Source organism: Macadamia integrifolia, chromosome 2, assembly GCF_013358625.1.
Source record: "Macadamia integrifolia cultivar HAES 741 chromosome 2, SCU_Mint_v3, whole genome shotgun sequence".
In the NCBI taxonomy this organism is placed as follows: domain Eukaryota; kingdom Viridiplantae; phylum Streptophyta; class Magnoliopsida; order Proteales; family Proteaceae; genus Macadamia; species Macadamia integrifolia.
This window is the reverse complement of record NC_056558.1, coordinates 20,663,171-20,723,821: the sequence shown is the minus strand read 5'-3', so window position 1 is coordinate 20,723,821 and position 60,651 is coordinate 20,663,171. Positions and strand designations below refer to the sequence as shown.

Below are 60,651 nucleotides of genomic sequence, written 5' to 3'. Positions count from 1 at the left end.
GGGGAAATGATGGAAGGGGAAAGATCCCAAGAGACAACAATGAACTTGTTCCTCGGGGTCTTTCTGACAAGGTTGTACTTGATAGTGTCTGTACGTATCATGGACCTTCGCCGTGATCGCAATATGGCGTGTAGCACGTGTACACACGCTAGGGGTCGACCCTAATGAGATGATATAGTATCCCCTGGTCATCAAATGCCAAGGAGGGGATACACGTTATGGGTAAAAGGGAGTCGCCACTTAGAAAGGGTCTAGGACCCATAAATGTCTCCCCCAATCAAGGGAGAGAGACTAATGACTCTGATGGATAAGGCTGGTTTGCACCAAGATTCTGGACAAGTGTCAAGTGACAGACTGAGAAGGTGTTAAACACCTAGTCTGCCCGGCCCTAAGGCCTGTCTTTTTTTGTTTGACCAAAGTTTATTTGTACCCTACTAACTAGTCCTAAATCTAGGTCACTGAAAACCCTAAACTAGGTATCTAAGCATAGCATGTGAAAACCCTAGCCTAAGTGTCTAAATTATGCTAGCTAGGTTATGATACAAATAATGAAATGATTACGTTAATTAAAAATTAAAAACCCTAAATGATTTAATCAATGAATTATGAATCTTAGATTAAGCTAATTAAATAAGCCTAAACCTAGGATTAGTTTAGCAACTTATGAAACCCTAAATTGAACTAATTCGATTAATTGAGCCTGACCTAGATGGATGATCAATGAATTTGTGAGATCTTAAATTGAATGAATTAAAATGGTTAATCTCAATCCCTAGTAATTTGTGAAATAAATCATTGCAATCCTACTTAATCTAATTGGTAAAAAGATTTATAAATTAAATGAGATTTAATTGATTTATAAAAGTGAAATGGATTAATTACATTAAATGAATGTATTTTTACAAATCTACCTAATCTAGTATAGGAGGATTAAACTAAACCTAAGATTTAATTAAACTAATTATGAAACCTAATTGGACTAATTATGTTTACCTTGAGCTAATCCTAAGATGAGTTAAACATTTATCAAAACCCTAGTCAGAAGCTAATCTATTAATTAAACTAATTCTAAATCGCTATTGGGAGAAAAAAAAATACCTTAAACCCGGCTTTAATCAAGAAACAAGGGGAGATAACCCTTGTGTTTCAAGCCCCAAATCGAACCGAACCGGAATAGATCTTCCGGTTCAAGGAAGGATTAATGTATAAAACTTTTAGACTTGGAGAATATTTGATTTTAGAGGGAAGAAGTTAGCCAAAATCTTAATGGGACCATCCTCTCTCCCAAATTCTCAATTTTTTTCTCCCCCCTTTTTTGGAAGAGAGGAAGGGCTATACTTATAGCCTTGGGACTTGAGACAATTCTCTCTTATTTTCGACGTGGGACTAAAAAACTAGAGAGAATTGTCCAAAAATGTTTGCTTTTGGACAAAGGGGTTTGGGCGCCATGTGGCACTCCTTGGTTGTTCGGAATGGAATCTGATACCGAACTTTGGAGTCAACTTTTGAGGGTCATATCTTTCAAATCGTTAGTCAGAATTCGACGTGTAATATGTCGTTAGGAAGCTCAGTCCGAGCACTATCCAATGATGTGAGACACGATTGTGGTCTCGATCAGAAACCTTTAAGAAAATATGCATAAAGTAGGGACTTGGATCAGATAATGAAAGAGAGAATCGGACGTCGATTCGCATAGTTCTCACATCAAAGTGTAATGTCCGACTTGAGGGGATAAACAACAATAATCCACAACATCAAATTCTAATTTTTGAAAACATTTTCTCTTGAAAGTTTATAGGGGAAAAATTGTCATTTTCTACTTTAAGTTTGAAAACTCTCAAAATCTAAAATGTCTAACATATAATTCTTCATATTGTCATCATTGCCGGGGGTGAAAAAATTCGGTGGCTACAGTGTCAATTTTGGAATTGATCTCGAAGTAGATGTCATTCCAAATCTTTTCAAGAGAACGGGAGTTAGAAGTCCATTTCTGAAGGTTTGGAAGTTCATTTTCAAAGATTTTGCTCCATCCAAATGTGGTTGGTAGCTACTGCAAAAGTGAGTTTCGCTATAGTATCACAATATATTGAGTACCTTATCAATGAATCGTGCCCCAGTTAGCTTAAAAAAAAAAAAAAAAAGGTGACCCAATGTATATTGATACAGCTATATGTATCTAAGCATATATTGTCATTGACCTGCGAACTAATACACGTACCACACAACCAGGAAGTGATACCTCTCTCTAAGTTTCAACAATATAAAAAATAAAAAAACGTAAATCTAGAGAACAGGCTTGGCGCGACCGAACTAACTGAAAGGAGAAGTGATTTTTTTAACAAACTTCTTGCGGAAGGACTACCACTGTAGAGGAAAGAATCGGGTCTTATGATGTCACGCGCCTATTGCTCACTCCTTCGCTCCTCCCTCACGCGCTCGAACCTAACATTCCAAGTTTCCAACCCAAAGTTCCAAGTTCCAAGTTCCTTTTCTCTTCTTCACCTCTTCCTTCGTGTTCTAACTTATAAACCCTCAATGGGCGGAGCTTCGTTCCAACTATTTGATTGGATATTCAGCTTCTGTTGTTGTTTTCCTGATCTGGGACAGAGAGAGAAACAGATATGGTGGTTGTGGCTCTGGTTCTGGTCTTGGTTTAATTCTAGGGTTATACTAAATGGATTCTTCTTCTCGTTCGCTCACGTTCTATGATTTCCTCGATCGAATGCGTCATCCTACTTCTCTTGATCTCGTTCGCTCCATCAAAAGGTACTCCAATTCTTTCTTTTTGGTGATTTCTCTTTGGAAATTCAATTGTGCTTTGAAGCTTGATTATTTCTCTCCTTGCGAAGTTGATATGTTCCGACTTGTTTATCTGTTCTTGGCTTTTGTATCTTTGTAGTTAGTGTTTTGTTTCAAATGTTTCAAAAAGTTTGGTACTGATCAAATTCAGTTACGTTAACGAACTTGTAGGTATATTGATTAGGAGTTTATTTTTTCTTTGGTGGAGTTTACATGATTTTAAAATTTGGAAGGCATTGATTATGAGGAACTGAAGGTATGGCAACATGAGCGTAAATTGTGCACAAAGTGTCAGGTTCTTGGATCGGGGATATGGTACATCCTGTAGGATTTGATTGAATGCGTTTTAGGGTTTAACAGCGTCGCAGTGTCAGTATTACAGAATGGGAAGGTAGAGTTTATTTATCTCGTTTCTATGTCAATCTGTGTAGCAGAAGTTTTGCTTAAAAGTCTTATATACTAACCTAGGTACTTGCAATGGCTTCTCTGATTGCGTCAAGACCAAGCAAGCAGTAATATATTGGTCGGGTGGAACGTTGACTTAAATGTTGTTGAAAAGCGATGAGTAGGATTAAAGATCACGGTTTAGGCTTCCTTGGTAGAATCTTTCACTTTGCTGAATTTGGAGGATTAATTATTTTATTTTTATGTTTTCTGATGCTAATGGAATTAATGCGCTTAAGGTTCAGTACATTACTCCAGAACATATCATAAATGCTTTTACCTTGGACATGTATTTGTCTCAGTCCTCACCAGATTTTCTGGCGTAGCTTTTTTCTGCATCCTAGTGTTATTAGAAAGATGACTCTGAAACCATCAATTACCTGCCCTACGACTTCTTGTACTTTGCATGTTCAACGGCTTTATTTCTGGCTGTAGTAACGATTTGCATCATGGACATGCTCTCTCCTACGGGGACTTCACTTTCGAAGGTTTTTTAGCATTTAAAATGTATCCATCATGGAATTTTATGTGAGCTGCATTAACATAAGCTTAGGATTTTATTGTGGGCGTAGGCAAATAATTGAAGATAGACTGACTGTAAATTTTAAATAAATGAACTCATTCCCTCTTTCTATTACCATTCCTGAGATATCTCCTATTTAAATTTAACTTTTGATTTTACATGCTATGTGAACAAAATGAAAAGATTTCGGTTTAGGTTTTTTTGACAATTTAATGCTGATTTGGAGAATTCAGCATGTAAAATGTTCCATGTTCTGATTCTTCTACACAAGCAGCTGTCAGGAAGCACTGTAGATGGATCCTTTCATCAATACAGATGAGGCATTTGATTAGGCTGGTTAGATCTCTATTCCAAGATTGGGATGTTCCATTCTGGTGATGGAACCGGTCTAGGAATTCCACAATGCTGAGCCGGCGAGGGAGGGATCAAGGATCTTTTAGTGGTAACTACATATGGGGCCTTATCCAATTATGTTGTCATCCCTACGTGTGAGGGACCTGTCTTAATAATACAATTATCCTGCAAGTAGTGGGCTCACAAACTTCTAAGAAAAGTTACTTAATTAACAAAAAATGCCACTGACGGACAATAACCCGGATAGACCAAAATTCAATAAAAAATTACTGAACATGCCTACGTAAAACAAGATGAAACTTTAGTTTTATTCTTATACCTAGGCTCTTTTTAAAATTTATAATTTCAACCCCAAAAGTTCCATAGAAAATATTTAGAAATTCGTCCATAGTTGCTATTGCCTCATGTTAAGATGACCATAGTTAGTTTATGTTTACCTTGGTTATTTACTATTTACTGTAATAACTCTTGTTGATACAGACACTTAGTCAGCGACACCCTATTTTCTTTATTTTTTATGGCTGTAACCTCTTATAAATAAATGTGACCTATGTCATTATTGACAAGTCGAATCATTCCCTAAAAAACTCTGATTCCCAACTTTTCTTGTAGTACTGCAGGGTCAGAAGTTGATTTTGATCTTGAAACTCAATTGATCTTTCAAATCCAAAACACCGCTACCAAATTCATTTTTGGGTAAAGGTATTCACCACTAAACTTAGGTCAAAATTTCTAGTTTCGATTGGTTTGAAACCTTGCCTTTGGAAGCTCAAATATGGAAGAGAAGGGGTGGGGGTAAGCAAGAGTAATTCAACAAAGACAAGGAACTAAATAGTTGCCTGCAACCTAGGTGTCAAGTATTGGTATCGGGCAGTGTATCGGAAAGCTAGTTTTAAGAGATGTCTCGGAGATGTAACAGAGAGATGATAAATATGCTTGATACATATGGGTCTCTTATGATGCATACAAAACTAGAGTTTTTAAGCATTGTACACCATAAATAAGCAATAAATAATATATCCAACCAATGTCAGGTTATCTGTCTTCATAGAATCTTTGTCATTCAAATCTTCTTGTGAAAGTGCAATATCAAAAGTACTAATAAGTAAGAAGAAGCAATTAAGGCTAGAAGATTTGAAAAGGAATAATCTATATGACTCGCATCTTCATTAGCAAGTTTTCTTGTTTAATCACTTATTCCAGGTCATTTTTCTAGATTTGATTCACTTAGGTTTTGGCAAAAAAACAATCAGAATAGGATTTTTTTTTTTTTCCTTCAAAAATTGAGATTTTTGGGTTTTAGCAGCTTGTGTATCGAGTGCTAGTTGGTATCAGTACCATATCGGTTTGATATTGCATTATATATAATTACTTTTGTGTATCGACATGACCAATCTCGATAGTTTTGGACCGTATTGGTCGTATTGTATCGAGACTTGACACCATACCTGCAACTAACCTTCTACTTCAGTGAAATGGGGGGCCTCCGCAGCAACAACTGCAAGAGCAAGAGTGAGCAACGGTCCTTTTCGAAAGAAAAATCATTTCTATGCTAAAGGTGTGTCAAAACGTAGGCTAAGGGTTGTGTATGTAAGGATCTACTTTCTGATTCCAAAATTAGGGGAAATCTATTTTATTAACCTATTAAACTAACCTACTCTAAATAACAGATTCCCTCCACAATCCCCCTTGAAAAAGGCTACTCTGTACTTTTTGATGTTTCAAAAATCCCGACTTTAAGAAATTCCTAAATGGAAATAGAAAAGAATAAAAGACGTAAAATAAAATTCCCACATAAATTGGCTGATCCCCTGATTGAGAGAATTTCAAGAGTATCTTGCAAGCTTTGCAGAAATTATGGATTTTCCATTCACTGCTTAGCTCTACTGAAGTGAAGAAATGTTTCTCTTTATGACTGATATGATCGCGACTGGTAATAGCTAGACATTTTCATTCTCTTGAAAGGATGTATTTAATCAGAGTCCATATCAGAAGAAATTGTGGGACTAGGGGATCTATACAGCCTTGCATCACTTACTGTGGTTACATAGATCTCTTTGTAGTTGTGTTGTTGTACTACTATATTCAAGTACTGATTGTAATACAGTTGTCCTGTTCTATTAATAGTAAACTCTGTTGGTGAAAAGAAATTGTGATTTATCAGGAAAAAAAACTGTGATTAAAAAAAAAATGCAGTCATGAACCTCCTAAACTGGTTGAGAATTTTCATTCATCATCATTTCTTAAGCAGAAACAATCATTTGCAGTCAGTACCTACTCATTGATATGATTTTGTCACTTTGTCATCTCAAAGGAAGCTGCATTAATGGACTCTTAGTTACCTGATAGTTTACACATGAAAGTGTTTGTTTGCCTTCTGTTAGTGCTCATGAAATCAAACAAATTACAGTCTATGCAAAAGATGAAATTGCATAGTGATTGAAATCTGGTCTAGCTTTACTCTTTCAGACAAACCACAATACATAAAAATGATGACAAATATGGCTGGACATAAGCAATAGTTTTAGGTGGTGTATCAATTTCTTGGGGTAATATGTGAGGGTTCAACAAGTTGTGGTGGATCTTTGCCTCATTTAGATGTTTCTATTTGTTCAAGAGACCAGCCTTGGTTTTTGTAGAGCCGCTACCTTGAACTCGAATAGCATTGTAGTAAATGGTAAAGCTTTTCTCCCCATTGGATTACTCCAACATAGACAAACGAAAGCAGAAATTGGTAAAAACCATTTATTTTTCTTTTTTGTTGGGGGTGGGGGGGTGTTGAGAGGAGGGGGAGGAAGGAGATCCCTTAGCAGCCCCAGATGTGGTGGGTATTGGTTGTGCATTAGGAAATTGGGCTGGAATTCTCTAGGTTTTGGTTCTGTTGGCTTTTAATCCACAACGCAGGCTTCTTGCTTCTGTGTTTGCAGAATTGTTCCCCTTTGTAAATTATGTTCACGTTGTAAAAGAAATAACCAATGAACTTGCTTTCTGATTGATTTCTGCTTCCTTTCAGAAATTTGCAGTGTATTTAGGATAGCAAAGCGTAAAGTCGTCTTGTGTTTAGTTCTTACCTTGTTTGTATGTTGTTCTTCCAAGTGTGTTGTTCATGGTTTCTGTACTATATTCTGAGGTTGATATTCAAATTATCAAAAAATTGAAATTTGCTTTTATTAAGAGGCTTTGTCTATTTGTAACCACCAAGAAGGTTACAAACAGAAGTTGTGACCATACATTTTTTTTACCCCTAAATGATGACATGTCAGTTATTTTGAGGGCCTAAAGATGTAAATTTGCAATGGTCCTCATGGTTTAGCTGCCAACGCCTGTGAGGTAGTGGTTGACTCCTCTGTTGGCATTACTAACGGCAATCTTTTACCCTAAAATCTCCTCCTCTATTGTCCCCACTCTACCCCTATTTTCCGCTGACACACCAACCGATAAGATTGGGTGAGCCCACCATGCAAGATCCTGCCCCCCCTTCCCTTTGCAAAGGAGATAACCTGCGAGTTTTCTCAAACTCTTCCACAGTAAGCAGACAATTTGAACCGACTTGGCGAAATTGTCTGAGCATCCCATCCTGTCCTAATTCATCCACGACAACAGTGTTCCATCTTCTAAGTTCTTTATTCTGCAACAAAATTCTCAGTGGAGTCCCCATCTCTAAAAAATCCGAAGCATCATAGGACCAGCAAGACATGGGAGACATGGCTGACATGCAATGAAAACCCATCCTCAAAATCAGAACTTCGAGCACAGCTCCACTATTCTCTGTGATTCTCTTTATTTACACTTCAAGGTCAAGGAAAACTCTTTGGGAATTATCCATTGTGGTGCCATCTAAATTTGAACCCTTTGTTGTCAAGGTAGATATGCCACGGCAAAGTATGGGGGACTTTATGTGGAACACCAAGGGATTAAGAGTTTGAACAGGAAAATAATGTCATGAAGATATGTTCCTTTTTCCTTTTTACTCTATAAACCACAGTCACACAGCAGAGTCAGTGTTCAAGCAGAACATCATTGTAGATTAGTGGGTGACCTGCGAAGAGAGATGCGGTGGGCAGGGCAGAGCAGGGGCAAGGTCGGGGTAGGTGCAGGGATGCAGGCAGGGAGTTACATGGGGAGGTCAACGTCAAGAGGGTGGGGCCGTGGGGGGCAGAGAGTTCTAGGGGGAGCGAGATGTGGTGGGCTGGGTGGGGGGTGGCCGGACAGGGAGAGGGAGGGAGGGGGATCCGGAGTGGGAGAGGAGAAAGGGAGAGCCGGAGGGGAGGGGGAGCCAGAGCCGGAGAGGGAGAGGGGAAAATTACCACAAGAAAAAAAAAACCACCAAAAAAGAGAATAAGAAATATGATTAAGGGTAAAAATGGAAAAATGGTTCCAACAATCAAATGTAACCACCTCAGTTACAAACAGATTTTCCCCTTTTTAAAATATTTTGAAACCTTTAATATATTGCTTTAGGTAGATATCCATCTGACTCATCTCAATTGGCATTTCAGTTTCTTGGTACTGGTTCTTGTGATGTTTCAGCAGTTCCTTTTGATTTTTTAATTTTAATTTTCCTGGAGCTGTTTTTTCATTGTGGATTGGATTTTTAATATTTCAGTGGTATTATGTTGCAGCTTCATTGTATCCTTTTCTTTTAATGCTGTCAACTCTGAAAACGACAGCAAAAGGTTTCAAGACTTCCTTTCAACAATGGAGACTTCTATTAGGGATCATCCATTATGGTCTGGTGCCTCTGAGGAAGAAATTGACTGTGCCGTCGAGGTAAATAATCTATATTGTTACATAGAAGGCTACTCATCTTACATACTTTGCATTTTCGCTTCTTTCCGATTGGAGGGCAAGGATCCATGTAGCTGACTCCATTTTGGTAGGATTTTACTGAATTGTTGTAGTTGTGTTCCTTTCATTTTACTATTACTATTACTATTCTTATTTTGTCTTTGCACAAATCCATGTAGCCGATCCATTTAGTTGGGATAAGGCTGAGTTGTTGTTGTTGTTGTTGTTGTTGCCGATTGAGTCTTTGATTACTACTTTGGTGAATTTTGTAACTTTTTTGAGCTTAGTTTTGTTTGATCAGTTGTTTTAATTTTGCTGCCATCTGTAGCTGAGTAATATGTAGGGAAATTTAATAGTGAGAGTGGTGTAGGATTTTATTCAACATGCTACTTGTCCATCAAGTTCCACCAGAGATCTTATATTGTGATAATTGTACCCATCATTTAACTGAAAGCACCTGCATTGAACAGGAGAGACATGGTACATGTATGCGAAATATGTTATTGACTTTTTTGGATGGATTTGTACATGTTATTTGCTAATGCGCTAGAACATAAATTGTTGACTGAATGTTCTTCCTTAAAAAAAATTGCTCTTTGCAGTTTCAATACATATAATTATGTAGTTTCTCAAAGGAATTTATATCCATTTTTCATTTGAACTTTTGTAAAATTCCTTTTCCCCACTCTCATCCTGGTAATTTAGAAATGCAAAGCTTTTGTTAATAGTGCACTAGACTCAATGTTTTACTCAAGCCATGTTGAAGTTATGGATGCCCCAAATATTGATATGGTATAAACTCTTCTCCTCCCTCTCCCCCGGTCTTCTTCCCCTCTCTTTTCCACTTCTGGTAAAATTTTACTCCTAATCTTTTCTATGTATACTTTTTTTGGGAGTAAAGTTTTCTGTGTATTTTAGGGCTTGGAGAAGTATGTCATGACAAAATTGTATGCCCGTACATTTGCTTCCTCTCAAGAGGATACTAAAGTTGATCAAGAGATCTTGGAGAAAATACATTTGTTGCAAAAGTTTGTTAGACCTGAACATTTGGATATACCTGAAGCCCTTCATAATGAAGCTTCATGGCTGGTATGCATTATCTCTTTGATTCTTTGATTGTTAATTGTTATATAAGTTTTGAAACTGAACTTGGCCTGTATTTTATTTCATGTGCTATTGTAGTTGAACTATTTCGCAAAAGTCCTGTCTTGATTCCTTCACTTGTGCACATAGTAAGAATATTTGTGTCACCAGAAGATCAGTAATCAGCTTCAAGAATTCATATTCCTTCACTTGTGCACATAGTATGAAGATTTGTGTCACCAGAAGATCAGTTATCAGCTTGTAAGAATTCATTTTAAAGTTAGGGAAATTAGCACTATATTAGAAATAGAATTAGGAAAATATTCCCTGGAACATCTGAATTAGTATCACTCGAATCAGGTGGAAAGCTTTAGATGATATCCCTCGTCTGGTACTGTAACATTGGGGAAATTGCAGCTTCTAGCTACTGCAAACTGTTTGATTATTCCAGAATCTGTTTCTCAAGTGCTTGGTGAACCCCACCCCCCACCAAGGTGGGAAAGGGACGACACCTAAAGTATCCATAGCTAACATATCTGTTCCACCTTAACTGGTTATGGACCTTAAATCAGATCCTTCTTCAAATTTATGTCGGATCTTGGTTTGATGAGTGCGTCTTTGAATTCAATTCTGTATGAATTAGGAACGAACGAGCAGGATCTTGCTGGGACATTATGCAAAGATAATTGGCAGTTTGTTTTAAAAAAGAAAAATGTCGGACAATAAAGGAATGAAATGGTGATAAGAAAAGGTTCAGCTGAATTTAAGGTGTAGAATAGTAGGACGTGGAATGTGCCTATCTATGGGGAAGGTGTTGATATAATTTGAAGGCAAAGGGTTCGGGTTTGAGTGCACTTTGAAATGACGTTATATTCCTATCCAGTGAAAATTGGAAGGTGATTAGGTTTTGGAGTTGAATGCTTGGATTGAAGATAAGGAAAATCATCAGTCAGGATAGAGTTTGAAGTATGGCTGATGGAACAAATCATAGGGATGAATGTGGCTAAATCATTGGTTCCCTTAAATAATACTGTGATTAATTTGTTAGGGGTTGAAGCGCAAGAAGAGGATCTAAAACTCAAATACCCAAAATAATCATAGATCTACATAGTATTGTGTTGCACCTTTATTTATGATATCTAGCTGACTTGATTAATTATAAACATGACTCAAACAGGAATACAGAAGAACCAACCTGAACCAAACAAGACCGAAGACTGGAAAAATCAAAATTAGAAAAATTCTGTTGTAGTTGTGGCAGTTCTCTAACTGCCTGGCTAGCTGACATGCTCTTAGCTGCCTTGCACAACTCAGTTGATAGATGGGCTGTTATTGGGTTCGGCCTGGTCACCCCATTGTTAAATGGGCGGTACTTGGGCATGGGCCTTGGACCTTACATGCTAGTATACCATAAGACTGTTCAGATTGCCAACTGCTGAGCCTGAATGATCCGAGGCCCAACACTTTTTAATACATTTTCAACAATTAAAGCACAATTCATTTATCCCCAAGAAAATAAAAAATAAAACACCTTCTTGCAAGTTGAGTTTAGTTGGTTGGACCACCGCTGGCCCTATAAGGGAGGGGAAGGCCTTACCAATTACATAGATTGGACCGTTTGAGGTCCTATGTTTGTCTGGTCTGGAGATATGTGTGATTTGCTGTATGATAAGGCTCAAAATGAAGCATGAGTGCATGAGTATCCATTTCAAACCCATAATTCTGTTGGTCATGGACCCCGGATTGGTTGCAGTTCCATAAGTATGGGTTTGGCTCAGATTCTCTAAAATCAACTCGGGGTTGGATGTATGATTTGTAGGATTTCACTCTCCTTTCTCTGAAAGCGCTTTCTTTCCTTCTCACAGCTTGCAGAGAAAGAGCTGCAGAAAATGAACGCCTTCAAATCTCCTCGTGAAAAGCTTCTCTGTATTTTGAATTGCTGCAAGGTCATCAACAATTTGCTTCTCAATGTCTCAATGTCAGCTCATCGTGTTCTAGCTGGGGCTGATGACTTCCTTCCAGTTCTTATTTATGTTACCATCAAGGCAAGGTCTCCTTGGTAATAAATGATTCTGCCTGTTGTCGATAATTCAAAACTTTAGTATCTTTATTGTTTTCTTGTGTGATAAGGCTTAGTAAAGTCACGGTTATTTTTTGAATATGATTTGATCCTGAAAGACTTGACAGTGTGACTTTTATGGACCAGAGGTGGTTTGAAGTTATAAGGACTTTCCATCTGATGTGATGTTCATGAATCTTTGTCCATAAGATTCATTTCATTTGTAGTCCTTCATGGGGCTGCCATATAATTCATTACATGACCCTTGATGTAGGCTCTCTATTAGACTTTATCAAAACTGACTGTCTTTTTTCAAACGAAAAAAGAAACTGATTATGTACTAGACATGTTATGCTTTTATTTTTATTTTTTTATTTGTTATTGTTATTGTTATTGTTATGCTTTTTATTTTAATTTTATTTTTTTATAGATGTAATTTCTAGACTGCTAGTGTTCTGCCAGTTGAATACGTTTATTTAAAGTCACCTGTGACCTTGATAAGCTGTTACTGATTGATCATGTGGCATATTTGGGTTACAATTTTTGCTTTCAGGTATGAAGTTTCTACGGAAAATTATCTTGTCTCATAGGTTACCTTTGGTTCGTATGTACTGATTTCCAAAATATATCTGCCCATACCCTATACTGTGGTACTGGCAGTAGTTTAAGTTCCAAATTTTATTGATAGAATTGGGAAGTGAAGAAGGCTGGGAAAATGGTAGGCTGGTAGCACAATGGCTGTGCATGCCTAGTGCAGCTGGCGGTTTATTGCCTTTCGGAATTTGAGGCATTTAAGGATTTAAGGTTTTTGCCATATGGCATACAAAGCTTAAGAAAATGGTGAAAGGCCAATTGGCAGAATAACAGTTGAAAGCTGGAATACAAGGGGCTAAAGTCCAATCATTTACAACCAACCCCACCACCCCCCCCAAAAAAAATAAAAAAATAAAAAAGCCAACCAAATTTGATATTTGCTCAAATCAGGCACAAGGGTTCATTGATTACCATTGTCCAAACAGGTGTGTCCTTTTTGATTTGGGAGCAACTATGACTGCAAAACAGTGATAATTCTGAATTGAAAAGGTCAAATACAACTCAGTGGTATTTCGTGTGTATGTAATAGCAAAATTTCCTTTTAAGAAAAGGTTGAGTTTGTCCACCAAATTTGACATTACAAGGTTCATTGGCTACCTTTGTCCAGACAGGATGCATTCTTTTTTATATGGTAGTCTTGTCTATGAGAAAACAAGATTTCCTTTTGAACTCCTATTCATTACATATTATATTTCTCTCACATTTTCTGGTGGCTCTTTTTGGAAGGTCAATACTTTGTTTTTTATGGTTGTGGTACTCTGGGTTCATTTAGTAACACCTTCGAATGAGATTGGGAGCTTCTGATCCTGTGATTTATTCATTATGGTCAATTTCTCAAATGATTCGGTGTCAGGATTTCCACTCAAAAGAATTTTATTTCATTATAATTTGACTGGGTTTTCCTCAAGCTTGAGATTTCATTGCTACTGTATTTTCAGGATTAGAGCCCATTATTTATTATCTATTTATATGCAATCTGAATCATCATCACCAATTGAAATGCATCATTGACAGGCCAACCCCCCTCAGCTGCATTCCAACCTCAAATTCATCCAACTGTTCCGGCAGCAGTCAAAACTCGTCTCAGAAGTTGCTTATTACTTTACAAATCTTATGTCGGCCAAATTGTTTATTGTTGACTTGGATTGCAAGTCTCTCACCATGGATGAAGCAGAGTTTCAAGAGAATATGCTTGCAGCAAGGTTGGAACTCCAAATGAACATGCTTCCTGCAAGGTTGACTAAAGGTGAGACACGAATAGACCCGTTCTCCTCACTGCAGTCGGCTAGGCCCACATATCAAGGTCATTTCTCGAGAAAGTTTAATGAGGAGATCAATGCTCTTGGTGAGTAGTAAACTTCAACATACGCACTGTTTCATCTTTGTAGAGCAGGGGATTGTGCTTGGCCCATATAATCGTTTCTATTTTTCTTGCCACTTTGTGCCTTCTGCCTATTTGGGATGGTTATTGCTTATGGTCAACCATTGTGTTTTCACATAGTATCTCCAAGACATCATCATTAGGTCCAATAGAAAACTGTTGTGAGCTTTGTGGATAGGAGATTTGACTGTCTGTCAGTCATGGAAAGAATATTTTTAGTATTGTTAAAATTTGGATTCGAATACGCTTAGCGACTGTCACCGGCTTTGATAGCAGAGTTTCCCCATGTGCCTTATGACCCCTATTGAGAATGCACTTGAAAGTGTGTTGTCATAACTAATGTTGAATTGCTTTTCTTTGTCAGATGGAGGAGATTATCCTTTCATGGAAGCTAAGCCTGGAGATCTAACTGTCACCGACGTTGAGACATTGCTGAATGTGTACAAGGATGTTGTCAAAAAATATTCGAGGCTCTGTAGGTCAATGAGAAGCCTCTCCCCATTCAAAGAACCATCTGTAATGCCTCCTTCAGAAGTAGCCAAGATTGATCCACCTAGCCAACCTGAGCAACAGAATCAACAGGTACCAGACATGATAGATCCTGGTCCCAAATGAGTAGTTTGTGAGTTTTCTTTGTCATTTATCATTGTTATGATGTCATTTTTTCCCCTTTATATTGGAAGTTCAGGTGGTCTTTTGTAATTAGGGAAAGTATGGTTCGGTTAATGCTCATTGTCAATTGCAAAACATAGAGAGTAGCATAAAAAAACGGACCAACTTATAAGATACGATTTTCTGTTCCTGGAACTGACAGAAACAGCCAGAAAACAAGAAAAATAAAAACCTAATAAAGGGTATATAAAGCATACACCCTCAAAAAAGGACAGAGAGAAAAGAAACCTAATAAAAGGTCTAGCAAACACCCTCAAAAAGTAGAGCATTAAAAAAAAAAACCTCTAAACCGAACCCAGTTGGCCACTAAGCCGCTATACATTCTTTAGGCTAAAAACCCCACCTAAAATGGGAAACTGTACATCTACAACCATAAGATACATTTTCATCATCGTACACTGAAAGGCATTGTGAGGTTATTCTCAAATCCAACGTTTAAAACTGAGACCGATTCATCTTTGCATTGTCTTCCACCTTTAGAGGTTGGTGACGCTGGGTAATGGTTTACTTCACATCCTTCACAAACAAACTTTGATGGTACCGCAGCAAAGTCATCAATGCCTGCACATCTAGTGTGCTGCCATACACCACATGTATCACAAGCCAACATCCGTTCACCATCATCATCTTTAGCACCACAAGTGCAATCAACCGTCCAGTTCTCAATTCCCCTCTCCATCCGGAACCGCCGCAGCCCATGTTTACCAAGGCATCTCCCTCTTACCCGAACAGATCCGCTCAACCCAACAAGGAACTTCACTCGAGTCGAGTCATCAACACAACCATAGTCGAGCAACTCCTCTGCTTGGAATCTCCGAAATAACACATATACTTCTTGAAATGCTTTTGTCGCTTCAACCTTCAGGTCAGCAACAGTAGCATTAAGCGGTAATACAATGAATTCAGGTGGTGGTTGAGTGTAATCTTTAGGGTGATCCAATAGCTCCACTAAGCATGACAGGCGAATTGCAAAAGGATTTACAGTGGCCCTCTCATCACACTTGGAATAGTCCTTGACAAACTGCTTGCAGTCAAATAGCTTTGCTGCTGAACTGAGTGCAAGCTTTCGTGCCAACTGAGGTCTATAGCTTACCATGGTTTTAGGGTGGAGAAGAGATTCAAATATGAATTTCAGGTCACGCAGAAGATGCTCTTCCGATAAGCAATTTGGGCTCACGTCCAATGGATCCCCAAGAATATTCTCTACAACAGCTGCGGGTTCAAGTCTGCACAATGGAAATTACGAATGCACAAATCAGAACCTAAAAGCTCAGTGAAGCAAGACAATCCTAGACTAAGAAAACAGTGTACTTGAGAAATGCAAAACAAGCAAGCAGTAGCTCAAGACATTTACCCATATTCAATAGCATCTGTATCAGGGTTGCACCTGGAACAGACGACCACGCCCGATGTCAATTTTCCTCTCAGGTCCTTCAGGCAGTAATCAAGGAGCTCAGGAGAACCCAACTTAGTAACAGCACCCCTGAGAGCACGCCAAGACACCCAGTGAGAATCACTACCAGCTGCAACTGCTCGTAGCACCTTAATCATGGCTTGTTCAACACGGTCAATATCAGCAACCGTCCATGCACATAGCACTGTTGAACTAGAGGATCCATTCTTGATGCAGGTTCTGCCAAGGTCACTCTTCTTGTGTGAATCATGAATTAGCTTCAACAAAAAGCGGAATAGATCTCTCGTCGTTTCAAGCTCACATTCTGACATGACTTGGTAGAATGAAATTACATCCTGAAGACGCATGCGAGGTTTCCGTGATTGGGAGAGAAAGAGGCTTAGGGGCATATTAGATAGTGTGTCAACTGCTTTCTGGTAGGCATCCACAGTTAGAGCAAAGCTACCAGCTCCAAATTCAAAACCCCAATCACCATACCATGGGAGGCCATTTGTTATCGCATGAAGAATGCGGTACTCTAGCCCATATTTCTTTGATACATCCATCACACTCATCTTCCTAATTAAGGGGGAAGCATCAATAAAGAAGAAAAAAAATGCAATTAGAACATGTTAGGAATCTCATAAGGACTAGCAAGAATAATAACTTATGATTTAGACAATGCAGAAAATACTGCACTGGTGAACAAGGAGAAGATTCTTAGACTCAGCAGGCAGAAATGAAGGCCAATAAAGTATTAATTTCTTTTTCACTTCCAAACAGGCAAACCAACAATAAATACATTGTTTGGAAGTAGGATAGGCCCAAACCACTAATGCTGATATCTTCCATTAGCATCAGCCAGCAGGCAGCAGTCCAAGAATTTTTACTGAAATTATCCCACCCACCCAAAGTTTCAACGTTCAAACTCGAACATTAATAACACTGAAGAAGATATGATAGTTCTATCAGTTTTTCCTACCTAATCTCCAACATTTGCAGCAATGAAACCCAGGGGGCAGAAATATAAAATTGTTCTTACAACATAACTAAGAGGAAACAAGAGTCCTCACCTGACTCTAAGTGTCCCACACAGCCGATCCCAAAAGTCCATAATGTCACATCCTGAGAGAAATTTGGAGCCGCCTTCCCTGCCATTTATTCTGAGAAGGTGGCCATAGCCATTTGAATGAACAACACCATGCAATAGGTGATTAGTGTCCTCCAACTGAAGATAGACCCAGTCTTCCAGATCTTCTGCAGTCATTACATAGTTGCATGACTTGCACCTGAAAAACATTGCATCGAATAATGAAAAATATAATAGAGGATCATGGAGGTGAAATAAGACAACAATCACAACACTGTTCCATCAATATTTGATGAAATCTAACAGTAGCAGCCCAAAATCAGTGTATTCAACGAAATCTTCTGCCCATAGTTCTCAAGATTGAATGCATAAAAGACCATTGCCACCTTCAATAAATAGCATAGAAGGCATGGAGCTACCAATTTGCCATCACTTTCAGCCATTAACAACAAAATATAAAAACAAAACCAACCGTTACTAAACATCAATCCGACCATAAAAGCAATGTGAAATCAATTGGAAAACATATTATACATACATGGCCAACACGGGAAGCAACCAATTTGCCATCAATTTCGGCCATCAACAACAAAATATAAAAACAAAACTAACTGTTACTCAACATCAAGGCTGAGCATAAGAGCAATGTACAATCAATTGAAAAACATAACCATACATATATGGCTAACATGCCTAGCCAATAACAGTGAGATAACTTCTAAAAAGTATTTCCATTTTATGGTAATATGATGTTTTTTTGTGATTCTCTCAGGCTTATCATTGATAACACCCTTAACAACTCTGCGAGTATTCGCAACAAGCAACATGATTGGTTCAAGAAGCTCCACTTCAGAAGTAATAAGCTGAGAGGCCACTCTACTTCTAAGCACAACCATATACACCTCGACCTTGCACTTGCAGACACAACAATTCAATTTAAGCTGCAATTCCGACAATATAACAACAAAATCAAGGCAGGTGTTAATTTAACTATCCAATAAATTAATGTTGAAAACTAGGATACCAAGTGAAAAACACACCTGAAAAATCAGTCATTGCGTACTCTCTAGGGAACACCTTGAAATCTTTAGAATCAAGAGATTTACAAAGCCCCATGTAGAAACTATCAGGTTCTGAGTGCACTAAATTGATTCACACAATGTTGTCCCATGAAACATAAGCCTGCCATAAAAAACCCTTTCGACTGAAGAAAAACAAAAGAATGCTGGGAGGTTAGACATGGGCAGCCTAGGATTGTTTTCTTAACATTTGAGGTAGGATACTTTTTGATTTGGCTCCAAAAGTCCTCAAAGTCGGGAATTGAAACATGTGATTGACTCATTGACATAAAGAAATGTAAAGAACTAGGCTGCAAAAAATAAGCATTCATTCAGCCATGCCACATTTGATAGAAAAATGTACCACTGCCTTGATATGGTTGAAACAGCCACTAACCATAAATTCCCTTCCATTGCCTTGTTGCAAGGCAAGAACATCTAAGGCAGCTATTCTAAGTTGTTTAAGTAATTAATCTAGTTTATAACCTCTCACCTACCCCCTTCCTCCCCTCCCCCCACCCCCCAGGTGAAAAGAAAAGGGATAAAAGCAAACAATGATCGTTACATTATATTTATGAAACAAGGCATTTTCATTAGCCAGCCAAAACCAATGAGTGTTGCACAAGCACACAGGTAACATCTGAAAGAGATGTTTGAAAGTCATGACCACACAAGACCTATGCATAATTGACAAAGGAGAAGAATTCCAACTTCAGGGACTCGAATATACTTCATGGACTGAAAGAAACAATCTGCTTCAACAAACAATAGCTCTGTACAGGCTGAAGGGATTAAAACCAATACAGAAATATACAATGTAGAACTCTTTCAAATTTCTAATAGACGTTCAAGTCCAAATGGCAAATAGGAATCCAACAATGTGGACAGAAAGTTCACCTTGGGTCTGACAAATGAACCAAGTCCCCACAACTTGTACAGGGCTTGTGATATCCGTCGATGGAATTAGTGTCGGCTCGAATTATGAAGTGGTAACGCTTCCCACATACAGGATGGCCACTCCATCCTGATTAGCAGACCAAAAATACACAAAAAAGAGAAAAGTTAGAACCAAAAAACCAAAAGATACAACCAGATGATCATTCCATGTTAAAATACGCAAACAAATTGTACAAACCCAGTTCAGTAAATGCAAACAAAATGCTCATCCAAAAGAAAAATGTAACCCAATCATCAAACCCAGTTGAAAACTGTAGCCTAAGCACTCCCCAATACCCCCCAAGTAAGGCCACTTCAATATAAAGGCTATAGATTGTATTCATGATTCAGTTTTTTAATAATTTCAAAAAAGTGCCAGTTTTTGTAGACAATAGGCTATGAAATAGTCAGAGTCAACGCCCGACACATAAGCTAGGGGTATGAAAATCTTGCATTCCTATATTAACCATTTTCATTTCACATACAAAGCATGAAACCTTTCAACCGAACCATTAATACAAAAAAGGGGAAAGTTAAGGGCACAGTGGAGGGAGAATCTCTTCATTCACCACTTTTGGTGGCTGGATGAGATTCTTGGGGAATGGGGATAATTGTAGGACTGAGTTTTCTATCACCCACAATCAAAAGAGAATCTCTTCACTCATGGGTTCTGGCACTTGGATGGGACTCCTGGAACAGTGGGGAGGATAGTTCGGACATTCGTATAAGTATACAAAAGGAATAACCATAATACTCATTAGGTGAAGAGATTCTTGTTCACATAGGTACGTAAAACTTTTTCCCAGACAAAATTTTTGCTTTAATTTTTGTAAAATGTTTCTCTCCACCACTGGGGTGAAAAGAATCCCACATTGGGATGTCGAGAGATTCTTGTTTCACATAGGTGAAGTGAAACTTTTTTTGCTAAACAAAATTTTTGTTTTAATTTTGGAAGAAGTTTCTCTTTACCAAGGTGAACGAGATTCCCACATTGAAATGTCATAATTGACTTGCCTCCTTTATATACGAATGTCCGGAATGTCCGAAATGCCCTTCCCACTGTCCAAGAGTCTCATCCAACTGCCAAAAGACATTTGGTAAAGAGATCTTTGGTTTATCAAAATGCCCTTCCCACTGTCCAAGAGTCCCTTCCGACTGTCAAAAGACATTTGGTAAATAGATCTTTGGTTTACCGTGGGTTAAAGAATATTCGGCCCATTAAACACATTAACAATGAGTCCATGTTAGGCCTGCATCAAGTCCACACTAGAGCATGGTTTAAGTATAGGTAACGTACCAACAACCAATATGGACCGGTATCAATATTGGTACATTTTTGCCTCAAATAAAAGGCTACCATACACTTTTATGCATTTTTACCGTTTGTCCGTACCATGTCAGTGATCCTTATCGGATCAAGTGATCAATCGTATACTGAACATAAAACCCGACGGAGTTGGGACTAAAAATCCATCGTCATCAGATTTTACGTCTGCACATGCATAATATATAACTACCCTTTCAGGACTCCCAACCGTACACGTCCCACCAAACAACAGAAAAATATACCTATACCGCATGGCTAGGCTACAGGATGGAGGCCTGCCCTCTTTTAGTTAAAACGGGAACGGCAAAAAAACATTATTCGGTACGGGCATGTTTTAAACGGATCAAAACGTGAACGGGACGGTCAAAAATACGATCAAATACGGTAAAAACGGGAAAAAATAAAAAACGGACGATACGTGTTTTAAACGTTTATATTTAAATAATACGGTTCAAAAAAAGGGCAATATATAGACATAAATTGGCATAATAATTCTCTAAATACCTAGATAACAATAAAAAAAAATAGCCCCGTTTTAAACGTTTCTATTTTTCAAAATCCGTTTTTTTACTGTTAAAAAAACGGGACGGCGTTTAAAAGGGCAAAAAAACTTTCAATAGCCCCGTTCCCGTTTTTTACCGAATTTCTGTGAAAAATTCGGCAAACGGCGTTTAAAACGGCAAAAAAAGGGGACGCCGTTTTAAACGCGTTTTAAACGCGAATTAACTAACTAGGCCTGCCCAGGTTTGGGCGAAGTCCAGGTCGCGTGTGTATGGCACCACCTCCTTCCCCACCCCCTTTTCAACAAATCAAACCCCAACCCCATCCCATTCTAAGTATGAGGTGGAAGGGTGAGATTGGTTGGAAATGGGTTGTGGTGGACTGGTGAAGCGGAAAGGAAGGCAAAGGATGTATGAGAGATGGCCTTGCCGCATGCAGATGCCTGGCTGGGTCTCCAACGGCCCACCAGTTCGACACACAATAGTCCTGGAAACGACTACCCAGCGAAGAGAGAGAAAGTCATGGTGGGATTGCAACCAAAAATAAAAAATTCATAGTGGAGGCCGTGGTGGTGACACGTGACAACGCTTAAACCACAAATTCGCAGTGTCGAGCCAACCATGAACCAACCGCAGAACCGGTCGGACCCAGCGACCCAGGAGAAGAAAGTAATCTTGTCGCCCTAAAATATCACGAGAAACTCATAAACATCGCAGCTACTATAATAAAATGACAGCTGTCATTGCTAATCAAGACCAACGATTTACTAATTAATAATTAATGCAATTTAATGGACTAAACGAAATAAAAAATAAAAAAAAGGTTCACGAGAGTTCTTTATCGCGAGAAAAGCATGCAAATTATCGCCACGTCATCAAAGAATGGAAAACGCAATTCAGAAACCGGCACCGGAAACCGGCAAAAAGTCTAGAAACCGACAAAGCAAAAACCAGAGAGTGTGAACAAGAAAACGAAACAATGATTTAATGGTTAATAGTTCGGATTTACTGAAAAATACTCACCAACAACACGGCACTGATCGCAGTAGACAGACCTGGACCTGGTCACATCTTCTTCGACGACGTCGAGAGCGACGACGGCAGGAGACGAGTCAGGTCCCTCTACCAAGTCGCCGATCCGGAATACGATCTGCCAAGTGAGGAGGTGCGGGAACAGAGACGAAGGTGGAGGTAGCTGTGCATGCTTCGAGAGGAACGATCTTACGTTTAGCCTGAAAGGTCCGTCCGGGTGGTTACCACCACTGGTATTTTCAGGAAAGTTCAGGAAGTCATAGAGATCTGCGGTGACTCTTCTCTTCATCCTCTTCAGGGGCCTGCCGTTCATAACCATGACGATGATGATCGTAACGACAACGAAGAATCTGAGTTGTTTTAGTGTCAGATCTGAGATCTGGTTCTTTGGCCGCCGATCTTGGCTGGATCTGAGACGGTAAGGGTTTGTTCAATTTTTGTTTTCGATATTTAATAAAAGTTTGATCTTTTGATGTTCACGAGTCTCGATTCTTTGATGAGGGGAAAAAAACACCAAGAAGCTCAGAAGAGGACGGAAGAAGAAAAATAATGGCCGCGAATGTTAGGGTTTAGGGTTCCAAAAAGGAATAGAGAGTGAGAAAGAGGGACCAGGCGGCGTTGGCCTAGTTAGGGTTTCTTTCTCTTTCTTTTGATCTTTTCCCACCTTTTCTCGTATTTTCTCGGTTTTTTGGGGTTTCTCTCTTTTATTTATATCCTTTTATGTCTTCGCCTTTCGAAAAAGCAGAGTCGGTTTCTCTCTCATCGTTTATTTCTTTTTTTTCTTTCTTTTTTTTCCAATCTCCGCTTCCGTTTCCGTTTCCGTTTCCGTTTCCGTTTCCGTTTCCGTTTCCTTTCCTATTTATATATTTTCTCTCTCGCGCCTTTCAACGATATCTAAAAAGTAAAAGGGGAATACTGGAATTTACTAAAGTAGCCTCAGTCTTTGTTTAAGTAGGTTTATAATTACACTTATCCATGAATCCTAGTGTTGGGGAAAGTCAGATTATTACGGGTTTCTCAGTGTATAATGACGAGATTAACCTTGAGATTTGGAACGTTTGAATTGTTTAATGACGCTGAAAGTGGGGGGTTAGGAGAATCTTTTGGATGAAGGGAATCTCACGATTAGATTGAAATTACTACTTTACCCTTGGTGATTAGATGGAATTACAAGGGCGTAACCCCAGGATGTGGAAAGGCGTTTGGACTTTGGAGTCATGTGGTTTTCAAAATTTTGGTTCTTTTGGGGGTGTTGAATAGTCAAAAGTGGAAGAGGGAAAATTTCCCGCGGAAAGTGGGTTCCAGGAGGGACCGTTTCTGCAACCTTAATCCAATTTGTCAGTTTTGCCATGTGTCCTTATCCAATTTATTAATCTTCCGATATCTGGCGTTTTCCTTGCCCCGATGAATATTTTAGGTGTTTTAGAAAAAAAAAAAAAATGAATATTTTAGGTGTAAAATTCGTCCACAGCCATTGTAGTGATGCAGTGAGCATCGATTCACCATCCACTGCAAAGGATGTGGATTCATTTTTTGATCGTATGGGTTAGAAGATCTTGACCCATCAAAGAGTGTTAATCGATTTGATTTCAATTTGACTTGAAATACAAAATGTCGAAGCTGAAATCAAATCTAGAATAAGAGCACATTTTGATTTTGGTTTTTATTGGATTTATCAAGCAATAGGTGTCGGCTCTTTTTTTGAGTGTCTATTGCCTGAGTTGGTTCATAGCTATCTAGGCAAAAGCAATGTGTCTAGACAAATATCCAACGCTTTGAAAAGAGGCACGACGAACAAAGCATTGACAAATGCATGAAAAGCGAGATATCAAGAACCTGGATTTTCGCCTAAACACATGGCACTGGGCAAGACTTAGGCAATGGGCTCTCACAAGAGGAACCGAATCCCAGATTGGGAGGATTTTTTAGTATTTTGGAATTGTTCTATGATTGTTAGTATTAGTTGATGAGGGTAACTATTGTACAATCTATGGTATTTTCATCTATTGTATGGAAGGGGTTAGGAAGGTCTACTGTAGTGTACAAGTACAAAATGTTCAAGAAAGCATTTGAGCATATTGGGTTTCCATGATTATCTGGTTGCTGACAAGATTTTAAACTGTATGGGTAGAGAATGCAGTCTTTATTCTTATGGCAACCAATGACAAATAGTAATTAGGAAGAATTTCATATTTGTGGTTGAAATTATTATTATTATTATTAATTTTTTTTTTTGGATACAAAGTTGAAATTATTGACATTCCATGATAAGAAATTGGATATATATACATATATATAATATTTTTAATGTATATTTGTCATTTCATCTTTTCAAGCTCAATGTTTTTTTGTGGGTCTTGGGCATCTTCCTCTCCTCCCTCCTCCCTCCTCTCTCCTCCTTCCCCCGCCACCTAAGATCTCAACTTTAAATCATTGTTAAAAAGTAATGAACTAACCACCATGATTTGAAAGCATTCGAAATAGGATAGTGGGATTCGAAATTAAGGTTGCATTTGATTTGATTTGATTTGATTTGATTTTTCAGAATACATTTTCAACTTAGAATGCATTCCAAGAATACATAATACCAAATGTAGCATAGATTCTCAAATATTTGCACACAAATAGGATATTTTTAGGGTTCTAAAAGTCAGATTGGAATCATTGAATTGACTCGAATCAGAATTGACTAGGGTTGATTTAGAATAGGCCTTGATTTGCACAAGAATCAATCAGGTCCAAATTTTGATTAACCTTTCTATGCGTATCAACTCCACCTAGTTTTGTCGATTCTAGTCAATTCTAAATGAGTTTGACTGAAACCTGGTTGATTCTAGGACAATTTGAATCAAAATCAATGGAGAACAATCACATACTCCATTCATAGGTTTTTTAACTTTGGATTCTTTCAAAGGCAAAAGCTTAGACAAAATGCAAGGAATGCCATTACTCATTAATGGTGAAGTGTAGTATGACCCTTGAGATTATTCTTTGTTAATTTCTTTAGGGATTTTTTTTTCCCTTCCTTCTTTGAACAATTTATAAAGGGATTCTCCTTTACAAAAGGAGATGGTGTTTATAAGCAAAGATTTTAAAATCCAAATAATTGATTCCTGAACCAGTTGTTGTCCACCCATGAAGTTGGCCTTTCTCAATAATGTGATTTAAGATTCCAAACAGAGCTTAGCATTTTTTCATAAAGTAATTTTGAAGATCTAACTAAATATATTCAAGAGATAAAAACAAACTTCTATAAATTGCATAAAAGTAGTTTCTTCATTCTTCACTCTTATAATATGAAAAATGTTCTTTCATCACATCATGGTCTTCTTTTAGCTTTTGGTCAAAAGATCAACGTTCCAAACAGCTCCATCTCCTTCTCCACATGTGTTGTGTACATCTTTCATCCGCTCCACAGACTTGCATATTCCACTGCATGACCAATCAAATGATGCCACACACACGTTTCCCGTTTGAGCCTTCCATTCACAATCTACATGCCATATATGATTGAAATAAGTATACATATAACCTTATGATCAAAACCATCCAATCTGGTGATGTTGGACTAATGCATACCTGGAGGGGTCCCACAGCACATCGAACGGTCATCAACATGTTCAACTTCCAAGCCAATGAGCCATGATCCTAGGGAGACATCCTCATTGGCGTATCTATGCAATATAGGCCTGTCAACATGAGATCAATATAGTCAACAAAATTTATAAATTTATATCAAAAAGGGGATCATCGACACATGTACGGCAGAGAACTCACGCATTGATAGAGATATAAGCAGCAAGATCTTTGGAAATGGCATATATTTGACCAGTGGCATGTCTGAAATATTTGTTCCCTTCCTCTCCAAATTTCCAAAATTCTGGCTCATAATATTTCGCACTCCTTAAACAAGAAAGAAGCAAATTGCAATTAGGTATTTTAAGAGGGGACCTTTTAGGAGGCCCGGTCCAGCCGGTGAGTTCTGGTCATGGACTCCTGGGTATCAATTGGGTCTAGCCTAATTAAACCAAAGGCTATGATGGGCTAACAGTTGCATGCCACGTAAGAATTTGGGCTTGGACTATCTTATTAAGCCATCCCAATCCATAAAAACCACCAAGTTTCTCTCCACTTCTGGTGAAGAGAGAATCTCTACATTCACCACATCTACCCCTTGGATTGGATTAGAGAAATGTATTTCGGATCATGAACAATAAAGGGTAGGAGTTAACGATGAACCCAAAATCCAATCACAACATCACATCACCATTAATGTAGAGATTAACTTAATCCAATAATTAAAATGCACATATTCATGTATCATGGGTCACCTATGACATTTAACTCACTTTTCTGATAGAACCGGTCCAGACTTCATGCAACCAATATAAATCCTTGGCTTCGACCGGTATCTTGATAGTGTAGTCATGAGCATACCTATTAAACAATTAACAGAACCTCAGTGTAAATCATTATTGTTGTAGCTAGTACTACACCATTAGCAGAGAGAAATCAAAACTTACCTAAATTGACATGGATATCATCATCTACTTTAACATAGAAATCGGCATCCCAAATAGATACTGCCATAGAAAAGTACAACCTTGTCTTTGTGGAGAGTTCATGGTAACCTTCAATGTGTTTGAGTCGGAGGAAATCCTTATGTTCTGCATCTTCTGCATCGATGGATCGGTCGAGGGCACCACCCGGTGTCGCAGCATGTCCAATTACAAACCGAATAACTATCCCCTTTTCTCTCTCCAATTGCTTAAGTTTAGCTCCTGTATTCAATACAAGATATATACAAGATGATCATAGGAAAGATTTAGTTAAGAGATTTAGTTTAAGGGTTTTTATTGTGTCATTTACTTATAATTTATGTTATTAAAGACTTGCAGGGAACTTTTTTTTTTGATAAGTAGGGAGGGAAGTAGGTAACAGCCAAGAGGCTCGAACTTGAGACCCCCTGGTGAGCATGGGTTTTTTGCACACCACAATTCACCAATTGCTAGGCAGAAACTTAATTGGCAATTAATTCAAATCTTGTAATGATTTTAAAGGTTATCCTATAAACAACAGCTTGTGGACAGGCAGCCCAACCCTTATGACCTTAGTGACTGGGGGCTAAACAGGCCTAAGCCAGCCCAATTTTTAAAAACCGGTTTAGAATTTTGCTGGGATATAGTGGAACCAGCTTACAGGATACCTAGGTTTAGGTTGAGGGTAATAGCTTTAAAGTGGGTAGGCTTGGCCCAATCTGCTTTGACTTGCACCTTGTGCAGTTTGAGCCAAACTCAATCATTAAAATCAATGTATTGTCTCTCATGGATAAATATAAATAGGTACAATTTCTTGTCACCAAATTGGTGAAATTAAAATGCAAAAGAAAAGATTGAGGTAAACTTAGAAGTAATAATCTCATTTTAATTGTCCACAAGTCTTATTCTCAAAAGTTATTTAATGTGAAGTTAAAAATGATAATTATCTTATGTTCTAACTAAAAGCATTTTTAGGTATACCATGCAAATTGCATGTTTGTAAATTAGTGACATTTAAGATTTAATTTTTTTTTTATATGTCCCTTTCAAGGCTTTGATCTGATGACCTGATTAAGATGCAGAATTTCTGACCCCCCCTAATATAATATATATTTTTAGAAAATCATCATTAAAAGTTCATAGAGAAGATAATTGTTCCAGGCAAAAAAAAAAAAAAAAATTGAAGGGAAAAAAAGAAGGTAATTATATCAATTGGTGATAGACACACAAAAGAGAGAGAGAGAGAGAGAGAGGGGGGAGAAGAAGAAAAATATGAACACTACTTTCTTCTCAAATCATAACAGATAATACTATCTTCTTCTTCATTGTAATATTCTTAAAAGTAAATTTGAAAAGAAAGGAAACAGGAAGATACCTTTAGGCATCCATGTTTCCCTAAGGGAGTCTCTCCTTTTCTTGCTGCTGAATGCAGTATTGATTCCAACCACAACAAATGCTTTCTTTAGGGTTTTCTGGGCTCTTTCTCTTGTACCAACAATACTTTTTTGGCTTGTACGAGCTACTGCTAATTCCATCTCTAATGTTGAAACTGTTTTATCAAGTGCTCTGTAAAAAAGTAATAAAAATGACAATGAAATAGAGTTAATTAAGTGATAATACAGCTTAAGGGAGATTTTAATTATTTTTTCTGAACTAAAATTTGGAGATTATTACTGAATTGCTTTATGGGTCTTTGTGACTTCTTCCATAATATCTCCAGGATATGCTTCAGCCTTTCCCTGACAAAGAAACAATAAAGGAACATTAATAAAACAAGAATATAAGACAGAAAAGGAGGAGGAAGAAGAAGACCCAGTTAAGGCCTCCTTCCCTGATCTCCAACCATGGAATTTTTTTTGCTGCTATGGTGGCTTGCAGTCAAAAGAAATAGAATAGTTCACTTCTCTTTTGGTTTCATAAATACCCTCCTAGGCTTTGCTGCGAGACCGGGGTACGTAGCAGCTAAATTTCATCATCCAGACACATGATTCTTAACCTTATGCAACACTTACTATTCCACTTACTTGTCCTTGTAGGTCAAAACCCTAAAGCATTACTGCATGAATCATACATGAAAGAACCTAGCTAGTTCACAGTAAAGAGCTTACAGACTTGTGATGACAGTCAGTACTCCTCAAGGCCTGACCAAGCTTCTCAATGCGATTTCGGACAACCGGAAGGCGAAATTCTCTAGTCTCAGCCACATGATTCCACTTTCTTCTTGCAAAGAGTGATCCTGCAAGGAAGCTAACTATGCACAGAGCCAAGATGGCTTTCCCAGATATTGGCTTTCCTCTCATTTTCTTTGTCTCAGCAGTGTCAGTCCCCGGAAGCAAACACACTGTTCCAATAGATCTCCGGAGTCCTAACACTATCTTCTTCTCCAGCTTCATTAGAGAAAATGGAGAAGTCAAAGACAAAGAAGGATATGATGAGGCTAAGGGGGGTAACAAGCTTGGTTTATAAAAGGGGTTGCAAGCTTTAACATTTATACACCTTCATTGTCATGTAATTGAATGTGGGGGATTCATGAAAACTGAATTTGATGAAGGAGATGAGAAAGGTAAGGATTTTCCTCTTATTGTGGAAATTATTTTCTTTGTAAATATCTTCTAGTTTTGGAAATTAAGGGAAACGATGATCAGTTACAGTTAGCTTTCATGTTCCTAAAACTACTCTAATGGTGTTTGAAAATTGGTTTTCTATTTAACATATCACGTGAATGGATATGGACATTAAGGGTGAGACTTGATTTGTTTAACTTGAGGAAATGGTTCGGCCTTTTCTCAGATCTGAGAATTAATAGGTCCAGCACCATGAAGCATGGTTTGTGCCTGGTTGAACCGGGTTTGGGCCAATGAAAGTATATGATCCAACCTGGTCGATATGAAAGATCAAAGTGGTTGGCTAAGGATGTAAAGAATTATCACACAGAGTATTGTTTGAGTAATTTATTGTAAGATTTCTTATAACCAAAATATTAGGGGAGAGTTCTCTAAGCAAATGGGTACCCTAGACCCTCTTTCAGAGATCATATTTAATTTTTTGGGAAGAGAGTTCTATGAGCAAACAGAAATTATACCTACACCCATCACAGAGTTTATTATATTTATTTTTGGGACAAAGTTTTATGTCTGAGAGCTCCCTTGTATCACAGGTAAACACACAGGGGCACGAAATGACCACCCTACCCATCTAGGGGTGCGCACCCTTATGTCTAGGCACAAGAGAAGCTCTCGGACAGAAAACACTTATCCTTATTTCTTTTCTTCTTAAAAAAGAAAAACCCCCACTTGAGGAGAGGCATATATAAGAATACACAGCATGATCTGAGAGACTTTTCCATAAGAACTATTATCAGATTAGATGTTTTGATGGTTTAGGCTAAATCGTGGTCATGAAAATAAATCGGAACCCAATTCCGGTATGTTTTTTGAAGCATAATGTCACCTTTAATCAATAAATGTTCAAGGTTTATTAATGTATCATGCAACTTGAAATCACACAAGTTTTAGGCAGGTCTTAGGGGATTATAGAATAATACCACGGCACCGGCAAACCTAATTGATTTTATTTTCCGGTTCTCATTTAAGTTTGTTAGGCAAGGAGTTCCCAAATGACATCACAGCTCTTTTCTTGTAGAGAGAACTTGTTCAAGCTATAAGCCTATGTCGACCATTACTCCCCAACATCCCCTCTTATTAATTTCGTATAAGTAAAAGCATATAAGCATATATCTGGCCAGAAAGGTTAAGGATCTGTGAAAAGATGTTTTGATAGATTATTTTGAGTTGGGTTTTCTAAGGCACATTAAAAAGGCTGGAAAAACCTTACATGTAATTCTAATGTAAATATGCTGTTTATCAATTTTAAAAGCATGAAAAAATTAACCAATTTGATATTCCATGTTTAATTATATTTTGTATTCTAAAATGATTTTCTTATTGACATCCCTTAAATTATCAAATAATTAGTAAATTTATTTTCTTGTACTTTTAATATAGCCCTTTTTTTATGAGGGTAAGACATGTCATTTCACATTCGTACTCGATACACATAATCATAAAATTTACACATTTAATTTATCTATTTGTTTGATAATTTATTTTTTAAATATACAACATATATATACCCTCTTGAATCGCCAATGACCATATATATAAACCAATGATTCACCAAAAGTGTTAGATGGGAATCTTTTGGCCTAGGTTTTTTTTTATTTGGTAAATTTTTGCCCTAGGGGTTGATAGAATGAACGGAATGCAAAGGGTCTCAAATATTGGCTGTAGTCTGTAGAGCCTCAGTCTTCTATTTGATCAAACCACAAGAGGATTCCAATCTAATGACTTGTGTAAGGGTCTATATATACTCCATACTCTATAGCCATGGCTTATTTAGCCATAAAGAAGCTGTGCCTATGACTATATCCATTCAGGCCCACGTATCTTTCTTTCCCAGTTTTAGGGTTAGAGAGAGAGAGAGAGAGAGAGAGAGAGAGAGTTCCCTTAATCTAATCTTCCCACAAATGGGAAAGGATCCCTCTTCGTTAAGCCATTGGTTGTCCACTAGCTAAATGCAATAGAGACGACCCGCCGCAACCCTACCCCTTAGCAACAAAAGGAGAATAAGTAGTGGTTGAATCTAGCTAGCTGATCATTAATATGTAAGAAGATAAACATTACCCTAATCTAAAAATAGCAAAAATAAAAAAGCATTCATCAGGGACTTCTGCAGAAAGCAAATCAAACTAAATTTAAAGGAAATTAAAACCACATTAACCCTACCTTCTTCTAACAGGAAGGAGCAGCAGCAGCAGCACTGATCAGTTACAGCTCAGTATCATAACAAGACCTAGCTATGAGAGTTTCTGAAGAATATTAATGGTGAAACTGAAGAGTCTCTCTCTCTCTCTCTCTCTCTCTCTCTCTCTCTCTCGGGTTTTGTAAATGAACAACTTAAGGCTGAAGGTGGCAGTTTAATCATGTGGGGTTCATGCCTTAACCAACATTGGCTTTCAAAAATCCCCACGCCCTTGATTTGTTTAGATATTATCTAAAATATACCCTTAAATGCTATACTGTGCGTCTATGATTGTAAGGCTAAGTTCCACTTTGGAAAGTACACATAACACACGTCCATTATAGGGATTCCTTTCCACATGTTATCTATTGTTTGCATATAAGTATAAGATGATTTGGCATTTTTGCTAAGGGCGTCAAATGTCAATTGATCGGTTTAGTTCCATTTCATTCGAGTCGAAATGATTTTCAGTCTGTTACTTGGCAATCTGAAACAAACCCCTATGGGGTTTTAGTACATTTTAATGTACGCACGTACCCTCTTGATACCCCACGTGCATCTTAAGCCCTATTGTGAGATTTCCCTTCACTATGGGCATAAGAAAACTCGATCACCAAAGTTTTATTATGTTTTAAGCCTCGTATTTCATCATTCTTTGATTAAAAAGATGACCCTATTTGTGTGAAATTATGGCATTGTTCATGAGAGTGCAATGAGGTCATTTCATGTGAGGAGGAGGGGAGCCAAAGATGTGCTAATGTGCCCAACCCCGACGGCTTGAAGAATCTCCACCCCCCCCCCTTTTCTTTTGTGAACGGACAGGTTTTCTAGGCTAGTGGATCAGGAAAAATCTCTGATTTGACACACCAAATGAACAAGGTGCTAAGGTGATGTAGAATTTCAATCATTCAATACTTAAGAAATGATTTGGATTGATCACAAGACAATTGCATAATCAAATTCAATCATGAATACTCTCATTTACGTCCATGCATGCTCTTCGTGGTCCATTCGGTCTTAATGGGGTAGCCTTTGAAGCCTCCACCTACATGAGGACTTTTTACCATGTGGAAGGCTAATGTGACAAATTCAGACCATTCAAACTATCAATAACGTTTGAGATAGCATAGCATGCATTAACATTGTATATGTAAAACTTTTATTCTATATGCAATGTAATTGTTTGAATGACACCATTGTAGGTGCATTTAGACCTGCATGTAGTGGAGATTTAGGCTTTGTAGTGCACTAAATCCAGCCAGTGCATTACTTGAGCCTTAAGACAACATGGACCTAGACTTTGAAGTCCACTACAATCTTGGGCCATACCAGGGCGGGGCTTTGCATATCTATAGGACCTGGTGTTCACATGCATGAACTTTGCCTGCAGTTTCAGACAGGTGTCAAAATGGAACTGAAACAGTTTATTGGAATTCGAAGAGACTTAAAAAAAAAAAAAAAAAGTGTGATTCTGATTTCATAACTTCTATTCTTGGCTCAATTTGATTCAAATTTGAAAAACTGACGGTTGCACTCTCATCAGCTACTTTCAGCTAATTAGGTCAAGGACCAAAGCATCAAGGGCGAGAGGTTTATATACATTGACTATCACCGAGATCAGAAGTCAAAAGGGGAATCAAAGGGGAAGTACATTCGGAGACATCCTTGAGAGGCTTTTGGGAAGAACCAGAACCTAGCAAAATGAGAGTTCTCCCATGACTAGACAAGATGTCAGAGGCATGCCATCCACCAACGGATTCATGGGCAGGAAAAATAGACAACAAAACAAAATGCACCAGATTTAAAACTTGGAAACATTGACTAAAGTACATAATGATAAACATGAGTTGTGGAGTGACTAGGTGAATTTGACCATTCAATACTCTAACCTAACTAAATCACTAACCCTAATCTCATTCTTATACTCTTTGAAATTGGATCCATAACTCATACAATCGCCTAGTCGTACATATAAGCATCCAATACTTGTCTCTTTTACTTTCAAATATATTATTCTTCACCCTTATAATGACAAAAAATGAGATAGATGTTGAGTGTTCACATATCCCATTAGATGATCACCCTTTTACATTTACAACTAATTTTTACCACCTCACTTCGTCTTCTCTTTTTTACTCAGTCTTTCTCCTTTGGCAGATTCCTGTTGCAGTTGCAGCAGAGTATAGTACTTAAAGCAATGACATGTTTCCATTGAAACTTGTAATTGAGAAAACAGCTTGTGTTATATAGTATTAAAGAAACATCTCCACTTATTAAATGTTGGTTTTTCCTTCATTTGAGTGATTTAATATGTTGCATACACATATTTCCATAAATAGAATTGAAAGGTACAACTGTACAAAGGTGAAACCAAATGTGAATCAATACTTGTTTTTTCTTTTTCGGTTGAAGTGAATTGGTACTTCAAACCGCATGTAAACCCATTGTGCATTGAATAACGAAAACTGAATAAAACCCGTAAAACCATACCATATATAAAATGATATTGATTTTGGTTGTTTCCTATCCGTGAAATTTTGATTTATATCTTGCAAAATTGTACACCCAATTAGAATCAGATAGAATAACCAAAATCGGACCATTTGACACCCCTAATTTCAATATTGGTATTCTGTATATAAGCTTATGTGGTATTCTATGAATAAGCTTCTACATTTACATCATTTCGGAATTTTTTTAATAATTATATTTTGGAGAAAAGAACACTGCCCAGTTCCATGGTTCTACACCAAGACACAAGCAGGCGAAAAAGGATAGCACTCCCCCCCCCCCCAAAAAAAAAAAACCCTCCACTTGGCCCCCCATTGACATGAGCGCTAGCACAATGGCCGCGTAAGGAGACAAGGTTCTCTTGCCCTTAATATAAACAATTAGCCTGATTTACAACCAGCATGCGGTCAAGCTGATCGTAGAGCACCATTGCCTTGACTCTGTTAGGGGCTCATCCGGCTTCTTGCTTGCTGGGCATGCTGAAAAATGGATGCGCACTAGTGCATACCCTGTAGTTTTCTCCTTATGCGGCCTGCTTGCGTGGTCAATGTGCCAATGCGCAAACTAATGGGAGGTCGCACACAAGACATCTTCAGTGCAAATGGTGGGGGGTAGCACTATCATTTTACGTCCGCCGACGTGTATTTGCCTAGACACACAAGCAAGTAGCTTTCTTTTTCCCTTTATATTGAGTTCTCAGCATTTAGTAGTTCGATCATTCGGTTCAAAGTTCAAACCAACCGGTTCATCGATTAGTCAACAGTTTACCACTGAATGCTTATCAGAAAAAGAGATACAAATTTGAAACTGTCACCTAGCTTGTTCATAGCTAAATGATCAGAATCAGTTTTAGTTCGCCACATTAATTGGGTATCGGCTTTACCCAATAAAAATAATAATAAATTGGGTATCGGCCAATTTGAAAGCCGATAGTAATACCATAGTGATCCGTATATCCATATCAACCGTATCAAACGATTTTTACCCTCAAAGATACCGATATCAACATGGATTTTGATTATTTTAGCCTATTCTTGTAACTTATCACCGATCCAATACTGAATCAAACACTCTTCATATAGTTACTATTTTTATTTCCTAATAAAATACTACAAAGACTATGTCCATTACACACTTATCCACAAAACCATTGCAAAATGGCATCAGTAAGGGTACCTATGTAAACTTATATATTTAACCAAACAAACACCGAAATCCAGATCATAGAGGGGCATTAAGGACATAAAAAAAAAAATCCCCATAGCCATGGAAAAGCAGGTCCAGCCTAGTGCTATGCTAGAACTAATATAAGGTAAGAATATAAGAGTAATACCACTAAGGTTGTGTTTGTTTTGCATTTTTAAAATAGATTTTAGATCTAGAATGTATTCTAAATCAGACCCAAAATCTATCCTGAAAATACATATCAAACACAACTTAAGTATGCGTTTAGATCCTCTCCAATCATGCATCGAATGATTAGGAAGGCCTTGGGTGCATACAGCTTCCCATAACCATCGGATGCACGTTGGAGGGGCCGAAGAGGATCCAAATCCACCAAATCACCACTCTTGAAGAGACGAAATGGAAAACCCGTTTTCATCAAGAATTTCGCCCGAAAAGAAATCTAGAGCCATTGAATCTAACCTCAACGGGCTGTGGATAGGAGCCTCTTTCACGTCTTCAAACAAGCTCATAAGCTCTTCATCTTGTCCCCACCAATGGTCCGAGCTTGATTCAGAACCGTTACAAGACCCCGGTTGGACCATCGCCATTCTACCCTGGTTCGTCACCGGGTCAAGAGCAGCTTTGGCGGCGGCTAACTGTATATCTCTAGGTGACGATGAGAGAGGTTGAGGGAGCGAACCTGCCGACTCAGGAAAGTTGAGCGTAGCCGATTTACCTCTTAAGAAGAACGCGGCCGAGTCGTAGGCACGCGCGGCCATCTCTGGCGACACGAACGAACCGAGCCAGACTCTGGTTTTCTTCTTTGGTAAGCGAATCTCAGAGACGAAACGACCCCAACTGCGTCTACGAACTCCTCGAAATGCCGACTCCGGCTGGCAGGACCGTTTCCTTGGGTAGTTTTTTGATATTGACTCAGGTCCTTCATGATTTGTCCCGGTTACAAGAGTTTCTTCTTCTGCTAAGGACATTGCAGAGAGAGAGAGAGAGAAGCAGAAAGTAGCTTCGGAGAGAAGACGAGACGAGAGCAAGAAGAGGAGGACTCCCGGGGTTTTTGTAGCGTGTGCTCGTAGTGAGGATAGCTGCCAGGTGGGACCCACTGGAAGTGATCGAAATGACGCAAAGCGTACGTCGGCACAATCTCGTCGCTACCAAACAAATTAATGCCCTACTGGGTTTTTTTTTTTCTGTTATTATTTGATTTCATGGTTTCGAATTTCGATATCGTATATCTATTGATATTGGTTGAGACATGTATCATTTCAGGGTAAATAAAATTGTACTTCTTAAAAAAGCAAGGGCTTCACTGATTCGATCTGATACTGATATCAATATTGAGACCGTATCCTAAATCCATGTTTGGTTTAGTTATAATTTATATTTATTACAAGATAATAATAGAATATTAAAATAATAACCATGGCATCTAGTCATCTACCAGGTTAATAATTGGTAATAATTAAGAGGTGACTGTGGTAACTGGTCTGGTAGGTTTTTAGTATTTACCATTGCTATGCTACAGAAGGCATAATAAAACAACATCAATTTTAACAGATAGGGTTGGAAAGATTGTGTGTTAATAGTACTTGTACTATGTCTTATACGATGCCACGCATGGGAGGATCATTATGAAATTTAATCTTATAGATTCTGAATTAGTTTTATTTGGTGAAATATTTATGTAAATTATCATGAATTTTACTTTAATATTTTTTTGTGTTGGAAGGATCATTATGAAATTTAATCTTATAGGTTATGAATTAGTTTTATTTGGTGAAAAATTAATGTAATTTTTCATGAATTTTATTTGAAGTTTTTCAGGATAAAATTATTTATTAACAGTTATTTATTCTAGTTGATTCGTGAAATATAATCTTAGACATAGTTGGAAAACCAGGTTTTGATTAAGGTGAATCATTTATGCCCAAGTCAAAATTTGGAAAAATCTAATCATTGTGGTCAAGAGTCATGTATATTTTTTTTTTTTTTTGTACAAAGAGTCATGTAGACTTAACTAGGGTAGAAAATGATAAGACTCAATCATGACTCGTCCCGATCAAATAAGATTAACCATTTTTACCAGAGACACTATAAACTCAACGAGTCTAGAAATGCTATCAAATCGATTCACTTATTTTAATGATGTTTGTAAAGTTCAATGATATATGATTCAGAAATGATACTGAACATGTTTGAACATGTTTGTAGTGGCATAAGCTCAAAATTCAATATATAAGTTTCTTAAAAAAAAAAAAAACCCTCCCTTCTTTGGGTTTAATTCACTAGTGCTTGAGACTGATTAAGAAATGAGAGATCAATTCTGATCCTAACCCTTAAAGGTCGATATTACTTTACTAGAAAAAAAAAAAAGATGATACTGATTAGGACCCATCTCATGTGAAAATCGTCTACTACTGTTATACCTGTGCAATGAGCATCGGGTGGTTGGGAGTCTTTTGGGGTGCGTGTCCAGATGCTCTCAGTCATCCGATACTCATTGTACCTTACCGCTCACTATAGATGATGTGAACTAACCCATCTTAGATAATCAAAACCAACCCACTATAAGAATATTGTTAAAGTTTTCCTCTAATCAGGGGTGAAAGAACAAAAAAACCCACAACCGACAATCAATAGTACTCTACCTTGTAGGATGAAAGATCAAAAACACCTTTAACCTCTTTATAATCTTCTTCCCCACTCCTCCATTGTGGGTGAAGGAAACTTTATTCATATTTATTTCTTGTCATAATACATGTGCATGAAAACTTAAAAGATCAAGAATTGAAATATTTTAATGAGAAATTAATAATTGCATTAACATGAATAAACTAGAAAAATTATAAAAATTGATAACATCAATGTTAGAGAGAGAGAGATAGAGAGAGAGAGAGAGAGGGTCAGTTTGGTCATTTAAAAGTGGCCTTCGTCTTGGCCTAAGAGATGAGTTATCAGTTATAACGCGTTAAGCCAGCTGGGTAATGGGCAAGGTTTGTCCCGTCCTATGCAGTTGTACCAGAGCGTGTTCACACATAATTTCACCATTACAAAGCTTTCCTTAACTTTCTACTGCGCAGTTTACACTGAGTTGACGGTTCCTGTCATTTCATTCTTTGCAGTTTCCACTCCCACACTTCCACTTCCCCTTCCCCTTCCCCTCTCTCTGTCGGCACTTGCATAATCCAAATCAGTAAACTTAGAAAGTTGTTTGTCTATTGCTTACTCGGGTTGACGTATCTGACTCACCGGGTCAACTCATGATGAACTAGGTTGTTTTAATGACCAATTTGAGTTGCAACCTCATTCTGATATGTGAAATAGTAAGAGGAATCCTAGGTCAGTTAGTACATATCCAATGAAGTTGTGGGGTCTTCTATATGAGTAACCATGGGATCCCTAGCTAGAGTCTAGAGTCTAAGACACAAGGTAAGCCTTGCCTTGATTATCTATATTTTTTAAATCACATCGGGAAATATTTCCTTGGTGAGCAATGAACTTGATACGAGTCGTAAACTTAGACGTCTTAAGTTCGACTCCCATTAGACACACCTTGGGCCACTCATACGGGGTGTTTAACGCTCTTCATTGTTTTCAGTGAAAGTTGAATGGTTCTCATTCAACCTAGTTATAACTTGGTCCATGCGGTTGTAGGGTCAGTATGGACTATGGACCCGTGGGACTAGCCTGAATACTCGTTGTTAGCAAAAAAATTGAGGAATATTTCCTTCAAAATCACCTTTATATGAGAAGTACTTCTATTGGAGTCACCACATACATGTTAAATTTTATATTCGTGCATCTCTATTATATGATTTATTATGCAAGTTAAGGTTTTGTTTGGTATTTATTATTGAAATAGATTTTGGATTTAAAAAGTATTTTTAAAGTTTGATTCTTCTTAATTTTCTTGTTTCAGAATGTGTTATAGACTCAAGATCTATTACGAAAATGAATGCTAAACACAATTATAAGATTTCCATTTTTTATGCAGCTTTTTTACAGTTGAAAAGATCAATTGCCCAACTAGACTGGTAGGATGATGGTCTCTACTTGATTCACTATATAGAGAACCTTAAATGAATAGACAACTTTTGCATATAGAATCATGAATTGGTAAGTTTTTTATCATAATATTTTGACCAAGATTTGATGGGAGGAGAAGTAGATGACAATTGAAGAATGGAAATGAAAGAGGCAAGATGTACCATTATAATAGTTTTTAAGATAGTAGGTATAGTCACCATCTAAAACTTCCAATATTCTATGGTGATTCAAATATACAAAGAAGTCACAAGAAAAATAATGATTTGGAAACAATAGTATTGAGACCACTTATTGAGGTAAGAGAAAATTTTGCTTTAACTATTGCTATATAATTTTTCCTTATAAGTATAGACTATTTAATATAAATATTAGGCAAATTATTAATGTTGCAAAAGTCTTTTTAAAATATCACAAGGCATCTATTATGCCACTTGGACATGTGATATGTTTATTTTATTCATTGGATAGAGAGAACATGATCTAGTCTAGATTAACCATATGTTAAATTTCAATGTCTAATTCAATCAAATACCCAATTCCATGTATGTCCATACATATATACTAGTACTCATGACATTAATGTATACTTTCCCAACTTGGACTGGGAACATATGGCATAAATGAAAATAAACGTAAAAAGGGATAACTAAGATTTGTTTTAAGATTTTTGGAAAGATCACCTTCCATTGTTTCATTAATAACTACCCTAAATATTAACATAAACGAATTTTTACAAAAATACTTATCATTTTTGTAATTTGAATTAACAAACAAAAGTTTGATAATATATATACCAAGTCATAGAGATAATCCAAAAAGAAATCAAGCTTTGTATTAATAGATAACCTAATTGACTTGTGATTTTTGAAGTACAACATCTGGAAACATCTTTCTCTAGTCAAAATAAAGTTGCATATAAGTTAAACATACTTGCTGTAAATACTTGTCCTTTTCTCATTCTCTTATTACTTCGTATGTAACAATTAGAAAAATCAGTCTTGTCCTAAATTTAGTAACTATAGTTACCAACGGATTTATTTATTTAATTGAAAAATATTACTCATTTAGTTTGGAAATTCTTTTGATTCTTTTTATTTGGAGTATTGAATTAGCTATGATTTTATTATGTAGTTCAAATTATAGTGGTTTTCACTATCCGTTAAAAAAAAGTTTATATAGATAGGATGGATAAATTGTCTACAAATTTTTTTTTTAATAGTATGGAGTGGGTAAATACTCAACTAATTTATTTTCTATTTTGACAATAATGATCTTCCTCCTTACATAATGTTTACAGTTTGTTATTCATATTCATGTTTTTTTTTTCTAGATGTCTTAGGATAAGTGATTAATACTTTATAGCCTAAACTCATCAACAAGAATATTGCATGTAAATTTGAACTATTATAATTGTTACTTGTTAGTTAAATTATATTTTACTTCATAAATCATGTTTATATTGAGGTGAAACACTTTAACATGAATGCTTCTTTACATATCTAAAGAGACATAAGTTGTCATTAAAAATATCCAAAATCTAATTTACAAAAAATATGATATAATATTTAGGATTAATCTTAACGAATTTAAGTATTTGAAAAATAAATAAAAATGATATTTTTTATTATTGGTATATTAAAAAAAAAAATTCAAGTTGTGCTTTAGGTAGTATGAAATGATAGAAATATAAAATTATCTAAAGTAAAATTCAAGATAAATAACACTTGAATTCAGTGGGAAAAAGTTGGATTTTCTCTTTTCTTTACTATAATTTTCCTCTTTTTTTTTTTTAAAGATGCTCCTACTATGATTTTTTTTTTTTTTTGGTGATTCATTACTAGCCTTTAATTGGTTGTGCTCAATTTGAATGCACGTATCATTATAATGTGGTTGGACATGTTATTAAAAATCACAACTTTATCTGACGTCTTTTAATTTTCATTTGACAGGACCGTACACCTAGTCATCATTTTAATTGGTGTTCTTTCAATTCTCGACCGACCAACATTTATATCAGATAGGAACAACGATTCGAATTGAATTTGGTATCTTATATGATAATACAATTTTTTTTTTTCATTCTAAATTATAGACTGCATTTTTACTCAATTTAATTAGAAGTACTCAATTCATTACTTATGGTATATAACATGGCTAGAGAATTTTAATACTTAGATAGATTTGATTCAACTTCAAGTATTTCAATTCGTACGTACATTAATTATTACAATTTGAAGGAAAAGTCTTCAAGTTCAGAATACTAATTTTAAGTCTTATGTTCTAGTCTATGTCATAAACGATTTAATATATATATATATATATATATCTTATAAACATTTAATATATTCACTTCATTGACATGATGTCTATTGTCTATAGATAAAAATATACCATTTCAAAATGTCATTTCCTTTGTTTTTTCATTTTTTTTCCCTCAAAACCTTAGCTCTTCCCCTACCCCCTCCCTTTTTTTTTTTTTTTTTTCTGAATGATATATGAGCTTTGTCATTGGGACTATGTACTACATTTGAGCCACTAGGTGTTGAACTACTGTTTGTTTATCACTTTTTCAAGCAAGAGTACTTGTGAACTAAATTTTAAATTCACATTTGCATTTGTTTATGAATAGAGCTCGTCTTCTAAAAAATTCCAAATCTTTAAAGGGTTTTTGTTTTTTTTGGGCTGATGACGGGTATCCAAGCCTTCAGAGTACTTGTGAACTAAATTTTAAATTCACATTTGCATTTGTTTATGAATAGAGCTCCAATGTTCTAAAAAATTCCAAATCTTTAAAGGGGTATTTTTTTTTTTTTGGCTGATGACAGATATCCAAGCCTTCAGTTTGACTAGTCCCACAGGCCCATACTAACCCCACAACCACATGGATTGGATCATATCGGGGTTGAATGAGAACCATTCAACTTTCACTGAAAGTAACGTAGAGCACTAAACACCCCCGTGTGAGTGGCCCAAGGTATATCTAGTGGGAGTGAAACTTAAAACGTCCGAGTTTACGACTCATATCAAGTTTGTTGTTCACCAACTGCGCTATCCCCTTCGGTTCCAAATCTTCAAGGGTTAAGGTGGTGCTAGCTTTTGTTGAAAAAATGACGAAACATAAAACCCCAGATACCCTATCTTGAGAGCCAATCATCACATTAGTAGACGAGTGAGAGAAGAAAGAAACTGAGTAGGTCTTTGTCTTATGGATATCTTTGCCTTTTAAGTAAAGTTAGAAGTTTTTCAGAGGGCATTTCCTACAGAGTTTTGTTTGGATGTCTTTCAATAGCAGTCTAGACATCTGCCACATGATATATTTTATTGGATCATAACATTTGTTAACTCTATTTTGAATATCTCCTTTGACTCATGTGAACATTATTGTACGAATGGAGTAAAAAAAGATCTTCAATTGTGGGGTCCCCTAATAATCACATGTTGTAAGTTATGATATGGGTTAGCATGCTACTCAAAGTTCTTAGGCAAAAAACAAAGGAAAAAAAAGGCCTAGATTGGAGTGAGTATATATGATGATGTGCATACTCTAGCAGACTAACAGTATATCTTTATACATTTTCTCTCCTCCTTAATCATGTGAGCCCATTGTATATGAATCATGAAGCGCTCTTTTTCGGTTGCTCATTGGCTTGATGTGGGAGATGTCAATATATGTGGCCATGTGTTTATCCTAGGCTCTCGAATCTTTTATTTCTCGGGTGTTGGCGAACAATGCTCCTTGCGTTGCGGGAGATACCCGCCCGTAGCGTCCAGCCTGCTTCCCACCCGAAAGAACCGCTTACTAGCTAGCCGGACTAGTGGGAGGGGGGTCGATCATAGAAAACCATGCCTTTCGAACCGAACACAACCCCCGTCTTCCAAATTAAGAAAAATGGGTTCGTTTAGAAGAAAGATTGAGTGCAACCTGGAGAGCACATGTAACGCACACGCAGCGGATCTCTCTCTCTCTCTCTAGATATCCCTCCCCCGTTAATATATCTTCCGGCACCCAAAAAAATTCTTATGGATTTTGATGTCGGTCATATAGGGATTTCGACTTGGGCCCAAAAACCCCTTTTCCAGGCCTTGGCTGGGCCTGAGTCACTTGCATATATGATATATAATGTTGCAATAATAAAGCATACGGGCCCCAAGCCCATGGTCCAAAGCTGGCCTTCATTTAAGCATCTTCTGGACGGTCTTCTTGCACCAGGCTTGGGCTGGATTGATCCCGTATTGCTAAATTGACGTCCTGGGACTTTCTTCACTGACCTGAACTTGGGCTGGGGGGATTTAAGTGATCCGGTAAAGGTTAATCTTAAAAAAAAAAAAAAAAAGGCCAGCCCACTAGCACGCTCCAAAAACTGGAGCCAGATAGCCCAGTCTGGCCCACTAAAATTGCCAAACTTTAGTCAAATTTGTGCTGACATACACTAATTTTTTAACAGTCCTTCTATACATCACCATGCCTCATGAGTATAATGTTTCACTATTTGTCATTTGGCAGTACATGAGGTAGTCAATGTGATAAAGAACCCCACGTACATCTCAATGGCCGAAATTTAGTCCAAAGTAAGAAAGGAAAGTTGCTAAAAGTGAAACTACAAAAATGTCATCAAATAGAGATGAATATAAAATACATCTTTTGTAATCAACTGTATCAAATCTCAAAACTCAATGATTCTAGGGTTTCTTGGCATGGACAACTATATCAGATTTGATCACGGCCAATTTCAATCCGATTTGGTTGATTCCTTGATGCTATTCTCAATTTTTAAAACTATAATAAAATATTTGTTTCTTCTTCATAGTCATGAGGAAGCCTCGGCCTATTATTGTGTACTTTCAATTCCTTAAATTCATGCCTGCTAGAAATGCGAATTATAGTATTCATTCTTATGGGAATGGAAACCAGAAACAAGAGATCCTTTTTCTCGAAATATGGACGAATGGAAGTTTAACTCCTAAAGAAGCACTTTACGAAACCTCTCAGAATTTGATTATAATGAAAGTGTTTCTTCCAACCCTACGGCTGCGTTTGGTTGCAAGGGAGATGGGAAGGGAAGGGAAGTGAAAGGAAGTGAAGTGGTTTTTTTTTTTTTTCCCTTTTGAGTCGTTTGGTTGCAACAGAAGTGAAGTGAAATTAATTACCATAGTTTGATCTGATATAATAATTTTTAAGATCTTGTAATCCAACACACTTTGCTAATTTGTAACCAAACACACATCTTCATTGCTCTAACCCACTTATTAAGGTTTTTTTTTTTTTCTTAATAATTTATTTTAAAATTATTAAATAAATAAATTTACAAAGTGTGAAATGAAACTGGTTTATTTATGTTGCCGACCAAATAATGGAGATTCCTAAAGCCCAAATATTAGAGAGCAGTCTTTAGCAATCAATGGCAACCTAGTGGTCGTAGGTTTGAGTTGGGAAATAACCTCTACAAAGCGGAGGTAAGGCTGCATACATCATGACCCTCCTCAAACAAGGTCTCTAGCTATTTTCTAAGCCGTTGATAACCTAACCGTTACCTAATAGGTTCAGCAACTTTACCATAAGGATACTGGATAGAAAAAGAAAGTCCAATGTTGATGCCCCAAAAAATCAAAAGGATTGCCATAGAACTATCCACCAAAATTGGAAAAATGATTACATGGGGAAGTACTTCTTTGTCCACTTCATCCATATAACCTTCAAATTAATGGTTCAAAACTACACCTCCAATAGCTTCCAACATAGCTACTCAACTAAATCACCCACATTCCTTTCACTAGAGTTCATTTTTAGTAACTAGAAAAGGTTCCAGTAGTGCTTATCCCTGAAAACATATCTTAAAACAAGGCTTCAACTATCTTCATGATGCAATCGCCAATTTTTTTGGGTACTGATCTGAACAAAAAAAAGGTCATTAATCTTCAAATCACCATAAGATTAAATACATAAGTTCCTAGAGCTCTATATAGACAATCCTACTAAGAGCTTCAGGGTATCATTTTCAACAGACCAACTCTCCAACCAGTTAAAACAGTAAAACCCTTGGTTCAGATCTATCATACACTACCTCCCTATTGCAACTACTCAACAAGAACCCACAAATGAAATAGAAATTGTAGTGTTTCTTGACATCTATTGAACAGTAGAGTCATAAAATGAAGAGTACAAGCAATTGTAAACATAATATTACTACCTCAAAGTTGTATTTGAGTCCAACAAAACCAAACACAAAAAATCAATGCTAGCCTACACTTCAGATCTGTAACAGGTTCGCATAATATACAAAGAATAGTAATGAATATTGGTTGGTCTCATTGTCTTGAAGACCAATATATGATTATTTAATAATGGAAGCTACAATCCTATCTTTGTCTCTAATTGGGAATACTTCCTGTAGCACATATTCTGTGATCATTTCCTGCACATCAAACAAGAAAAATCTATTACAAATTTGCTAAACCTATGTCATGAATATTGTGAATATAAATAGTGTAGAATCTTGTGGAAGTCTATCTAGGATCTAAATAAAGAGAGTATCCAGGATAATCATATTTCAGAAATTCAGTGAATCACATTTCGGAACTAATTCTCAGGTATATGAATTAGAAAGCCAGCCAAATTGGTTGTGCTTATAAGCAAGGCTAAAGTGACTTGAATTGATTCAGCCATAGCTTGCTTATAAGCAAAGCTGAAGTGTGTGTGTAAGTAGAAGTCATGAATCTCAAAGTCAACTTGCATGGGTGAAGCAAAAAAATCAGATATTATTAAATGACATTGTAAAAGTTTGCTAAAGACTGTCTATGACGATAATGAAATGCTATTTTGTCTGTGGGGGAATGGTTGTCATGGTCTGTCATTTTTTTTTTTTTTTTTTTGGGTAGTAGTTTATTTCTTGTTGGAGATTACAAGAGTTAAATTAGGAGTTGTTTTCTGGCTTTTGGGTTTATTTAACTACATTGAATTCTTGAATAAATGTAATAGTTCCTAAGTTGATTAAGAGCTTGAATTACCTTTTGGGCTTCTTTCAATCGGGAACCTATGTCGCACTTGTGGAATAGACCAGACACAGTAGATCCTCCAAATATCCCTGTTATTGCAGCTCGATTTAAGATATTTAGTTATGACAAAGATTGATGGGTTTCCAGAGAAGAGGAAACTATTGTTCGTGTTTACTCAATTTAGAACTCTAAAACAGTAGTTTAGAAAAATTCCTAAACCTTTGATGAAAGTTCAGTATCAGATTAATGTGATACTTTGATCCCGTCTAATTCAAGTGATGGCTATTCCTTGAACAACTGAGCTATACCTACATGGATTCTATTTTTTTCTAATGATTGTACAATTGCCATCTTCACATCTATTGGGAAATTATGAAGGGCTTGCTCTTGTTCAGAGTTTATTTGTTTGTTCTTGTCATATACATTTTGTAGCTATTTTATAATCTTATGGCCTTGTTGAATTTATATCCTTCACAATTCAACATTGTCAATTTATTTTCTTTGCAGGGAGGGAAAATTGGTAGGAGAGGGGTTTGAAACTACAAATCAGAGAGACCAACCATTAGTTTTCTGTTTTTGTTTCCATCATTGGATTGATCTTTCAGTTGACTCATTCAGACTTGTGATTTCGTAGACATATGTAATTGATTAGAATGTAATATCAGGAGTTACAATGAACCAAGGATTGAGTTGAGATCTTGTAGAGATAGGTAATTGATCGGAACATTGGATACAGGTAATGATATGAAGACCTGAACAGTTTCGACCATGGTCACAATTTCATTGACTACTTAGCTTTTTATTCTGTGCTTGTTAACTTGTCATTCCTGTTAATGTCTTGTCAAGTTGTGGATTGTGGACTTTTTTTGGATGAATAAAAGAATTCATTACTAAGAGGAAAACAAAAACAAATACAAAGGAGGGAGGAGCCGAAAAGGGGCAAACCTCCATGGGGGAGGGAGACAAAACAGGGAGAAACCCTGTTAGTGGATATGTATATATACATATGACAGATTCAGTGCTTCAAGTTATGCTCTCTTCTTTTACTTCTTCGATTCTTCTGGTTTCAGATTCAAATCTTGCAGATATATATTGAGTCCCTTCTTCAACAATTTAAAATGTCACATTATTACAAAATTGATCTTTCTGGGTGTGGCATGCATGTGTGTTCTCTGGATTTGACTCAAACTCCTGAAGCTTCAATGAAATTGAATGTAATGCTATTCTATTCAATTCATAGTAGTCTACATAATTGGTCGGGTCTCACTGGAAGTTCAATCTAAAGTTTTTGCTCGGTTAGAATTGATTTGCTCAAGTTATTGAATTCCTCTATACTAGTCCTACCTAGATTTCAGAATCAGATACTAATCTCCTAGCCTGTGTAGGAAAGCAAGAGGTGAAGAAATAAAAAATACAGAGGAAAAAAAAAAAAAAAACACCAATAGAAATTGAGAAAAAAATAAAAAAGAAAAAGATCTAGCATTTTTTCACTCATCCTACTCCGTTCATTCTATTTAAATTCAAATCATCAAAATGCCAACGATCTAGTACCTGATAAGGGTAGATTTTCTGAAATTTCGATCAAATCAAAGCTTCCGAGCTTCTGGGGTAGAGAACCAGCACTGGCTCAAAGCTTCCAAGCTTCTCATAGAGAGAGAACCAGCTTGTTCAAAGAGATTAGAGCTTTCGAGATTCTCAAAGCTTCCAAGCTTCATTGAGTGAGAGAGATCAAAGCTTTCGAGGTTCTCCAGTGTCTGCAAAGGTTTTGATATTTCAATTGAGAGAAAGTAGTGCCCGCGAAGTCGAGAATCCCTGGGTTTTGATTTTACGGGCGTTTTTGGTCGGAAAATAAAAGTTGCAGTGTTAGGTTACAAGTAAAATTTATTTCCCATGTCAATATATGTTCCCTGGCAAGCAAACACCTAGAAGTAGTTCCCCAGGGAAAGAAATTTCACTTTACATAAAAAAAAATTTTGCATTTCCCTTACAACCAAACAAAGCCTATTGGAAGCGCTTCTGTACTTCTATGGTGTTGGGGACGTAGTTTGAGCCAGATCAGCCCAAGGCCCACCAGATTATCAGCCCAGGCCCAACATTTGAGGCTAGTTTGTGCTGTCCTCTACCTAGCCCAATGGACTAGTCAAAATTTTTTTGGGGCGTGGTTCACGTTGGGAAAGGGGGAGGGGTAAGAAAACCCATCTTTTGCTCATTACACATACAGAGCCCGTGTTGTACGCATATACTTCAATGGGCCAGCCTGAGCCTAGCCCAAGACTCACAATGTTGCACCTGGCCCGAGGTTTGCCTTGGCTCAAAAGCTAGAATGCTGGGATAGGCCTTACATTTCCCAGGCTGAGCCCATCCTGGGTGTGGGTACGAAGTTGTATAGTTGTGACTCAGCTTCATAAGAAATTAAAAGAATTTCATTTCTTATAAATATAAAGAGAAAATTTTCCCCCCACCGAGTTGGATGGTTCCTGGTTCATCGTTCACCATATTATCATAGGGTTCACAAAATTTTATAGAATTTTAGTATGTTTCTCAAAATACCTTTTTGATACCCTCTCGCGTGCATCAAAAGCCCCATGGTCAAGGTATTTTCCTTCACCTTGGCTTAAGGAAAACTCCATCATAAAGAGAATCTAGTGACATTTTTGTAGCTTAGTCACATTGAAACCCTTCTATATTTGGTTGGGGACAAATTTTCGACCAATTAAATGGCTATGGGTCCTTTGCTTATGTATTCAACCATGTGGCAACATAGTGAAATTATGATTTGGCGATGATATTAATTTTTTTTTTTTTTGCTAACTAGAAACTCCTTGAACCTACCCGGTTTTATGATTCAGGCCCAAGGTGAAACCCGGTTACATACAGCCACAACTAACCTGTGTAATAGATTAGTCATGAGGAGACTAGAGACGTCTATTAACAAACAATGCCTTTGAACCTGTGGAGCTACACCCGGGGTGTAACAATGATATTATTGTTTTCTCTCTTCTTCTTCTTCTTCTTCTTCTTCTTCAATTCTTCTTCTTTTTGGGTGTGTGCGTGGTAAAATCTCTCTCTCTCTCTCTCTCTCTCTCTCTCATGTGTGTGAACTAGGGGTGAAATAGGTTTGAGTTGGACTGGGCTTCTTAAAACCCTAACCCAACTCTAGGTCCTCAAAATTAAACCTAGGCCCAACCCAATACTATCGGGTTTATGTTCAGGCCCAACCAATCAAGTTCATACCAACCCAACTGGCCCTATTTGACCTTGTCAGTGCCGGGTTGGGTCAGGCTGGGATGGGTTGGGTTGACCTTGACTTCTACAATATTTGGATTAACCTTGCTTGACCTATTTTTGCCATTTATATTTTATATATTAAAAAATTATAGAAAAATGAAATAGCAATTTGAGCCCTAAATTCTAATATAAATCAGGGTTATATTTTAGGTTGGGTTGGGTCGGGTTGGGCCGGATTGAGGCCTCAACCCAAGCCTGATTCAACCCTAACCCAGGGTTGTGGTTTTTAAAACCTAACCCGCCCTCAGGGTCAAAAGACTTGGCCCAAGCCCTATTTGGGCTCAAGACAAGCCAAGGCGGGTGGGCCAAACTTTCACCTCTTGTGTGAACTTCCGTGAAAAATTTATGAAAGTTGCATATATATACCGATATCACAGAAGAAATAGTATACCAACCACTCTTAAGAATCATTGAACAGATTAAGTTTATTCTTACGTTGAGACTTGACATGCAAGCGGATGTGTCAAGAACCCATGGTCTAAAGGTGCAACCAGGGAATTAGCCGATCGTCTCACTCACTCCATCTTACAAAGTGGAAATTAATGTCTTTGGTTTGTCATCAAAAGGGCTATAAGTCATTGGGTCTCTTAACAGTATTTTAGCCAACATATATAGATCATGGATGAACATTATAATTGGAAAACACATTTTTCATATCCATTATAGTGTTAGGAGAAGGAAAATGGTTGAGGGGACCAACCTCCAAGAGAAATATAAGGCATGAATCAGACATGTTCCCTTGTAAAAGCTAAAATTATTGAGGGAGGAAACAGAACATGGAAAGCATTTCCCTATGAGGTCTAGAAAGTAGAATTACCTCCCCTACTCCTTTTTGGTTTTCAGGTTTAACTAAATTTTATCAAGGAAAAACCAAGCTTTAATTATGTTAATAGAAGCTTCATTATGTTGCAAATACATGGATTACATCACAAATAGCAGATTTAAAATAGAAATTAAAGACCTTTTTTTTTAACTAAAGCATTCCCACCACACCACTTACATAAAAGCTTCTTTTTAATTCATTAACATAAGAGTGAGGAGGCTAGCCTCCACAGGATCTTAATTATAGAAGGAATTAGACCTAACTTCCTTTTGGATCCTAGGAACCAAGTATAAGACCATTAAAAGTCCACCTTGAACAATCAATTATTAAAGAAAAGAAAGAGGAGATAACAAGGAAAGTCTAAAGGTTATAAACATAGAGGTTTCAATATAAGTGGGTCTAAACCCAACACACATTGTCTCTCTACCTTTATTTTTCTTCTCTTTGTAATACTTTTCTTTTTACAATAGTCAAGTAGGAGATGAAAAAGAAGAAGAAATAATCATTAGGAAGATAACATTGTTATTTAAGGTATAATATTGTCATTATAATATTGTTATTTAAGGTATAATATTGTCATTATAATATTGTTATTTAAGGTATAATATTGTCATCAACCACATGCTTTGAAGAGCTATGGTGCTCTAATTCTTCCACATAAGAATCATGCGGTGGCGTGGGTGATAGAGATGGGTTATAAGAATACCATCTTGAGCAAAAGAGATAATTAAAGAAGTTAATGATGCTAAGGGCAGCTAGCAACCAGTAGAAAAGGTCTAGTCTATCTTTGTTGAGGTCATTGTCACTGAGCCACCCTCCACCAGATGAATTTGAGGTGATCTTGTTCACTAAAGAGACAAGGAGAGAGCTCAAGTAGAACCCAAATGAGTATGAACAGTAAGTCATGGCTGTTAGAAATGCTTGCATCCCTGATAAGGACTGTGTGTAGAAAAACTCAATGAGACCAACTGCAGTGAACATCTCTGATAGTCCAAAGATAAGAAACTGTGGTGCAATCCAGAAGATGGACAGAATCTCTTTTGAATCTACAGCTGAGTTCCTCCTCTTGTTCTCTACTAGGGCAGCTGAGACCATGGAGAATGTAACAACAAAGAGGCCGACGCCTATCCGGTTCAGCGGCGAGATTCCGGAATCCTTTCCTGTGAACTTTCTTGCAAGTGGAACAAAGACACCTTCATAGAGAGGAACTACAAATATGAGAATGATGTAGGGGATAGATTGAAGTGAAGCTGGTGGGATTTTGAAGCTTTTTGTGAGCTGGGTGTCCATTGCACTTCCTTGTTGAACTGAAAATGTCTGGAGTTGAGCCAAAATGGTGTTGAATATGATGGTGCAGGCAAAGATTGGAATCACTGAGAGGATTATTTTCACTTGCTCAACTTGGGCTACAGTGCATAATCTCCAGGAGCTTTCCTTGGTTTGAGGCCCATCTTGGATTTTAATGCATGCTTTGTCCAAGAATCTGAAATTACATTGAATATATTAGAGAGAGAGAGAGAGAGAGAGAGAGAGAGAGAGACAGAGACAGAGACAGAGACAGAGAGTTAAAATGTTGGGACCTGAATTTTTCGGTGTGTCTCACTTTATTACTTTGGCTTCCATGAAGCATCTGATTAGAATTAGATGGGCAAACTTGTTTTCTTTTTGAGAATGCAGCAACAAGAACCTGCAGAACCATGAATATAATTAGGATGTAACATGTTCTATATTCCCTTTTCAATTTAACACAAGAGATGAATTTTATATGATACCAAGCTGTAATATTCAGATGAATTATACCCATGTAATTAATAATGAAATTGAAAAATAAAAATTTTAATGTACATGAATGTCAAAATCAACTTGATGATCATATTGAAATTGAAAAGTAAATAAATAAAGGAAATAATTTAAATCCATGATGCATATTAGCATACTTACAAAATAAATAAATAAATAAAAAAGAGAAAAGTTCACCATCACACGTATAATAGAAAACAACCTAATAATTGTCATGAAAAACCACTAAAAACATTTTAAAGGCATAAAAAACAACCCAGTGGGTGAGCCTATGGCACAACTGTTAAGTTATAATGTTGCAACATGTTACTTTTTTTTCTTAGAAAAACGAATTGTAATCAGCACAAGCACAACTAAGGTTGAGAAAAAGGAATCCCATTAATCTAATATATTTAAAGCTTATTTCTTCATAATGAAAGATTTTTTTTTTTTAATCTTAAAGAGCTCCATCAAAACTTGTTCAACAAAAATGGAAACCCCAAAAAGATAGACCACTTTGTTAGAGAAATGATATAGGGAGAAAGCCACAGAATGACCACTAAAATGAAGGGATAGATGTAGCAGTACTTGAGCAATTGGAGTCAATATACTTCCACGAGGGGGCTTGTTCCTGTAGACTAGGGTTCCAGATATCAAGCTCATCAAGCCTAAAGCCATGGCAGCCGCAGAGAGTCCAAATCCAACATCCATTCCCGATCGCGTCTGGACCCATACAAGAACAGTGAGGGCAATGAGCTCTCCGACGCAGAATGCGAAGTAGGCGGCATTAAAGTATGTAGAAAGCTTCTTGGATTGCTTTGGATCCTCCTTCCTGAACTGATCAGCTCCATGAGAGATTATGTTGGGTTTTACAGAGCCACTTCCCAATGCTACCAAGTAGAGTGCTACAAAGAAAATTATGGCCTTGAAGCCTTTGGCTGGTTCACAAAGCTCAGACTCCATGTTGCACTGGGGTGGCCTTAATTGAGGGAGATGGGCTTGAACTGATAGTAAGATGAAACCCTGTTGAAGTCGCCATAAACACATTCTACATTAGAACTGCTTAATATTTATTCTTTCTCTTGTTGGTTTCTCTCTCTTTGTATGTTTGGGATGATTTGTTCTTTCTCTACAGTAGGAATGATCAAATGGAAGATGCCAAAAGCAGATAAAGAGACTTACAGAGAGTTCCACAAAGCCAAAGATCACCATGGTCCAGAAGCTCCCAAGATAAGAATCTGAGAGGAACCCACCAAGGAGAGACAAAAGGAAGATAGTTCCCACGAAGTTTGTTACTATATTTGCAGATTTTGACAAAGAGAAGTGCATCTCATTAAAGACATAAGTTATGAGATTGTTTCCAACAGCAGCAATTGCCATTATCTCGAATGCTTGGAGACCTGAAAGAACCCACCAGAGTATCAAACAACCATCAATAAATTAAGGGAGCAGTTTTAGTGAAGTCCTCTTCTCTTTGGGTTCGCAAATACTTTCTTAGGTTTTAGTATTTTTCAAAATACCTCTTTTGATTAGAGTGAGATTTCATTTCAACGTTCGTGATTGTAGACTTTGGGTTTGCAGTAAAAATTTTGGGAAAAAAATGTTGGGTGGACGCATAAATCTGCCAAGATGGCAAATTTTGTGGGACTGAAATTTCATGGACAAGAAGGTAGACCCAAGGTCTCCCACTCACACGTCAAGTTTAAGCTCGATCGGAACAAGTTAACCACGTGACAATAAAGCATAAACAAAATCTAGGACTATCAAGAATTGCATAGGACTAAATGGAGTGCATATAGATAGAAGACTAAATAACTGAATTTGAGGCTGAACTTAATTTCACAAATAGTCTTATGATACCATTTCCGAGATATCAACAGTTTAGAATATTACATCACTGTTCCATGTGTTAAAACAAGTGCTCCAGCCACCAATTTTGTCCATGAGAACCAAAAAAAATTTCATCATAAATTAAGGAATAAAAGATATTAATATTTAAAAATAAAAAAGGAGAACCCACTAAAATCTGTACTCATTGAACTGAAATTTTAAAAGCCCAGACCCAATTGCTCCATCATCAAATTCATAAGCATACTACCCCTTCAAAGTAAACACTGAGAAACCTAAAGAGAAAACAAGACAAAATTTTATCATCACCAACCAATAAATAAAGGAGAAAGTTTTCCTTCACCATATGATGCTTAGAAGCCATAAATATCTAATCTCGCATCGAAAAATGATTGAAATTACCCCCTACCACTATCAATACTATTCAAACAGTAAAAAAAATCTGTGACTGAAGGAAAACTCGGTCCACAAATTAAATGTAAAGGAACTGTCAACCATGTCATCTGATCACCATAACATTATGTTTCCCTTAGCCCACAGGAAAGATTAAAAGGAAGAGACAGAAGCATAAGTGATCATACAGCCAAAGGATTATACCTTTGGCATTGCCTAAAACCCACCAATTAATATTATAATGTAAAGGCTGTAACCTAAAGAAACACCACCACCCCCACACACACACAACAATTTATCATTCTTTTTCTCCATTTCTTCTAGTGGGTAAGCTGAGATTGTCATGTCAAATATCAAAAGCCAGAGAGAGAAAAATGTTTGTAACTAGCTATGCATGAACTATGTTTGCAGACACATGAGAGAGAGAGAGAGAGAGAGAGAGAGAGAGAGAGAAAGAGACCAAGAACAAGGGCAGCAGCTGTCATTCCACCATGCTTGTCAGTTTTGCAGGGTCTTCCTTTCCAATCCATAGCAGCATCCTCTACAAACATGGATTCACCTTTGATATTCTGTCTTGTCTCAGTATCCATTTCTCTCTCTTTTCTCCTCTGTGATCTTTCTTCTTTGCTTTCAAACCTCCACTTTCTCAGACAAAAACGTCTGTCCACTTACCTAATTCGACAAGAAAAATCTCACTAAAATCCCAAACCCCAACCAGACTACCAGAGAGGTTAAGGGAAGAGGGTTCTTTGGGCTTTGGTGAGTTTTAAAACTACTGGGTGCCCCGTATTTATAACCACAACAAGCACTCAGTACCTCGGGGCCGATTATTTGCCGATTAAAATAAACTTCCTCCATTATATCCTCGCCAAAACATCGGCCTCTCTTTTTGGTCTCAAATTCCATTGACCCATGACTCATAAATGGATATATATAGATTATATATATATATATATATATTTTGGGTAGAATACATAGATTATATTGGAAGCAATGCTAATGCGATTCCTCCTTTCACCCACTAGAGTCTAGAGAGTAGAGACTAAGTAGATATTGGAGAGAGAGAATGTGGGTGGTGGTCCATGGACATGTGTCATCGAACAACTACTTTTAATTGGAGCATTCTGATTGGTGGATCACCATATCTACTGTGGGCCACACAGCAAAAAGTCAACATCAATAGTAAGATACTTGCTTAGGGGTCAAACCTTAGGTCATGTTTGGTTTCCATACAGTGAGGACATTTTTTATTTTTTGGTAAACCATATAGTGAAGACATTGAAAACTCAATTTAGCATATGACATGTTTGATATTTTTCTTTAGATGATTCTTATTTGTGTTTTTTAGGAATACATGTTTATATTTTTCAAGCTTCATGTATTGCAACATCTGTTATTAGACAAGGAAAAACTTTCAAACACAACATTAGTATTTAATATTTTATTCTTTGTCTTTGGTTGTTGTTTGTTTCATAATGCATGGGTTAAGTTTCTTTTAAACCATAATGAGGAGAGAATCTCTTCATTCATAGGATCTGACTCTTTCATTGGAATAGATAGATATTTCAGACCTTGACAAATAGAGTTTAGGAGTTAATGATGACATTCCCTCTTCATAGAATCTGATCATAGTGTAAATCACTATTCCAATATTTCTCCTTTAGTCTTCCTTTAAAAATATGTATTGTGATGACATTTCTGTAGATACCCAAAATTTGTTAGATCTCAATCCATTTTGTTCTCATGTCCCTTAGGGTCCAAAAGCCTATTACATAGGTTCTAGGGGAAGTTTATTTGTTTAAGTAAAATGGCTATTTCAATCATTTTTTTGAAAATAAGAGGAGAAAATTTAATAAGTGTGAATTGTTCTTTTGAAATAAAGAAATTATTTATATCTCTACACTTTGCTCTTCCTTTTACTCCACAATTTTCACAAGAAAATCCAGGGTGATTTATCTATTATTTATTTTCTTGATTATTAGTAAATTGGTAGTTATTTAAGCTAGGATTGTCATATTGAGTTTTAGAAAGTATTACTTATTATCATATTGTTTTTTATAGAAAATATCCTTCGGAGTTTGGAGTGTCGCTGTTCTTGTTTGTATATTCTCTTCGTTTCTAATAATTTTGATAATAAAAACTATTATCATGTTTAAATAATATTTTTACGAACTCTAGGATAGCCTAGTGGTGGTAGTTTTGGCTTGTGGAGCCGGCACCCAGGGGAGGAGGTCGTGGGATCGAACCCTGTCGTACGCATTGTGTGAGTGTGTGTGTGTGTGTGTGTTTTTTTCTTATTTATTCTGTATCCACCCGTGGGTTGCCCAGATAGGATTAGTCGAGGTGTGCGTAAGCTGACCCGGACACCTTGTTAAAAAAAAATTGATATGGCTATAGTCCTATGCCCTTCAAGTTTCCTAAACAAGAAGGAGATTTGATTGCATGATAGGAAAAAAAAAAACTCTAAAAGATTACAAATATCCCAATTCTCAAATGTGTTTCATTCTGACTATATTTGGCTGCAAGGGGAATTAAAGTGAAAATTTTCAAACCTAAAAAATATCATTTGTAGCAATTATTACTGCATGTGACTATATCATAACTCCATATCATTCCATATTTGGTTATTAAATTTCACTTTACTTTGCATCCAAATCCCTTTGGTTTGCTAAACAAATAAAATCTGGGTCCCCGAGTCTAAAGTTTGGAAACCTTTATTATTTATGAGAATTTTTTTAAGAATAAAAATAAAATGATTGGGGTTAAAGCAAAGGAAAGGAGAAGAGTCCTTATGCAATTGATAGCATATTTAAGTTAAATATTCATTAATTTTTAGACGATTATGTAATCAGGAAAACATATTATATATGATCCAACTGTGGATAAAAATCCTCTGTTGTTCTAATCTCCTGTTTTTCCATGTTTTGCTAGGTGCAGAATGCGACACGTGGACAATCCATCACCAACGGTCTAGATTAAGAAGATTGGTTGAGGCTACCAAAACCGGTTTACAAGTGTGGGTGACTCGAACCGGTTCACCCAAACAGCGACAGTGTCTTCACGAGAACCAAAGCTGTGGAGTATCAACAGTTGCAGAGTATCAGCATCGGACGAGCGCAGGTGATTGATCTTCAAAATTATAGCAAAGCAGATCTCTAATGGTGCTAAAGAGGTTCGTAGAATTCACTTCTCTCTCTCTCTCTCCTCTCTCTCTCTCTCTCTACTTTTCCACTCTTTTCACTATTTCCGTCTTTGTCGCTACTTTCCCCACAGCTACAAAGACAGTATTTCCTTCTTTGCTGTAGATTGGAAGAACGAGGAGAAAGAAAAACACATAAACCAATAAATACAAATCCAAAAGGAAACAAAAGACACAATCCTTGTTTCCTTGAACATCTCTGTAGCCGGATTCTCTCTATCGATTTGAAAAAAACTTTCCTCTTTCAGGATCAGATCTAGGTTTTGGATAAAATTTCAAACTAATATCATACAGGGTAAGGTTACTTGATTTCTAAAGATGATTCACAGTCATTTCATCGAACACATTTGAAGATCTAAGCTAAAGTAAGACAGATTGTGCTATTGCAGATTGCATCCTTTACAGGTAGAGGAGTAAGATTGATCATCCCTAACACTAACACTAACACCAACACTAACAAACCACAACTCTCGCCTCCTAAATTTTTTTCCTTCCTCTTTTTACAAAAACTGTAAACAGAAACACTTCACAAATCCAATCTTTCCTTCTCTTTCAATTTCAACAACCAAAGCTTCAAATGCGACCGGGATAAAAATCCTCTGTTGTTCTAATCTCCTGTTTTTCCATGTTTTGCTAGGTGCAGAACTTCGTGAAGAGGAACCTTGCTACCTAGGGTTTTCTCCTCCCAGAGCTCCTTTCATATTCAAACCCAATGAGAGCGTCGGACAGAGAGACTAAGGGGGAGATTCATTCGTGAGCTTCAACCAATGGTAGTTTTCACTTGTGAGCAAGAGAGATGTAGCGAGAGGGTTGAGAGAGAGAGATGCACATCAACGAGGGAAACCCAGCTTTTACATGTTCTGAAATTCAAATTTCAAAACTTATTCTAAACCTCACTGTTTGGGTGAACCGGTTCGAGTCATCCACACTTGTAAACCGGTTTTGGTAGCCTCAACCAATCTTCTTAATCTAGACCGTTGGTGATGGACTGTCCACGTGTCGCGTTCTGCACCTAGCAAAACATGGAAAAACAGGAGATTAGAACAACAGAGGATTTTTATCCTCCAACTGTAGCCCTTTCAAGATCACAAAATTAAACAGGCCCCCGGGTTAGACCCATGGATTAGAGATCCATATAGAATAAATACAATATGGGAAAAGGACAGATATGCCAGCATAATACCTAGGGATAAGGTATGCTAGCGGGATTTTAACCGTTGGATGAAACATAGAAAATCTGATCCGTTCATGTGGGGAGGTCTTACAAAACCTGTCCAATACTGCCGCTCCACGGTACTATTCTCCCAACCACAACCCCGTGTCTCCAGCCAATGTGTGCAAGGCATCATCTTCACTGGAAATTTTAAACATCCTGCAGCACCGGAGGGGGCTCGGGCTAGCAACAAGTTAATCTTCAAAAACGACAGAGTCCAGATGGTGATTCCGACCACGATCCCTTCTCTGATCAGTGTGTCTGAAGCATCACCGCCATGTTCAAACGTTCTTGTAAATGGATAGAAAAAAGAATTAAAAAAATAAATAAATAAACCACTCCTGTCGTTGATGTTCATGCCGGTCTCTGCAAATTGATAGAAGAAAGGGGGAAAAAAACAACTCTTGTTGCCATTCTCTGCAAATCGATAGAAAAAAGAATTAAAACAAAAAAAAAGCCCACTCCTGTCGTTGATGTTCACGCTGGTCCCTACAAATTGATAGAAGAAGGGGAAAAAAAATCATGTTGCCGATGTTCACGCCGGTCTCTACAAATCGATAGAACAAAAGGGAATGGTCCAGAAGCCGGAGAAACGGAGTAAGTCCAGAAGACGGAATGGTCCCAAACACTTCTTTGCTCCTATTGGATGCTCCCGAGCCCACCATCTCTCTCTCTTTGCTAATACTAAAACTTCGATCAGATGAAACAATAACGTCCAAACAAAAAATTGACGATATTTCAGGAAGATAGCGAACATCGGGTTTAAAAGATTGAAATGCAGAGAGAAAAAAGTGTAAGATCAAACCGGAGTTCGCCTGTTCTCTTTGTCTGGAGATCCCACCGGAGCTAGCTTTCTTCGGCTGGATCTGGTAGAAAGAATGAACTTTTCGACTGAGAGAGAGAGAAGAGAGAGAAAGAGGGAGAGGAAAGATGTAGCAATGGTGGATTAAAAGTTTGTGTATCTTCTTTCCATCCAACGGTTTAATTCAAATTGATCAAATCCTATGATTAATATCCCGTTAATATCCTTAATTCTTAAGTACTACGCTAACATATTCATCACTCCCCCATACAATATAACTCAAAAAAACAATATAATCACATTTTGATAAACATCTCTTACTTTTTATGACCCTCCAGCATACTTTATTGTGTTGTGCGGTTGTGCGCGGTTGTGCCTCTTATTGCTTGCTTGTACTAACTATAATCCATCTTCCTCTCCCTCGATAATCTATCTTTCTCTCCCTCCATCTGTCTCTTTTATTGGTTTGTAAACAGGTCAAATTTGGCTGCGTACAAGGCATTAAAAAGTCTAAGTTCTTAGTACTTTTTAGGTTGTACAAGATGGAGTGGAAACAATGATATACTCTCTCTCTCCCTCCTTAGTCCCTACTCCTTACCCATATTAATATTTTTTATTGACTAATGAAAGACTGCGAAAGTGGATAAGTTAATGCATAAAGTGAAGCAATACAATGACACAAGTCATGTCATATCACCATATAAATTTTCTCTTTTTCTTCTTCTTATTATTATTATCTAGGAACACTCATTTTCTGCTTCTTTGATGGGTTGACATGATAGACCTAGACAGCTCATGTTATATAAAGAAACAGTACTCCCTGGGTAAGCCAGATGTGTATTAAGATTTAAGGCCATTAATTCTGCCTTATGGTTCTAGAGTCCCTGTCCTGATGATGGGAAAATTGAGTGCTCATAAAAGGTCCTTCTCAGCATAATACATTACATGGAAGCTTAAATAAAGGCCTCTTATAACTTAATATTCATTTTGGAAGTATTTATTACAAATTTTTAAGAGATTTTTTGCTGAAAAAACAAATCACTGATTTTGGTAGCCCTTGTTTGGCTTGCACCTTTTATAATGGAGATACCTCTCCGTGTGAGAAGAAAGCTAATTAAACTCTTATATTATAAAGAACTAATAAAAAAATATATGTGTGTTAAAGAGAGAGAGAGAAAGAGAAGAGGGAGGGGGGGGGGGGG

The 60,651-nt window shown here is 37.1% G+C and overlaps 5 protein-coding genes across 6 annotated transcripts; 1 reads left to right on the top strand and 4 right to left on the bottom strand.

Moving 5' to 3' along the window:
* The first annotated feature begins 2,376 nt into the window (after positions 1-2,376).
* Positions 2,377-14,727, top strand: LOC122088674 (vacuolar protein sorting-associated protein 9A-like). Its single transcript, XM_042657995.1, has 6 exons — positions 2,377-2,766; positions 8,743-8,890; positions 9,827-9,997; positions 11,857-12,036; positions 13,659-13,989; positions 14,390-14,727. Exons 1-6 carry the CDS (start codon positions 2,675-2,677, stop codon positions 14,638-14,640), a joined length of 1,173 nt encoding a protein of 390 aa, XP_042513929.1. The 5' UTR covers positions 2,377-2,674; the 3' UTR covers positions 14,641-14,727.
* A 54-nt stretch (positions 14,728-14,781) lies between these two features.
* LOC122088665 (PHD finger protein At1g33420-like) lies at positions 14,782-22,738 on the bottom strand. Its single transcript, XM_042657984.1, has 5 exons — positions 22,025-22,738; positions 19,136-19,262; positions 17,164-17,379; positions 16,052-16,669; positions 14,782-15,923 (listed from the first exon to the last, which is right to left on the bottom strand). Exons 1-5 carry the CDS (start codon positions 22,350-22,352, stop codon positions 15,086-15,088), a joined length of 2,127 nt encoding a protein of 708 aa, XP_042513918.1. The 5' UTR covers positions 22,353-22,738; the 3' UTR covers positions 14,782-15,085.
* Positions 22,739-25,238: 2,500 nt separating this feature from the next.
* Positions 25,239-31,469, bottom strand: LOC122060913 (probable beta-1,3-galactosyltransferase 8). Of its 2 annotated transcripts, XM_042624032.1 has the most exons (9): positions 31,356-31,469; positions 28,680-28,958; positions 28,246-28,310; positions 27,947-28,137; positions 26,557-26,814; positions 26,383-26,470; positions 25,811-25,936; positions 25,613-25,722; positions 25,239-25,526 (listed from the first exon to the last, which is right to left on the bottom strand). In XM_042624032.1, the coding sequence occupies exons 2-9, from the start codon at positions 28,869-28,871 to the stop codon at positions 25,366-25,368; spliced, it is 1,191 nt and encodes a 396-aa protein (XP_042479966.1). In that variant the 5' UTR covers positions 28,872-28,958; positions 31,356-31,469; the 3' UTR covers positions 25,239-25,365. The 2 variants fall into 2 exon arrangements, with proteins under 2 accessions (XP_042479966.1, XP_042479957.1); XM_042624023.1 differs by lacking the exon at positions 31,356-31,469 and having other exon boundaries at positions 28,680-29,032.
* Positions 31,470-34,941: 3,472 nt separating this feature from the next.
* Positions 34,942-36,059, bottom strand: LOC122088986 (ethylene-responsive transcription factor ERF039-like). Its single transcript, XM_042658396.1, has one exon. The coding sequence runs from the start codon at positions 36,036-36,038 to the stop codon at positions 35,445-35,447; it is 594 nt and encodes a 197-aa protein (XP_042514330.1). The 5' UTR covers positions 36,039-36,059; the 3' UTR covers positions 34,942-35,444.
* A 14,448-nt stretch (positions 36,060-50,507) lies between these two features.
* Positions 50,508-54,980, bottom strand: LOC122060145 (protein NRT1/ PTR FAMILY 4.4-like). The gene is made up of 5 exons (XM_042623330.1): positions 54,696-54,980; positions 53,177-53,394; positions 52,583-53,017; positions 51,796-51,902; positions 50,508-51,698 (listed from the first exon to the last, which is right to left on the bottom strand). Exons 1-5 carry the CDS (start codon positions 54,823-54,825, stop codon positions 50,810-50,812), a joined length of 1,779 nt encoding a protein of 592 aa, XP_042479264.1. The 5' UTR covers positions 54,826-54,980; the 3' UTR covers positions 50,508-50,809.
* Between the last annotated feature and the right edge of the window lie 5,671 nt (positions 54,981-60,651).

Excerpts from the sequence above, each read along its gene's own strand:
- LOC122088674 (XM_042657995.1), top strand. The coding sequence starts at position 2,675 with ATGGATTCTTCTTCTCGTTCGCTCACGTTCTATGATTTCCTCGATCGA. Across the intron at positions 12,037-13,658 it reads TTATTTATGTTACCATCAAG|GCCAACCCCCCTCAGCTGCA; the intron begins GCAAGGTCTCCT and ends CATCATTGACAG. Across the intron at positions 13,990-14,389 it reads TGAGGAGATCAATGCTCTTG|ATGGAGGAGATTATCCTTTC; the intron begins GTGAGTAGTAAA and ends TTTCTTTGTCAG.
- LOC122088665 (XM_042657984.1), bottom strand. The coding sequence starts at position 22,352 with ATGGTTATGAACGGCAGGCCCCTGAAGAGGATGAAGAGAAGAGTCACC. Across the intron at positions 19,263-22,024 it reads CGATCAGTGCCGTGTTGTTG|GATGGAGTGGCCATCCTGTA; the intron begins GTGAGTATTTTT and ends TCTGCTAATCAG. Across the intron at positions 16,670-17,163 it reads TGTGGGACACTTAGAGTCAG|GAAGATGAGTGTGATGGATG; the intron begins GTGAGGACTCTT and ends CCCCTTAATTAG.
- LOC122060913 (XM_042624023.1), bottom strand. The coding sequence starts at position 28,964 with ATGAAGCTGGAGAAGAAGATAGTGTTAGGACTCCGGAGATCTATTGGA. Across the intron at positions 28,311-28,679 it reads CTGACTGTCATCACAAGTCT|GGAAAGGCTGAAGCATATCC; the intron begins GTAAGCTCTTTA and ends TTTCTTTGTCAG. Across the intron at positions 26,471-26,556 it reads TGATATCCATGTCAATTTAG|GTATGCTCATGACTACACTA; the intron begins GTAAGTTTTGAT and ends ATTGTTTAATAG.
- LOC122088986 (XM_042658396.1), bottom strand. The coding sequence starts at position 36,038 with ATGTCCTTAGCAGAAGAAGAAACTCTTGTAACCGGGACAAATCATGAA.
- LOC122060145 (XM_042623330.1), bottom strand. The coding sequence starts at position 54,825 with ATGGATACTGAGACAAGACAGAATATCAAAGGTGAATCCATGTTTGTA. Across the intron at positions 53,395-54,695 it reads AGCTGCTGCCCTTGTTCTTG|GTCTCCAAGCATTCGAGATA; the intron begins GTCTCTTTCTCT and ends GGGTTCTTTCAG. Across the intron at positions 53,018-53,176 it reads TTGGCTTTGTGGAACTCTCT|GGTTTCATCTTACTATCAGT; the intron begins GTAAGTCTCTTT and ends CGACTTCAACAG.